Here is a 60,397-nt window from a genome sequence, read left to right on the forward strand (position 1 = left end):
TAGAGAGAGGAGGGCAGTCGAGACAGAGAGAGGGGGGCAGTCGAGACAGAGAGAGAGAGGGGGGCAGTCGAGACAGAGAGAGAGAGGGGGGCAGTCGAGACAGAGAGAGAGCGGGGGGGCAGTCGAGACAGAGGGAGAGAGGGGGGCAGTCGAGGGAGAGAGGGGGGCAGTCGAGACAGAGAGAGGGGGGCAGTCGAGAGACAGAGAGAGAGAGAGGGGGGCAGTGGAGAGAGAGAGAGAGAGAGAGAGGGGGCAGTGGAGAGACAGAGAGAGAGGGGGGCAGTGGAGAGACAGAGAGAGAGAGAGAGGGGGGGGCAGTGGAGAGATAGAGAGAGAGGGGGGCAATGGAGAGGCAGTGATGAGAGAGCGGGGGGAAGAGGGGGGAAGTGGGGGGGAAGGGGGTAAGTGGGGGGGGGAAGGGGGTAAGTGGGGGGGGAAGGGGGTAAGTGGGGGGGGAAGGGGGTAAGTGGGGGGGGAAGGGGGTAAGTGGGGGGGGGAAGGGGGTAAGTGGGGGGGGGAAGGGGGTAAGTGGGGGGGGAAGGGGGTAAGTGGGGGGGGAAGGGGGTAAGTGGGGGGGGAAGGGGGTAAGTGGGGGGGGGGAAGGGGGTAAGTGGGGGGGGGAAGGGGGTAAGTGGGGGGGGAAGGGGGTAAGTGGGGGGGGAAGGGGGTAAGTGGGGGGGGAAGGGGGTAAGTGGGGGGGAAGGGGGTAAGTGGGGGGGGGGAAGGGGGTAAGTGGGGGGGGGGGAAGGGGGTAAGTGGGGGGGGGGAAGGGGGTAAGTGGGGGGGGGAAGGGGGTAAGTGGGGGGGGGGGAAGGGGGTAAGTGGGGGGGGGGGGGAAGGGGGTAAGTGGGGGGGGGGAAGGGGGTAAGTGGGGGGGGGGGAAGGGGGTAAGTGGGGGGGGAAGGGGGTAAGTGGGGGGGGGAAGGGGGTAAGTGGGGGGGGGAAGGGGGTAAGTGGGGGGGAAGGGGGTAAGTGGGGGGGAAGGGGGTAAGTGGGGGGGGGGAAGGGGGTAAGTGGGGGGGGAAGGGGGTAAGTGGGGGGGGGGAAGGGGGTAAGTGGGGGGGGGAAGGGGGTAAGTGGGGGGGGAAGGGGGTAAGTGGGGGGGGAAGGGGGTAAGTGGGGGGGAAGGGGGTAAGTGGGGGGGGGAAGGGGGTAAGTGGGGGGGGGAAGGGGGTAAGTGGGGGGGGGAAGGGGGTAAGTGGGGGGGGGGAAGGGGGTAAGTGGGGGGGGAGAAGGGGGTAAGTGGGGGCGGGAGAAGGGGGTAAGTGGGGGCGGGAGAAGGGGGTAAGTGGGGGCGGGAGAAGGGGGTAAGTGGGGGGGGGGAAGGGGGTAAGTGGGGGGGGAAGGGGGTAAGTGGGGGGGGGAAGGGGGTAAGTGGGGGGGAAGGGGGTAAGTGGGGGGGGAAGGGGATAAGTGGGGGGGAAGGGGGTAAGTGGGGGGGGAAGGGGGTAAGTGGGGGGGGAAGGGGGTAAGTGGGGGGGGAAGGGGGTAAGTGGGGGGGGAAGGGGGTAAGTGGGGGGGGAAGGGGGTAAGTGGGGGGGGAAGGGGGTAAGTGGGGGGGAAGGGGGTAAGTGGGGGGGAAGGGGGTAAGTGGGGGGGGAAGGGGGTAAGTGGGGGGGGAAGGGGGTAAGTGGGGGGGGGAAGGGGGTAAGTGGGGGGGGGGAAGGGGGTAAGTGGGGGGGGGAAGGGGGTAAGTGGGGGGGGGAAGGGGGTAAGTGGGGGGGGGGAAGGGGGTAAGTGGGGGGGGGGAAGGGGGTAAGTGGGGGGGAAGGGGGTAAGTGGGGGGGGAAGGGGGTAAGTGGGGGGGGGGAAGGGGGTAAGTGGGGGGGGGAAGGGGGTAAGTGGGGGGGGGAAGGGGGTAAGTGGGGGGGGGAAGGGGGTAAGTGGGGGGGGGGAAGGGGGTAAGTGGGGGGGAAGGGGGTAAGTGGGGGGGGGAAGGGGGTAAGTGGGGGGGAAGGGGGTAAGTGGGGGGGGAAGGGGGTAAGTGGGGGGGGAAGGGGGTAAGTGGGGGGGGAAGGGGGTAAGTGGGGGGGGAAGGGGGTAAGTGGGGGGGGAAGGGGTAAGTGGGGGGGGAAGGGGGTAAGTGGGGGGGGGAAGGGGGTAAGTGGGGGGGGGAAGGGGGTAAGTGGGGGGGGGAAGGGGGTAAGTGGGGGGGGGAAGGGGGTAAGTGGGGGGGGAAGGGGGTAAGTGGGGGGGAAGGGGGTAAGTGGGGGGGGAAGGGGTAAGTGGGGGGGGAAGGGGGTAAGTGGGGGGGGAAGGGGGTAAGTGGGGGGGGAAGGGGGTAAGTGGGGGGGGAAGGGGGTAAGTGGGGGGGGAAGGGGGTAAGTGGGGGGGGGGAAGGGGGTAAGTGGGGGGGGGGAAGGGGGTAAGTGGGGGGGGGGAAGGGGGTAAGTGGGGGGGGGAAGGGGGTAAGTGGGGGGGGGAAGGGGGTAAGTGGGGGGGGGAAGGGGGTAAGTGGGGGGGGGAAGGGGGTAAGTGGGGGGGGAAGGGGGTAAGTGGGGGGGGAAGGGGGTAAGTGGGGGGGGGAAGGGGGTAAGTGGGGGGGAAGGGGGTAAGTGGGGGGGGAAGGGGGTAAGTGGGGGGGGAAGGGGGTAAGTGGGGGGGGAAGGGGGTAAGTGGGGGGGGAAGGGGGTAAGTGGGGGGGGGAAGGGGGTAAGTGGGGGGGGGAAGGGGGTAAGTGGGGGGGGAAGGGGGTAAGTGGGGGGGAAGGGGGTAAGTGGGGGGGGAAGGGGGTAAGTGGGGGGGGAAGGGGGTAAGTGGGGGGGGAAGGGGGTAAGTGGGGGGGGAAGGGGGTAAGTGGGGGGGAAGGGGGTAAGTGGGGGGGGAAGGGGGTAAGTGGGGGGGGGGGGGGGGTAAGTGGGGGGGGGGAAGGGGGTAAGTGGGGGGGGAAGGGGGTAAGTGGGGGGGGAAGGGGGTAAGTGGGGGGGGGAAGGGGGTAAGTGGGGGGGGAAGGGGGTAAGTGGGGGGAAGGGGGTAAGTGGGGGGGAAGGGGGTAAGTGGGGGGGAAGGGGGTATGTTGGGGGGGAAGGGGGGAAGTGGGGGGGGAAGGGGGGAAGTGGGGGGGGGACGTGGGGGGGGGGGAAGGGTGGTCGAGAGAGCGTGAGGGGGTAGAAGAGGGAAAGGTGGAGAAGTAGAGAGGGCGACATCATGATGCTGTCGAATTGATTTAGAAAGTAATCTGGGCGATGTATCGGAAGGGAGGGCAAGTTACAAGTTACAAGAGTGAAAGTTACTATTGAATCTGCTTCCACCGCCCTTTCAGGCAGCGCGTTCCAGCTCACAACAACTCACCGTGTAAAAAATATTTCTTCTCATTGCCCCCTCTGGTTCTTCTGCCAATTATTTATGATCCGTGCTCTTTGGGACCGACTTTCAGACAGTTTCTCCCCAACTATACTTCATCAAAACTCTGTGTGATATCAGCTCTGTAGTCTGGCAGAGCCTCCAAGTTAATACATTCTTTGCCCCCAGAAGAGGTTTTGTTTGTGAGATAAAGGTGGGATTTCGGAGGGACGAGTACCTGGAGCTGTGGATTATCCATGGCCCGGACAAAGACTGAGGATTCGACTGTCGCCGAGCGGATTGTGTCAGTGCGTCCAAGGTGAAACATCCGCAGGGAGGCACTTTCATAGGTTGCACACGGCTCCCCGTAAATCCTGACGGGAGACACAAGCACAGCAAGATGGTGAAGGGAGGTGGATTCCTGCTCATCTCCTGTGTAGAGAGAGGGGGGGAGGAACGGGGGGAGAGAAGTAGAGAGGGGGGGAGGAACGGGGGGAGAGAAGTAGAGAGGGGGGGAGGAACGGGGGGAGAGAAGTAGAGAGGGGGGGAGGAACGGGGGGAGAGAAGTAGAGAGGGGGAGGAACGGGGGGAGAGAAGTAGAGAGGGGGGGAGGAACGGGGGGAGAGAAGTAGAGAGGGGGGGAGGAACGGGGGGAGAGAAGTAGAGAGGGGGGGAGGAACGGGGGGAGAGAAGTAGAGAGGGGGAGGAACGGGGGGAGAGAAGTAGAGAGGGGGAGGAACGGGGGGAGAGAAGTAGAGAGGGGGAGGAACGGGGGGAGAGAAGTAGAGAGGGGGAGGAACGGGGGGAGAGAAGTAGAGAGGGGGAGGAACGGGGGGAGAGAAGTAGAGAGGGGGAGGAACGGGGGGAGAGAAGTAGAGAGGGGGAGGAACGGGGGGAGAGAAGTAGAGAGGGGGAGGAACGGGGGGAGAGAAGTAGAGAGGGGGGGAGGAACGGGGGGAGAGAAGTAGAGAGGGGGAGGAACGGGGGGAGAGAAGTAGAGAGGGGGAGGAACGGGGGGAGAGAAGTAGAGAGGGGGGGAGGAACGGGGGGAGAGAAGTAGAGAGGGGGGGAGGAACGGGGGGAGAGAAGTAGAGAGGGGGAGGAACGGGGGGATAGAAGTAGAGAGGGGGAGGAACGGGGGGAGAGAAGTAGAGAGGGGGAGGAACGGGGGAGAGAAGTAGAGAGGGGGAGGAACGGGGGGAGAGAAGTAGAGAGGGGGAGGAACGGGGGGAGAGAAGTAGAGAGGGGGGGAGGAACGGGGGGAGAGAAGTAGAGAGGGGGAGGAACGGGGGGAGAGAAGTAGAGAGGGGGAGGAACGGGGGGAGAGAAGTAGAGGGGGGGAGGAACGGGGGGAGAGAAGTAGAGGGGGGGAGGAACGGGGGGAGAGAAGTAGAGAGGGGGGAGGAACGGGGGGAGAGAAGTAGAGAGGGGGAGGAACGGGGGGAGAGAAGTAGAGAGGGGGAGGAACGGGGGGAGAGAAGTAGAGAGGGGGAGGAACGGGGGGAGAGAAGTAGAGAGGGGGAGGAACGGGGGGAGAGAAGTAGAGAGGGGGAGGAACGGGGGGAGAGAAGTAGAGAGGGGGAGGAACGGGGGGAGAGAAGTAGAGAGGGGGAGGAACGGGGGGAGAGAAGTAGAGAGGGGGAGGAACGGGGGGAGAGAAGTAGAGAGGGGGGGGACGGGGGGAGAGAAGTAGAGAGGGGGGGGACGGGGAGAGAAGTAGAGAGGGGGGGGACGGGGAGAGAAGTAGAGAGGGGGGGGAACGGGGGGAGAAGTAGAGAGGGGGGGGACGGGGGGAGAAGAAGAGAGGGGGGACGGGGGGGGGGGAGAAGTAGAGAGGGGGGACGGGGGGGGGGAGAAGTAGAGAGGGGGGACGGGGGGGGGGGGGAGAAGTAGAGAGGGGGCACGGGGGGGGGAGAGAAGTAGAGAGGGGGGACCGGGGGGGGGGGGAGAAGTAGAGAGGGGGGACGGGGGGGGGGGGGAGAAGTAGAGAGGGGGGACGGGGGGGAAGAAGTAGAGAGGGGGGACGGGGGGGGGGGGGGGGAAAGAAGTAGAGAGGGGGGACGGGGGGGGGGGGGGGAAGAAGTAGAGAGGGGGGGGACGGGGGGGAGAGAAGTAGAGGGGGGGGGACGGAGGGGGACGGGGGGGGGGAGAGAAGTAGAGAGGAGGGGGACGGGGGGGAGAGAAGTAGAGAGGGGGGGGACGGGGGGGGGAGAGAAGCAGAGAGGGGGGGGACGGGGGGGGGGGGGAGAGAAGCAGAGAGGGGGGGGAGGGGGAGAGAAGTAGAGAGGGGGGGGAGAGAAGTAGAGGGGGGGGGGGAGAGAAGTAGAGAGGGGGGGGAGGGGGAGAGAAGTAGAGAGGGGGGGGAGAGAAGTAGAGGGGGGGGGGAGAGAAGTAGAGAGGGGGGGGGAGAGAAGTAGAGAGGGGGGGGGAGAGAAGTAGAGAGGGGGGGGGAGAGAAGTAGAGAGGGGGGGGGAGAGAAGTAGAGAGGGGGGGGGGAGAGAAGTAGAGAGGGGGGGGAGAGAAGTAGAGAGGGGGGGGAGAGAAGTAGAGAGGGGGGGGGAGAGAAGTAGAGAGGGGGGGGAGAGAGAAGTAGAGAGGGGGGGGGAGAGAAGTAGAGAGGGGGGGGAGAGAGAAGTAGAGAGGGGGGGGAGAGAAGTAGAGAGGGGGGGGAGAGAAGTAGAGAGGGGGGGGGGAGAGAAGTAGAGAGGGGGGGGGGAGAGAAGTAGAGAGGGGGGGGGGAGAGAAGTAGAGAGGGGGGGGAGAGAAGTAGAGAGGGGGGGGAGAGAAGTAGAGAGGGGGGGGGGAAGAGAAGGAGAGGGGGGGGGGGGAGAGAAGTAGAGAGGGGGGGGGGGGGAGAGAAGTAGAGAGGGGGGGGGGGGGAGAGAAGTAGAGAGGGGGGGGGAGAGAAGTAGAGAGGGGGGGGAGAGAAGTAGAGAGGGGGGGGGAGAAGTAGAGAGGGGGGGGGGAGAGAAGTAGAGAGGGGGGGGGGAGAGAAGTAGAGGGGGGGGGGGAGAGAAGTAGAGAGGGGGGGGGAGAGAAGTAGAGAGGGGGGGGGAGAGAAGTAGAGAGGGGGGGGAGAGAAGTAGAGAGGGGGGGAGAGAAGTAGAGAGGGGGGGGAGAGAAGTAGAGAGGGGGGGGAGAGAAGTAGAGAGGGGGGGGAGAGAAGTAGAGAGGGGGGGGGAGAGAAGTAGAGAGGGGGGGGGAGAGAAGTAGAGAGGGGGGGGGAGAGAAGTAGAGAGGGGGGGGGAGAGAAGTAGAGAGGGGGGGGGGAGAGAAGTAGAGAGGGGGGGGGAGAGAAGTAGAGAGGGGGGGGGGAGAGAAGTAGAGAGGGGGGGGGAGAGAAGTAGAGAGGGGGGGGGAGAGAAGTAGAGAGGAGGGGGGGAGAGAAGTAGAGAGGGGGGGGGAGAGAAGTAGAGAGGGGGGGAGAGAAGTAGAGAGGGGGGGGAGAGAAGTAGAGAGGGGGGGAGAGAAGTAGAGAGGGGGGGGAGAGAAGTAGAGAGGGGGGGGAGAGAAGTAGAGAGGGGGGGGAGAGAAGTAGAGAGGGGGGGGAGAGAAGTAGAGAGGGGGGGGAGAGAAGTAGAGAGGGGGGGGAGAGAAGTAGAGAGGGGGGGGAGAGAAGTAGAGAGGGGGGGGAGAGAAGTAGAGAGGGGGGAGAGAAGTAGAGAGGGGGGGGAGAGAAGTAGAGAGGGGGGGGAGAGAAGTAGAGAGGGGGGGAGAGAAGTAGAGAGGGGGGGAGAGAAGTAGAGAGGGGGGGGGGAGAGAAGTAGAGAGGGGGGGGGGAGAGAAGTAGAGAGGGGGGGAGAGAAGTAGAGAGGGGGGGAGAGAAGTAGAGAGGGGGGGGAGAGAAGTAGAGAGGGGGGGGGAGAGAAGTAGAGAGGGGGGGGGAGAGAAGTAGAGAGGGGGGGGGAGAGAAGTAGAGAGGGGGGGGGAGAGAAGTAGAGAGGGGGGGGGGAGAGAAGTAGAGAGGGGGGGGGAGAGAAGTAGAGAGGGGGGGGAGAGAAGTAGAGAGGGGGGGGGAGAGAAGTAGAGAGGGGGGGGGAGAGAAGTAGAGAGGGGGGGGGAGAGAAGTAGAGAGGGGGGGGAGAGAGTAGAGAGGGGGGGGGAGAGAAGTAGAGAGGGGGGGGGAGAGAAGTAGAGAGGGGGGGGAGAGAAGTAGAGAGGGGGGGGAGAGAAGTAGAGAGGGGGGGGGGAGAGAAGTAGAGAGGGGGGGGGAGAGAAGTAGAGAGGGGGGGGGGAGAGAAGTAGAGAGGGGGGGGGGGAGAGAAGTAGAGAGGGGGGGGGAGAGAAGTAGAGAGGGGGGGGGAGAGAAGTAGAGAGGGGGGGGAGAGAAGTAGAGAGGGGGGGGAGAGAAGTAGAGAGGGGGGGGAGAGAAGTAGAGAGGGGGGGGGAGAGAAGTAGAGAGGGGGGGGGAGAGAAGTAGAGAGGGGGGGGGGAGAGAAGTAGAGAGGGGGGGGGGAGAGAAGAAGAGAGGGGGGGGGAGAGAAGTAGAGAGGGGGGGGGGAGAGAAGTAGAGAGGGGGGGGGGGGAGAGAAGTAGAGAGGGGGGGGGAGAGTAGAGAGGGGGGGGAGAAGTAGAGAGGGGGGGGGAGAGAAGTAGAGAGGGGGGGGAGAGAAGTAGAGAGGGGGGGAGAGAAGTAGAGAGGGGGGGGAGAGAAGTAGAGAGGGGGGGGAGAGAAGTAGAGAGGGGGGGAGAGAAGTAGAGAGGGGGGGGGAGAGAAGTAGAGAGGGGGGGGGAGAGAAGTAGAGAGGGGGGGGGGAGAGAAGTAGAGAGGGGGGGGGGAGAGAAGTAGAGAGGGGGGGGGGAGAGAAGTAGAGAGGGGGGGGGAGAAGTAGAGAGGGGGGGGGAGAAGTAGAGAGGGGGGGGGGAGAAGTAGTGAGGGGGGGGGGGAGAAGTAGAGGGGGGGGGGAGAGAAGTAGAGGGGGGGGGAGAGAAGTAGAGGGGGGGGGAGAGAAGTAGAGGGGGGGGGAGAGAAGTAGAGGGGGGGGACGGGGGAGAGAAGTAGAGGGGGGGGGACGGGGGAGAGAAGTAGAGGGGGGGTGACGGGGAGAGAAGTAGAGGGGGGGGGACGGGGGAAAGAAGTAGAGGGGGGGGGACGGGGGAGAGAAGTAGAGGGGGGGGACGGGGCGAGAGAAGTAGAAAGAGGGGGACGGGGGGAGAGAAGTAGAGAGAGGGGGACGGGGGGAGAGAAGTAGAGAGAGGGGGACGGGGGGAGAGAAGTAGAGAGAGGGGGACGAGGGGAGAGAAGTAGAGAGAGGGGGACGGGGGGAGAGAAGTGGGGGGGGACGTGGGGAGAGAAGTCGAGAGAGGGGGGGACGGGGGAGAAGTAGAGAGGGGAGGGACGGGGGAGAAGTAAAGAGAGGGGGGGACGGGGGGAGAGAAGTAGAGAGGGGAGGGGACGGGGGGAGAAGTAGAGAGGGGAGGGGACGGGGGGAGAAGTAGAGAGGGGAGGGACGGGAGGAGAAGTAGAGAGGGGAGGGGACAGGGGGAGAAGTAGAGAGGGGAGGGGACGGGGGAGAAGTAGAGAGGGGAGGGGACGGGGGGAGAAGTAGAGGGGGGGACGGGGGGAGAGGGGGGGACGGGGGGAGAAGTAGAGGGGGGGGACGGGGGAGAAGTAGAGGGGGGGGGACGGGGTGAGAAGTAGAGGGGGGGGGACGGGGTGAGAAGTAGAGGGGGGGGACGGGGGGAGAAGTAGAAAGGGGGGGGACGGGGGGGAGAAGTAGAGAGAGGGGAGGGACGGGGGGAGAAGTAGAGAGAGCGGGGGGACGGGGGGAGAAGTAGAGAGAGCGGGGGACGGGGGAGAGAAGTAGAGAGAGGGTGGACGGGGGGAGAGAAGTAGAGAGAGGGGGGGACGGGGGGAGTGAAGTAGAGAGGGGGGGGGACGGGGGGAGTGAAGTAGAGAGGGGGGGGACGGGGGGAGTGAAGTAGAGAGGGGGGGCACGGGGGGGGAAGAGAAGTAGAGAGAGGGGAGGGAACGGGGGGAGAAGTAGAGAGAGGGGGGGGGACGGGGGAGAAGTAGAGAGGGGGGGGAACGGGGGAGAAGTAGAGAGAGGGGGAGGGACGGGGGGGGGGGAGAAGTAGAGAGAGGGGGAGGGACGGGGGGGGGGAGAAGTAGAGAGAGGGGGCGGACGGGAGGGGGAGAAGTAGAGAGAGGGGGAGGGACGGGGGTGGGGAGAAGTAGAGAGAGGGGGCGGACGGGAGGAGTCGAGGGGGGGGAATACAGGGAGGGGGATGGGGGTGGGCGGGGGAAGGGGAAGGCAATGACTAGCTGTGGAGCGGGGAGAAAATACAGGTCCAAATGGTTTCAACTTCCCTCTAGTTAAGAGTTCCCAACTTTGGTTGGATTTATTCCTGGAGGTTTCAACACATGGCCTCTTGCCTTCAACTGCCCTCACCCGGTCAAACAGCCTTGCTCTCACCTCAAAGTTTTTAAAATATAATTAACAAAGGAAAATGTTCAAAGAAAATTTTTTTTTTAGTGCCCTTATAGATTTTGCTCTTGTGTTACTTACAGGAGATTAATCATCAATTCCTAGTAACTCGAGAGCAACCCTGGAGGGTTGACAACTACCCTCAGGTACCTCACCCCAATGTCCATGTGATTGTTAGCAGCTTATTCCACCATGGAGTTCAGGGAGATCAGCGCTTGCAACCATGGCAACCATTGGGCAGCCCTTCCCGCAATTTAGATTAGATTAGATTAGATTAGATTAGAGACACAGCACTGAAACAGGCCCTTCGGCCCACCGAGTCTGTGCCGAACATCAACCACCCATTTATACTAATCCTACACTAATCCCATATTCCTACCAAACATCCCCACCTCTCCCTATATTTCCCTACCACCTACCTATACTAGTGACAATTTATAATGGCCAATTTACCTATCAACCTGCAAGTCTTTTGGCTTGTGGGAAGAAACCAGAGCACCCGGAGAAAACCCACGCAGACACAGGGAGAACTTGCAAACTCCACACAGGCAGTACCCGGAATCGAACCCGGGTCGCTGGAGCTGTGAGGCTGCGGTGCTAACCACTGCGCCACTGTGCCGCGCTTCCGTGTGTTAAACTGCTAATCTGGACCTTGCTGTCAGCAGTGGGTTCAATCTTGGTTAGTCAGTCAAAAAGTTACACAAAGGCCCTTAAATAACACTGCCAATCCTATTGACATCAGTAACTCACCTCCTGACTCCCCAAAGTCTGTCCACCATCTACAAGGCACAAGCCAGGAGTGTGATGGAATATTCTCCACTTGCCTGGATGGGTGCAGCTCCAACAACACTCAAGAAGCTCGACACCATCCAGGACAAAGCAGCCTGCTTGATTGGCACCCCATCTACAAACATTCACTCCCTCCACCACTGACGCAGTGGCAGCAGTGTGTACCATCTACAAGATGCACTGCAGCAACGCACCAAGGCTCCTTAGACAGCATCTTCCAAACCCGCGACCTCTACCAACTAGAAGGACAAGTGCAGCAAATGCATGGGAACACCATCACCTGCAAGTTCCCCTCCAAGTCACACCGGACGTGGAACTATATCGCCGTTCCTTCACTGTCGCTGGGTCAAAATCCTGGAACTCCCTCCCTTGCAGCACTGTGGGTGTACCTACCCCAAATGGACTGCAGCGGTTCAAGAAGGCAGCTCACCACCACCTTCTTAAAGGCAATCGGGATGGGCAATAAATGCTGTCCTTGTCAGTGATGCCCACATCCCATGAACAAATTAAAAAGAAAAAATAGCTGTACATCCAAGTATCTGAATTTTTGAGATGTGAGAAGGTGCTGTATAAACACAAGTCTCACTTCCATTTTCAAATAACATTTTGGGACCCAGTCTATGAATAATTTGAGACATGGTGAGTGTAGTGTGTTTGGGATGAACAGGTGACTTGGACCTCGGGTTGCCAAAGCTCTTCTCCACTGGTGGTTTACCTCACCTCATGTCTGGCTCTGTTGGAGACTCACTGATATTGACTGATCACAGCGATCAATCTCTAACTCCATTATCATTAGATCATGGACTACCAGGATGGTAAAAGGGGAACTCAATGGATTTTGATCATTTTTCAATCTAGCAATTCCTACATTTCTATCCATGCATTCACTGACCCAACATCCTCAGTTTATTGCACTCAGGAAATAGAATGGTGAGAAAACCAGGAATAGATGCAGTAATTGTGTTCAGTTCTGGGCACTGCACCTCAGGAAGGATATATTGGCCTTGGAGGGGGCGCAGCGCAGATTGACCAGAATTGATAACAGGGTTTAAAGGGTTAAATTATGAGGACAGGTTGCAGAGATTAGGCTTGTATTCAGCTGAGAGTGGAAGATTAAGGGCTGATCTAATTGAACTATTAACAACTAAAAGATTTGATAGGATAGATCGAGAGAAACTATTTCCTCTGGTGGGGGGAGTCCAGATCAAGGAGGCAGAACCTTAAAATTAGAGCCAGGCCGTTCAGGGGTGATGTCAGGAAGCACTTCTTCACACAGAGGGGAGTGGAAATCTGGAACTCTCTCCCCCAAAAAGCTGTTGAGGCTGGGGGTCAATTGAAAATGTCCAAACTGAGATTGATAGATTTCTGTTGGGTAAGGGGATTAAGGGATATAGAACCAAGGCGGGTAAATGGAGATGAGAACAATTCAGCCATCATCTAAACAAATGGTGGAACTGGCTTGATGGGTGAATGGCCTCCTCCTGTTCCTGTGAACAGACAGTCAGTCAAGTGTTCAATGAGGCGGAGGAGAGGGTACAGTACTGGTGCTTGAAGATGCAGAACGAATGTTTGCACCACCTCCCATCTGTGAGGGAGTTCCATTGGAGTGAAGCTGCAATGGGAGTGGGAGTTGGTGGGCGGAAGGGTCAAATCAGAGCTTGGATTGGCCGACTCTGAAACCCAGCAACTGTTTGTTTGGTCTTGTTGGGGTTACTCACTGAGCTGGGGCAGGGGCTTTGTCAAGGCCTTGGCGAGAGCGCGGAGGAGATTTACTAGAATGATCCCCGGGATGAAGGACTTCAGTTACATGGAGAGACTGGAAAAGCTGGGATTGTTCTCCTTGGAGCAGAGAAGGTTAAGGGGAGATTTAATAGAGGTGTTCAACATTATAAAAGGGTTTTTCCTTATTTACTCTGTTTCCATTGGCAAAGGATTTAAGGTAATTGTCAAAAACCAGAGGGGGATAGGAGGAGAATTAATTTTTCTTTTTTACACAGTGAGTTGTTGTGATCTGGAACGCGCTGCCTGAAAGGGCAGTGGAAGCAGATTCAATAGTAACTTTCAAAAGGGAATTGGATAAATACTCGAAGGGGAAATATTTGCAGGGCTATGGGGAAAGAGCAGGGATAACTCTTTTTCAGAAAGCTGGCACAGGCACAATGGACTGAATGACCCCTTCTATGCTGTGTCAATCTATGTACTGGACAGGTGAGGAACAAATAAGCAGAGTGGGTGTGGAGTGATGATTCTCACACCTGTAATAAGCCAGCTGCAGAGCGACCTGGATAAAGGCGTCCGGGCTCATCTTCTGGGACTTCACAAAATCTTTTCCAAAGTGCTGGAACACGAAGCATTTTATATCAACGTCACGCACCATCCTAGTGAGAAAGGAGGACAACATTAACGTCACCACTGTCAACAAAGCCATCATTAGAATTACAGGATTGTTACAGTGCAGAAGGAGGCCATTTGGCCCATCGTGTCCGCACCGGCTCTCCACTTGCTGGTTCTCCCATAAGTGGCCATACTTCATTTACGAGCCCAGACAATGTGTGTCGGTGGGCTATTCAACCGTATGGGACATCAGAGCCAAGCCCTCACCGGACATGCACACACCTTCCAGTAAGAGTCGTTGGATGGCAAAAAAGGGACAAGAGCCATGGTTGATTGTACTCTCCATCCACAGTAGTATGGGGGCACTGAGGCCAATTGCACCCTCACTACCTTCATCCCAAACCTTCCAGATGCTTCGCTGAGGGGAGGGGGGGGGGGGGGGGGGTTAACATGGTGGAGGGGATTGGACCTGGGCACCTGGTACAACATGCATTTACCCATCGAGTCAGAGAAACTGCCTCCAGAATAAAATATAATTCTTTACCCAGGTGATGGCACACAGCTCTCCAAGTTAAACATAAAAAAATGTAAGATCATAAGAAATATGAGCTGGCGGAGGCCATTCGGCCCTTCAAATCCGCCCCACCATTCAATATGATCACGGCTGATCTTCGACCTCCACTCCACCTTTCCACACTATCGCCCAAATCGCACAATTCCCTTGGTGCCCAAAAATTTACCAGCCTCATTCTTGAACATATTCAACAACTGAGTATCCACAGCTCTCTGAGGTAGAAAATTCCAAAGATTCGCAACCCTTTGAGTGAAGAAATTTCTCCTCCTCTCAGTCTGAAATGGTTCAGCCCTCATCCCGAGACTTTGCTCTCAGTTCGAGACTCTCCAGCCAGGCGGAAACAGTCTCTCCGTGTCTATCCACTCAAGCCCTCACAGAGGGTTTCAATGCAATCATCTCATTCTTCTAAATTGCTGCCAAAATAAGCCCATTCTACCTAATCTCTCCTCATAGGAGGACCCTCTCATCCCAGGAATCAATCCAGTGAATCTTTATTGCACTCCCTCTAAGGTAAGGAGATCAAAACAGTAAACAGTACTCCTGGTGTAGTCTCACCAAGGCCCTGTACCATTGCAGCAAGTTCTCCTCCAAGCCACACACCATCCTGACTTGGAACTATATCACTGTTCCTTCACTGTTGCTGGGTCACAATCCTGGAACTCCCTCTCCAACAGCACTGTGGGCGTACCTGCACCCCACAGACTGCAGTTGTTCAAGGAGGCAGCTCACCACCACCTTCTCAAGGGGTGAATAGGGATGGGCACTAAATGCCCCCCTGCCAGTAATGCCCAGATCCCGAGAATGAATATTAAGAAAAAGTTCTCACATGTTGAGGTTCTGCTTTGCTTTCTCGATGTCCCTCTTTATGTCAGGCGTGATGTTGAAACGGAGCTTCCGAGGCATGGCCAGTGGAATCATGGGAGAACGAATCATCACTGAGGTGTTGCTGAAATACAAGAGACTCAATGAGTGTTTGTTTATTTAGGGATTACATAGAATTTACAGCACGATCAGGCCATTCGGCCCAACCAGTCTGTACTGGTGTTTATTCTCCACACAATCCTCCTCCCACCCGACTTCCTCTCACCCTATCACCATATCCTTCTATTCTTCCACCCTCATGTTTATCCAGCTTCCCTTTAAATGTATCTATACTATTCACCTCATCCACTCCCTGTGGTAGTGAGTTCCACATTCTCACCACTCTCTGGGCAAAGACGTTTCTCCTGAATTTTCAGTTGGATTTATTAGTGACTATCTTATATTGATGGCCCCTAGTTCTGGCCACCCGACAAGTGGAACCATCTTCATTACGTCGACCCAATCGAAATCTTTCCTTTTCTTTTTTTGAAGATGTGTCCTTTTTGTCAGGCCTCTGCAGCCTGCTTGCCAGAGGATACTTGTACAGGGAGCAGGGGATCCCTGAATGTGATGGGTGATTAATTGGATAGCTCTTTCAAAGAGCTGCGCAAACACAATGGGCCAAATGGCCTCCTTCTGTGCTGTATGATCAGCCAGGTATTTCAAAATCCCATCTCGTCAAATCACAATTTGCAGATCAAGCCACTGAACAGTAGGAGATGGGGAGGGTTTGCTACTCTCGGCACAGGAGGTTACCAATTGCGGGAAGTGGTGGGAAGGGTCTGAGGGAATGTTATCCCTGGTTTGCTCACTTGCCAGCCATGGCTAGGAACATAGGAGCAACAGTAGGCCATTCGGCCCTTCGTGCCTGCTCTGCCATTCGATAAGATCATGGCTGATCTGGTTGTGCTCTCAACTCCAATTTCCTGTCTGCTCTCTATAACTCTTGACTCCCTTCCCTATCAAAAATCTATCTAACTCAGCCTTGAATAAATTCAATGACCCAGCCTCCACTGCTCTCTGGGGAAAAGAATTCCACAGATTAGCGAGCGAGTGGGTAGCAATGTTGCCCGAGTCAGAAGGTTACCGATTCAAACCCCACTCTAGAGACTTGAGCACATAATCCAAGCCCACACTCCCAATGCAGTCTTGAGGGTGCACTACACTGTTAGAGGGGCCCGTCTTTTGGTTGAGACACTAAACCAAGACTCCGTCTGCCCTCTGAGGTGGACGATCCCATGGCACTATATAGAAAGAGAAGCAGGGGCGTTCTCCCCAGTGACCTGACCAATATTTATCCCTCACCCAATATCACTGAAAGCGACTATATGGTCATTATCCCCTTGCTGTTTGTGGGATCTTGCTGTGCGCAAATTGCCTGCTGCGTTTCCTACAACAGTGACTGCACTTCAAAAGTACTTCATTGGCTGTTAGATGTTTTGTGGTGTGCTGAGATCATCAAAGGTGCTGTGCAACCAAGTCTTTCTTACATCTCCTACATCTGGGGTGTTGGACCAATTGGAGCGCTCTTTCAAGGAGCTGGCACAGGCACGATAGGCTGAATAGCCTCCTTTTGTGCTGTAAGATTCGATGAACCTTACCATCAGTTTTGACTGGCACTGGCTGAGCCCTGGCAGTGGGCTGCCTGACTGGGCGAGGTATTTGGCATCAATGGCGGAGAACAGGGGGAGAGAGGGTAACAAAAGGACAAACATGAAAGAGCCAGACCCACATCCAGACATTCACCGCTTCCTAGGTAACTGGGAAATTTTGTATTCTGACCTGTTCCCTCATCCTGCGAGCCCGCCCACAAAATTTGTAATATAAATGACCACATTTGTGACATTATTTACCACATAAATGTTATGTCTACAAGAGCAGGTCAGAAGCTGGGAATTCTGTGGCGAGTAATTCACTTCCTGTCTCCCCAAAGCCTGTCCACTATCTACAAGGCACAAGTCAGGAGCGTGATGGAATACTCTCCACTTGCCTGCATGGGTGCAGCTCCAACACTCAAGAAGCTCAACACCATCCAGGACAAAGCAGCCCACTTGATTGGCACCCCATCTACAAACATTCACTCCCTCCACCACTGACGCACAGTGACAGCAGTGTGTACTATCTGCAAGATGCACTGCAGCAATGCACCAAGGCTCCTTAGACAGCACCTTCCAAACCCCCGACCTCTACCACCTAAAAGGACAAGGGCAGCAAATGCATGGGAACACCACCACCTGCAAGTTCCCGTCCAAGTCACACACCATCCGGACTTGGAACTATATCGCCGTTCCTTCACTGTCACTGGGTCAAAATCCTGGAACTCCCTTCCTAACAGCACTGTGGGTGTACCTACACTCCAAGGACAGCAGCGGTTCAAGAAGGCGGCTCACCACCGCCTTCACAAGGGAAATTAGGGATGGGCAATAAATGCTGGCCTGGCCAGTGATGCCCTCATCCTGTGAATAAAATAAATGAATCTAGAATCTTACCAATACTCAAAGACATGGTCCAGTAAAGCAATAATGGGCGGTCCTTCTGATGGAGAATGCTCGTAAACCAAACCACAAGATCCATCCTCTCCGATAATGAACTGGAGAAAAACCCCAAAAAGATATAAGTTATGTTAGCTGTTCTCAGTTGGGACAGTGAGAGGTGCTGCCACTGGCTGCTATACCTCAGGTTTGCGAGAGTGGTGGGGGGAGCGGGGGGGGGTGGTGCTAGGGAGCGGTGCTGGGATTGGGAATCAAAAGAAAAATTAGCCACAGTTTTCTCTTCTCTTCACCACTGTCCAGTAACCCCTGCTGGAATCTGACAACGTATCTGCATGTTGGTTGAGGATAGGATCTAGCTCGGGTTGAATGCCCCTTGTGGTCGAACAGCCTGTTGCGGATTTTTAAAAAAGGCCCCTTAGATGTGGCACTGGAGAGTGACCCGTATCTGTGGATCTCTACTCAAAGGGAGGATTAGCAGCTCAGGTCAGATTCTTTCAACACTAAAAAAAAAAATATTTGTTTTATTCATACATTAGGACAGAGAAAACGGAGAATGCCGAAGCTGGGGGGCAGGAAGTCATTGCTCATGAGTGGAATAGAGTGAGGGGACGGGAAGAGAAAGTCAGCAAGGAGAGGCAGGAGCCGAGGAGTGGGTGGTGTGGAAGGAGGAGGAGGAAGAGGAGCAGGAGGGGTTGGGGGGGGGGGCAAGAGGTGCTTTGGGCTGCTATCTAATAGCCAGGTACGAGTGTACCCGATGTCCCGTCTCTCTCTCCCTCCCCCGAGGGCTGGTGCTTCCAGAAGAGGAGTCGGAAGAGCTGAGAAAACAAAAGAACCTTTAAAACAGGAAAATAAAGTTTAAAAATTCAGTCAAATATTTGGAAAAAATTCACATGCAGAATTATTAAAGTTTCACGCTTCCAGATGCACCCTCGCTTGCACCCAGACACACATACTGATACTACCAGACTCCCCAGATAGACACACATGCACTCCGCTCACTGCCCACCAGCCAGACTAGTGTTTCTTCCCGCCTCGCACCTGTAGCGTTTTGTCGAACCACCTGTTGCCGCTGTTCCACCGACTGCCACCACCGTGCAGCATCTGTGCTGCTATGTGGCTCATATAAAGTTCATCTGACACCTTTGGCACTGGAGCGTCCAGGCTGACAGTGAAGATGCTTCTCTGGATACATTTAACAGACTCCTTGTTAACCTTATCTGGAGGGAGCAAACAAAACAAGCACAACCTCAAAATGAAGCAGAACAGCAATACAGCTGAAGTTGACTCTGCCACCCCAAATAATTATTTATAATGTATTCCATTACCACAAAATACGACGGTGAATTATCCTTTGATACACATTCACAGTTCAGTGTGAGCATGCAACCCAGTCTATGCTGAGTTGGCTGATTTCAGCCGAAATTCTGATAGAGGGGCTGTAACTGGCCACTGTGACCCCGGGGTCCTGCTCCTGATCCCCAAACAATTCCCACCGGTATGTGGACTTGCATGAGTGTTGGATAAACAGGAGATCAGACTGGGCATCAAAATTACATTCCAGGATTAAATAAAGACTTGCATTTCCATAACATCTTTCATGTCCTCAGGACCTGCCATAATGCTTTACAGTCAATTGAATTGTTGTCACTGTTGTAATGAGGGAGCCAGTTTTTAATAGCAATGTGACAATGGCCAGATCATGATGTTTTAGTTGTTGATTAAGCCATAAATATTGGCCAGGACATAAGGAGAACTCCCCAGTTTTTCTTCAAAAAGTGCAGAGATATCTCTTATATCTCTGTGAGAGGGAATATGGGACCTCGGTTTAACATTTCATCTGATAGACGGTACCTTCGACAGCCAGTTGCTCCCTTGGTACCGCTTCCTCCGACAGGGAGATGCTCCCTCGTTTATGCCCCCTCCGACACTGCGGTGCTCCCTCAGTGCTGCACTGGGAGTGTCAGCCTGGATTATGTTCTCAAAGTCCCTGGAGTGGGGTTTGAACCCATGACCTTCTGATTCAGTGATGGGAATGCAACCCACTATGCCACTGGACACCAAAATATGCTTTTGTGATGAATGGCCACTCAGAAGAGGTACTGGAGAGCTGGTGTCTACATACTGGACCCAGTTATCACACATTTAGGAAGAGAAACAAAAAGTAGAAGATACACAGTAATGGTTCCCAGGCTGATTATAAATGGTCTTGCTTCACTGTCACTTTTTAGGATATCTTAGACTCGTGAAAATATTGCCATGTGGCAGTTACAATCATCCGTGAATTTAACTCCTGGGTCCCGCTGACTCTTTCCCTCGCTTCCAAGCACTTTATTCCTGGGTCCCGGGCTCTCTCTCTGTCTCTTCCTCACTCCCAGGCATTTGACTTACTCACAGAACACACTGGGACCCTCAAAGTATAGGATGGCATCAAGTTATTCCTTCCCTTGTGTGCTGGGTGTTTTCAGGAGACCAACCTTTAATAAGAGTGTTGTAAGCATTCGCCCAGCTGTTTCGATGGCCGGTTGTAAGGATCCCGATCGGCTCCTTGTTTGTCTGGAGTGACGAGTGCCAGATCTTCTCCAACTGCATATAAATCTGGTCCACAGTCAGGGGGCTGCCATCACTGTTGTACACAAACAGCTCAAAGAACTGCAAAATACAGACAGCAATCATTAACTTCAACTGTGGAACTGAAGGACACAGATCAGAGCGGGTCAAGGTCAACCCTCTGGTACTGGGCTGAGATAACAATCTCATCTGGAGTAATATTAAGTGGTTTTCAGTTGGCCTCAGTGCCCCTGGAGTGGAGTGGATTGGGTAAATAATCAGTCAGAGTCCTCACTCCTGATCACCAGGGAATAAACCCTGGACATGGAGCTCAAGGCTGGATCGGGCCTACTGTGAAGCCCACGACACTTGAATAGGCTGCCTTTTTCTGACACCGCTCAAAGTCTCAGCTCACGTGACTAATGGTCTCTTGCACAAGGTACTGGAAAGTAATCACTGTTCATCGAGCTGCGCAATCCCACCCCGTAACACCTTTTCTGACATATTGGACAGGAAGTAATATATTAGGACCCAATCTGTGAGTAATTTGAGACACGACATGTGGTGAGTGTAACGTGCCCGAGAGGAACAGGTGACATTGACCTATGGTTCCCAAAGCTCTTCACCACTGTGGGTTTTCCTCACTTGTCTGGTTCTGATTGATCGCTGTGATTATTCAACTCCATTATCATTGTAAAATGGGACTACCAGGATGGTAGGTGGTTAATTAGATGGGCCCTGGTCTTTATTAATCTAGCAATTCCTCTGTTCCGCCAGAATAGGAGATGGAATGGGGGGGGGGGGGGGGGGGGGGGGCGGGAAACATGAGGAAAAGAAAACTTCAAAACGATAGGAACATCATTAAGCTTAAACACCTGCAAGAAACCCACCTGGAAGTTGTGCACAACTGTAATGTGTGTTGGTTTTTTAGTCTGACTATAGTTGACGACAGAATCGCTTTTGGAACCCGGGATCCGACAGGATGAGAGAATCTGGTAGTACTGGTTCATGCAGAGTGGGCTGCCCCCCAGAGCCTCCACAGGAAGGGTCTCACTGTGAGAAAGAACGAGAGGGGAAAGTCTTCATCTATTCAGTCTTATAGACGGTACAGAGCAGTAACAGCGAGCACAGCAAGTTAAAAAATTCTCATCCTTCTGTTCAATTCCCTCATGACTTTGGCCCTTCCTATCTCTGTAACTTCCTCCAACATTCCTAGATCACTGTGCTCCTCAAATTCCGGCACGTTGCGCATTTTCAATTTACAACGTTCCACCATTGGCAGCCGTGCCTGGCTCCCAAACGCTGGAATTCCCTCCCTAAACCTCTCTGCCTCTCTCTCCTCCTTTAAGATGCTCATTAAAACCTAACTCGTTGATCAAGCTTTAGTTCAGCTGTGCTAATGTCTCAATCTAGCTGCAAATTTTGATTACGCTCCTAATGATGTTTCACTATGTTAAATGTGCTATATAAATGTAAGTTGTTGTTTTAAGGGGATCTGGAAGAAGTGCTTTGTACAATTGGCAGCAGTGTTCCTGTGGCAAACTGCCTGATAGATTGAGGGGAAACCTGTGTGGAATCACCTGATTTATACTGCACTTTTGGTACTTGCTGTTAATCAATGGGGCTAAGTTAACATTCCCATTAATTGTCAAATCTATATTACCCACCAGTTCCCTGGTAAGCACCACTCTGACATAAACAATCCCCATTTCCTTTATCTTTCATCTCAGTTTAGTGACGGAATGTGATTCAGTACTTACTTGTCAATCATGGTTTTAAAGTCCAGAACACCAGAGATCAGCTTGGCAGCAAACCTGTTAGAGAGTTGAGACAGACGTCTGTATTGAACACCAACTAAGTGCAACAGGCCATGCTAGACCAGGAGCGATCTCTGCTTTTGACTATCTGCAGCAATGTTACTCATTAACATTCGGCGAGGGCCACATTCCCAGAAATAAAGGATTTGCATTTCTATAGCGCCTTTCACCACCACAGGAAGTCCCAAATGCTTTAGGAACATAGGAGCAGGAGTAGGCCATTCATCCCATCGAGCCTGCCCCATCATTCAGTATGATCTTGGCTGATCATCCACTACAATGCCTTTTTCCCACACTATCCTCACATCCCCTTATGTCATTTGTATTTAGAAATCTGTCAATCTCTGCTTTAAACATACCCAATGACTGAGCTTCCACAGCCCTCTGGGGTAGAGAATTCCAAAGATTCACAACCCTCTGAGTAAAGACATTTCTCCTCATCTCTGTCCTAAGTGACTTCCCCCTTGTTTGGAAATTGTGTCCCCTGGTTGTAGACTCCCCAACCAGGGGAAACATCTTACCTGCATCTACCCTGTCTATCTCTAAGTATTTTGTAGGTTTCAATGAGATCACTTCTCATTCTTCGAAACTCTAGAGAATACAGACCCAGTTTCTCCAATCTCTCTTCATAGGGCAGTCCCACCATCCCGGGAACAAGTCTGGTGAACCTTTGTTGCACTCCCTCTATGGCAATAATATCCTTCCGATGGTAAGGGGACCAAAACTGCACACAGTACTCCAGGTGTGGTCGAACCAAAGTTCTATACAATTGAAGCAAGATTTCACTACTCCTGTACTCAAATCCTCTTGCGATAAAGGCTAACATACCATTAGTCTTCCTAATTGCTTGCTGCACCTGCAAGCTAGCTTTCAGTGACTTATTAACAAGAGCACCCAGGTCCCTTTGTACATCTACACTTTCTAATCTCCTACCATTTAAGAAATACTCTGCACATCTGTGCCTCCTACCAAAGTGGATAACCTCACATTTTTCCACATTATATTCCATCTGCCACATTCTTGTCCACTCACTAAGTCTGTCCAAATCCCCTTGAAGCCACTTTGCATCTTCCTCACCACACATTCCCATCTAGTTTTGTGTCAACTGCGAACTTGGAAATACTACATTTGGTCTCCACATCCAAATCATTGATATATATTGTGAACAACTGATCCCTGCAGTACCCCACCAGTCACAGCCTGCCAACGCGAGAATGTCCATTTATCCCTAATCTCTCCTTTCTGCCTGTTAACCAATCCATGCCAGTATATTACCTTCTATCCCATGTGCTTTAATGATTTCCCATTCATAAATCCATGTTGACTCTGCCCAATCAGATCATGATTATTCAAGTGTCCATTTATCACATCCTTTAGAATAGATTCCAGCATTTTCCCAACGACTGGTATAAGGCTAACAGGTCTGTAATTCCCTGTTTATTCTCTCCCTCCCTTCTTAAATAGTGGGGTGATATTTGCAACCTCCCAATCTGTAGGAACCGCTCCAGAATCTACAGAATTTTGGAAGATGATCACCAATGCATCCGCTATCTCCATAGCTACCTCTTTCAACACTCTGGGATGTAGAATATCAGGTCCTGTCAGCTCACATTCATATTCTACTCTCCCTTTCTTTATCAGTTTCTTCATCTTCCTTTGCTGTATTATATAATCATTGAGTCATACAGCACAGAAACAGGCCCTTCGGCCCATCGTATCTGTGCCGGTCATCAAGCACCGACCTATTCTAATCCCATTTTCCAGCACTTGGCCTGCAGCCTTGTATGCTATGGCATTTCAAGCGCTCATCTAAATACTTCTGAAATGTTGCGAGGGTTCCTGCCTCTACCACCTCTTCAGGCAGTGTGTTCCAGATTCCATGACCCTCTGGGTGAAAACATTTTTCCTCAAATTCCCTCTAAGCCTCCTGCCCCTTAACTTAATCCTCCCAATCCTCAGGTTTACTACTATTTCTAGCAACTTTATAGGCCTTTCTTTTTAATCTTATACAATCCTTAACTTCGTTATCCACGGTTGACTGCCTTTACTTTTGTAGCCCATGAGTACTTTCGATGTGTAGTCACTGCTGCAATGTAGGAAATGTGGCAGCCAATTTGTGCACAGCAAGGTCCCACAAACAGCAATGGAATATATGATCAGGTTAGCTGTTTTATTGATTGAGGGATAAATATTGGCCAGGACACTGGGAAGAGCTCACCTGCTCTTCTTCAAAATAATGGCCGTGGGATCTTTGACATCCACCTGAGGGGGCAGACAGGGCCCCATTTTAATGTTTTATCACAAAGACAGCACCTCAGACAATGCAGCACCCCCTCAGTACTGGCACTGGGAGTGTCAGACTAGATTATAGGCTCTCAAGTCTGTGCAGTGGGATATGGACCCATGACCTTGTGGCTCAGAGGTGAGGATGCTACCCACGGAGTCAGAGAGAGGACTTGGTGGATGATGAGTCCAGGGAAGGGAGTGCAGATAGTCTGGGTCATGTCGTTATCAAAAAGGAGGAGGTGTTGGGTGTCTTGCAAAGCATTAAGGTAAGTAAGTCCCCAGGGCCTGATGGGATCTACCCCAGAATACTGAGGGAGGCAAGGGAAGAAATTGCTGGGGCCTTGACAGAAATCTTTGTATCCTCATTGGCTACAGGTGAGGTCCCAGAGGACTGGAGAATAGCCAATGTTGTTCCTTTGTTTAAGAAGGGTAGCAAGGATAATCCAGGAAATTATAGGCCGGTGAGCCTTACGTCAGTGGTAGGGAAATTATTAGAGAGGATTCTTCGGGACAGGATTTACTCCCATTTGGAAATAAACGAACTTATTAGCGAGACGCAGCATGGTTTTGTGAAGGGGAGGTCGTGTCTCACTAACTTGATTGAGTTTTTTGAGGAAGTGACGAAGATGATTGATGAAGGAAGGGCAGTGGATGTTGTCTATATGGACTTCAGTAAAGCCTTTGACAAGGTCCCTCATGGCAGACAGGTACAAAAGGTGAAGTCACACGGGATCAGAGGTAAGCTGGCAAGATGGATACAGAACTGGCTCGGTCAAAGAAGACAGCGGGTAGCGGTGGAAGGGTGCTTTTCTGAATGGAGGGCTGTGACTAGTGGTGTTCCGCAGGGATCAGTGCTGGGACCTTTGCTGTTTGTAGTATATATAAATGAATTGGAGGAAAATGTAGCTGGTCTGATTAGTAAGTTTGCGGACGACACAAAGGTTGGTGGAGTTGCGGATAGTGATGAGGATTGTCAGAAGATACAGCAGGATAGAGATCGGCTGGAGACTTGGGCGGAGAAATGGCAGATGGAGTTTAATCCGGACAAACGTGAGGTAATGCATTTTGGAAGATCAATACAGGTGGGAAGTATACAGTAAATGGCAGAACCCTTAGGAGTATTGACAGGCAGAGAGATCTGGGCGTACAGGTCCACAGGTCACTGAAAGTGGCAACGCAGGTGGATAAGGTAGTCAAGAAGGCATACGGCATGCTTGCCTTCATCGGTCGGGGCACAGAGTATAAAAATTGGCAAGTCATGCTGCAGCTGTACAGAACTTTAGTTAGGCCACACTTAGAATATTGCATGTAATTCTGGTCACCACACTACCAGAAGGACGTGGAGGCTTTGGAGAGGGTACAGAAGAGGTTGACCAGGATGTTGCCTGGTCTGGACGGCATTAGCTATGAGGAGAAGTTGGATAAACTCAGATTGTTTTCACTGGAACAACGGAGGTGGAGGGGCGACATGATAGAGGTTTACAAAGTTATGAGTGGCATTTTTTTAAAATTTATTCATGGGATGTGGGCGTCACTGGCTTTGCCAGCATTTATTGCCCATCCCTAATTGCCATTGAGAAGGTGGTGGTGAGGTGCCTTCTTAAACCGCTGCAGTCCATTTGGGGTAGGTAGACCCACAGTGCTGTTAGGAAGGGAGTTCCAGGATTTTGACCCAGCGACAGTGAAGGAACAGCGATATAGTTCCAAGTCAGGATGGTGTGTGACTTGGAGGGGAACTTGCAGGTGGTGGTGTTCCCATGTATTTACTGCCCTTGTCCTTCTAGTTGGTAGAGGTCGTGGGTTTGGAAGGTGCTGTCTGAGGAGCCTTGGTGCATTGCTGCAGTGCATCTTGTAGATGGTACACACTGCTGTCACTGTGCGTCGGTGGTGGAGGGAGTGAATGTTTGTACATGGTGTGCCAATCAAGCGAGCTGCTTTGTCCTGGATGGTGTCGAGCTTCTTGAGTGTTGGAGCTGCACCCATGCAGGCAAGTGGAGAGTATTCCATTACACTCCTGACTTGTGCCTTGTAGATTTTGGACAGGCTTTGGGGAGTCAGGAGGTGAGTTACTCGCCTCAGGATTCCTAGCCTCTGACCTGCTCTTGTAGCCACGGTATTTATATGGCTACTCCAGTTCAGTTTCTGGTCAATGGTAGCCCCTAGGATGTTGATAGTGGGGGATTCAGCAATGGTAATGCCGTTGAATGTCAAGGGGGGATGGTTAGATTCTCTCTTGTTGGAGATGGTCATTGCCTGGCACATGTGTGGCGCGAATGTTTCTTGCCACTTATCAGCCCAAGCCTGGATATTGTCCAGGTCTTGCTGCATTTCTACACGGACTGCTTCAGTATCTGAGGAGTCACGAATGGTGCTGAACATTGTGCAATCATCAGCGAACATCCCCACTTCCGACCTTATGATTGAAGGAAGGTCATTGATGAAACAGCTGAAGATGGTTGGGCCTAGGACACTACCCTGAGGAACTCCTGCAGTGATGTCCTGGAGCTGAGATGATTGACCTCGAACAACCACAACCATCTTCCTTTGCGCTAGGTATGACTCCAGCCAGCGGAGGGTTTTCCCCCTGATTCCCATTGACCTCAGTTCTGCTAGGGCTCCTTGATGCCATACTCGGTCAAATGCTGCCTTGATGTCAAGGGCAGTCACTCTCACCTCACATCTTGAGTTCAGCTCTTTTGTCCATGTTTGAACCAAGGCTGTAATGAGGTCAGGAGCTGAGTGGCCCTGGCAGAACCCAAACTGAGCGTAACTGAGCAGGTTATTGCTAAGCAAGTGCTGCTTGATGGCACTGTTGATGACACCTTCCATCACTTTACTGACGATTGAGAGTAGGCTGATGGGACGGTAATTGGCCGGGTTGGACTTGTCTTGCTTTTTGTGTACAGGACATACCTGGGCAATTTTCCACATTGCAGGGTAGATGCCAGTGTTGTAGCTGTACTGGAACAGCTTGGCTAGGGGCGCGGCAAGTTCTGGAGCACAGGTCTTCAGTACTATTGCCGGAATATTGTAAGGGCCCATAGCTTTTGCAGTATCCAGTGTCTTCAGTCATTTCTTGGTATCACGCGGAGAGAATCGAATTGGCTGAAGTCTGGCATCTGTGATGCTGGGGACTTCAGGAGGAGGCCGAGATGGATCATCAACTTGGCACTTCTGGCTGAAGATTGTTGCTTCAGCCTTATCTTTTGCACTGATGCGCTGGGCTCCCCCATCATTGAGGATGGGGATATTTGTGGAGCCACCTCCTCCAGTTAGTTGTTTAATTGTCCACCACCATTCACGGCTGGATGTGGCAGGACTGCAGAGCTTCGATCTGATCCGTTGGCTATGGGATCGCTTAGCTCTGTCTATCGCATGCTGCTTACGCAGTTTGACATGCAAGTAGTCCTGTGTTGTAGCTTCACCAGGTTGACACCTCATTTTGAGGTATGCCTGGTGCTGCTCCTGGCATGCCCTCCTGTACTCTTCATTGAACCAGGGTTGGTCTCCTGGCTTGATGGTAATGGTAGAGTGGGGGATATGCCAGGCCATGAGGTTACAGATTGTGGATGAGTACAATTCTGCTGCTGCTGATGGCCCACAGCGCCTCATGGATGCCCGGTTTTGCATTGCTAGATCTGTTTGAAATCTATCCCACTTAGCACGTTGATAGTATCACACAACACGATGGACAGTATCCTCAATGTGAAGGCGGGACTTCGTCTCCACAAGTACTGTGCGGTGGTCACTCCTACCAATACAGTCATGGACAGATGCATCTGCGACAGGCTGATTGGTGAGGACGAGGTCAAGTATGTTTTTCCCTTGTGTTGGTTCCCCCACCACCTGCCGCAGACTCAGTCTAGCAGCTTTGTCCTTTAGGACTCGACCAACTCGGTCAGTAGTGGTGCTACTGAGCCACTCTTGGTGATGGACATTGAAGTCCCCCATCCAGAGTACATTTTGTGCCCTTGCCACCCTCAGTGCTTCCTCCAAGTGGTGTTCAACATGGAGGAATATTGACTCATCAGCTGAGGGAGGGCAGTAGGTGGTAATCAGTAAGAGGTTACCTTGCCCATGTTTGACCTGATGCCATGAGACTTCATGGGGTCCGGAGTCGATGTTGAAGACTCCCAGGGCAACTCCCTCCCTACTGTATACCACTGTGCCACCACCTCTGGTGGGTCTGTCCTGCCGGTGGGAGAGGACATACCCAGGGATGGTGATGGCAGTGTGTGGGACATTGTCTGTAAGGTATGATTCTGTGAGTGTGACTATGTCAGGCTGTTGCTTGACTAGTCTGTGGGACAGCTCTCCCAACTTTTGCACAAGCCTCCAGATGTTACTAAGGAAGATTTTGCAGGGTCGACAGGGCTGGGTTTGCCGTTGTCGTTTCCGGTGCCTAGGTCGATGCCGGGTGGTCTGTCCGGTTTCATTCCTTTTTATAGACTTTGTAGTGGTTAGATACAACTGAGTGGCTTGCTGGGCCTTTTCAGAGGGCATGTAAGAGTTAACCACATTGCTGTGGGTCTGGAGTCACATGTCGGCCAGACCAGGTAAGGACAACAGCTTTCCTTCCCTAAAGGACATTAGTGAACCAGATGGGTTTTTACAACAATCGACAATGGTTTCATGGTATCATTAGAAGGTTTTAGTTTAGACAGGCATCAAGATCGGCGCAGGCTTGGAGGGCCGAATGGCCTGCTCCTGTGCTCTACTGTTCTTTGTTATTTGAGAGAGGGAGGGGTGGGGTCATGTTGAGGTGCTGGTGAGTGGCTAGGAGCTGTGTGCTGATCAGGGTGTAGGAACAGACGATGGCTCTCAGAAGAGTTGACCTCAATGAGTTGATCAAGGGGTTGGTGATAGAAGCAGGACTGGCAACTCTGGTTGGACATGTTCCTGGAGATTTGTATTCTAGCTCTCTAGATATAAAGGTCAGTATTTCATTAGCTGCCTGGATTATTTTTGTACCTGTCCATGACTTTTAATGATCTATATACATGGACCGCCAAGTCTCTTCAGATATTCTGTTCCTAGCTGTTCACCATTTATACAGTACTTTGATCTATCCTTTTAGGTCCAAAATGGATGGCCTCATACTGGCTGACATTGAAATCAGTTTTACCCATTCACTTAATCTGTTAATATTCCTTTGTAATTTTATGCTTCCATCTACACTGCTGGGCTTGTTTGACCACGTGAGGGCATCACAGCCGATCCTGCTCCTTTACTTATCCGCGCTTTACACACACACCTTGCTTACCCCAAACATTTGCAATGTCTACATTTCTACCCTAGCTCAGATAATCTAAAGCAGATACAAACCTGTGATTTTAATTAGGAATTTATTTCCCTAGTCTGTGTTTCTCTTGTTACACCTGGTGGTGCATTTCCCCACTAAAATATCAGTGAGTTAGCTTGCTTTTCTACGTGGTGGCACAGACTTGATGGGCCGAATGGCCTCCTTCTGTGCCGTAAATGACTATATCACCACATGACTTCTCACTTCCAACTCTCCCACACATCCTCCCTTCTCTCCATCCTCCAGTATTTTTCTAATAATGAGGAAAAGGGTTGAGAGAGAATAAAAACAAACATTTTTTTAATGCCCCTACAATTTTGCTTAGAGGGTCGCTCGCTGCAGTGTCCTGGAGATTAATCTATTAATTCTGTTGACTCCAGGAGAACTCTGGAGGGTTGGCGGCTCAGGATAGGGGGGGGCGTGTGTGTCAGGGGTGTGGTGGGGGAAGGGCCAGTAGCAACCAACAGGATTGTTGCAATCTTTGTGGTGATAAAGCACTCACACTTCAGCCACTGAGATGAGGACAAGGGGCAGAGGACAGGGGGCCAGGGGGCATGGGTGGGGGGGGTCGGTGGGGAGGGGAGGCACAGCGAAGGCAGTCTGTCCCTGAGAATAGTACATATAGTAGGTAAATTTAATTTGCAGAGAGGAAAACATAGTTATGGACACAGTGAAGGTCAGATAATTCGATCAGAGTGAGAAAAGTAGCTCCAGCAGTCCAAGGTTGAATCCAAGCGGATACTGCAATAGCTGCCTGGTGGCCTAGGTATTTCCGGAGGTTGGGTGAAAGCTGAACAACAGAAGAGACTACTGAGCAACAGCAAGAGAAGGAAACTGAGAACGAAAAGGACAAGAGGACAGCAAAAAGGGAAAGCTAAAAGCAGAAGGAGCAAGACAGAGGGAGGAAGACAATAAGGGGAGGATTGAGAGACAGTGTGAGGGAAGGACCGAGCAAGAATAAGATAATAAGGGGAGGAGACAGTGCACAACTTATGCTGCTCCTTAAAACCAACCTGTCTGACCAAGCTTTTGGTCATCTGCCCCAATATTGTCTTATATGGCTCGGTGTCAAATTTTGAACGATTGGGATGTTAAAGGTGCGATATAAATGCAAGTTGTTGTTGTTGTTCAATGGTTGGAAGAGGGGGAAAATTCCTGAATAAAAATCAGAAGCCCCGGCTGATTATTTCTCTTATCCTTACGTGGGAACAGAGGGCAACTGCAGTGTCCCTACTCTCACTCTGGCTGACAGCTTGACCTGAGCACAGATCGGGGATTGAACCTAGTACTTCTCTCGTTTGTGTGACTGATTTCAGGTAAAGTCACTGAGCTATCTATGGGCTCCAGTAAACATATTAACACTAAACACAAAGAGCAAGATGGATTCTAGAATGCAGGCATCGAAAAGCCAGGTGATTAAAGAGGGGTGAAAAGAGAAGCCTCACAGCCAAGTCCGATGCTGTCTCAACTAGTCCCTGACTATTTCCAGTGGCAGGAGGGTCGGTAACCAGGAGACACAGATTTAAGATAATTGGGGAAAGTACCACAGGCGACATGAGAATAAAATGCTTATGTGGTGAGTTGTTGTGATCTGCAATGCGCTGCCTGAAAGGGCGGTGGAAGTAGATTCAATAGTAACTTTCAAAAAGGAATTAGATAAATACTTGAAAAGGGAAAATTTGCAGGGCTATGGGGAAAGAGCAAGGGGTGTGGGGCCAATTGGATAGCTCTTTCAAAGAGCCGGCACAGGCACGATGGGCTGAATGGCCTCTTTCTATGATGTGTCATTCTATATGCACTTTCCATTGGAGAATACAGGATACCAGTCAGAAGCGAAACCTTTTCTCTCACATAGCCCAAGACCGACTGTAACCCTTGGCTGATTTTATGATGAATCTTGTACAGTCCACTGCCGCACTATTACCTGAGCTGCCCTTGACGATCGTAGTAATCCTGTTTTGGCAACACTACACCAGGACTGGAATGAATTACCACAGGAAGTCTGTATTCCAGGTAGGCTGTTCTCAACCACCAGTCAGAGAGCTGAGCAGGAAAGACAAGACAGGGGTTGAGCTATGAGAGACGATCGCCACGTGAGAATCTAGACAGCAAATGGGGTTAAGCTATCCAACTGTGAAGAGCTTCACTGCTGAACTTTGTCTGATCCCCATGTACATGCAAACACTTCCAGCAGGAGTCACTGGATGGCGATCAAGAGCAGAAGTCCAGTGCAATTTTCTGTCTCTAGCTTTGGGTGACTGTATTCTCCAAACAGAATCCAGGGACACACAGCCTCACCCACACCATCCAAGTCTGCGGACCGCACTTTCATCCAGCACCCGGGACATCCACACAGCCCCTGCTCATTAGTCTGGTTATCAGTGACTCCTGTTGCTCAGGCATTTTGGCTTCGGGGCTGTTTTCACTTCAACCAAATTCCACAGGAAAACTGTGCACAATCTGAGGACTGTCGGGGATTTGGATGGGGGTGAGGAGCAAGTGCGCTGGGGCCACACAGTGCAATCTCTGCATAAATTAAAGTCTCTCAGAAAGTCTATTTCTTCTAGTGGATGAAAACAGGAGATTGACAGCCCTCCCACCAAATCAGCCTACCAGGCCCACTTTATTGACCAATCACAGGGCAGCTTGGGTTACGTGGTTCCCAATTTGAACCCATGCAACCGTTAAAAGTTAAGATATTCATTTGGGGACACAGTACCTCGCCCGGGGACTATCCCCAGAAAATGGGAAGGTATCCTTGCTCAGATTTGACAAGTGAGATTTGTAGTGCCCCAGCTGCTTCCCCCTGGCTGAGACAGGCTACCTCAGCACACAATCTGTGACTGAAACTGGGATCTTCCTACGTGGCTGGTTAATTACATGCAGGTGGTGGGCATTAACTGGGGATTCACTTGTGTTCCTATAAACAGGAACAGACTGAAACTATGGGGGCTAGGTTGCGAGGTATGTACTTGTAATGTGTATTGTGCAAATAAAAACTTATTAAAGCGTGTAAAGATTGGCTCCAGTTCTGTCCTTCACCACCTGGCTTTCTGGGAAAAAAATGGCTCAGTCCCAAATTGGAGAGTGGAATAATTTGCTGAGAATGCATAATCTACTGTAACAAAGTGAGAATGAGCAGGATGAGGACTTCCATTAATCCCATCACTGAAACCATTTCATTTTCCTGAAAGTTTTAATGGGTTAAGTTGAAAGAACACCCCACCCTAAAACATTCTGTGCCAGAGAACAGCAAGACACAGATTTGTGGCTGCCGATATGATGCTATGGGAGCTTGGGATAGGTGGTAAGTGTACTGGGCATCGCACCACCATGGTGTCACATATCTGGCAATTGTGGCCCTCAGTCACTGCTAAAACAGTGCCTACTGATTTCCTTTTAAAAGTCGTCAGGCTCCTAAGTCAAACACTAGTATCTGACACTCCATCTGAGAACTCATCTTTCCTTCACTATCCCATCCCATAATAAGTATCCCTCTTTAGTTGAGCATCTTTGGGGATGTATGTTCTTTACTGCCTCCTCAAGACATCCACCTCCTTCACCAAAGCCTAGCGTCGTGCTTCTCTCCCCATTGAAACCATTTTGAAAGATCTACACCTGCAAAGGACACATTGACATCCAGACACGAGGTAGGGAACTGATCCCGTCTGCAACCCATTCAATTTGGGACACAGTGATGGAAAACAGAACCATGGCCACAGCCAGTCAGGGGTAGACTTTTCTTCCAACATAAGCTACAAAGTTATATAGTTGAGAAGTGGAAATTGTGCAGGGTCATGGGCAAAGAGTTGACCAGGCGTGAGGGGACTAATTGGATAGCTCTTTCAAAAAGCCAGCAGACACGATGGGCCGAATGGTCTCCTTCTGTGCTGTATGTCTCCAAATTGTTGAATCAATCACATGGTCAGTTTAACACCAGGGTTTCTCCAGATGTTTGGCTGCCCTTAGTTGACTGACACCTCAACACACAATGCCATTGAGGAGATGGTCTCCTCAATCTTGCCAGCGACAGCTCACAATTTGTTTTCTCCATTTGGGCACATCAGTTTAAAAAAAAGTAAGCCAAGCAACTTTAATCATACCCAGTTCTCAGTCTTCCTTGCTCTTCTTTCCAAGCTCGCTTGAAGCCTCTCTCCGACTCCACCCCTTTGGCCAAATTCCTTCACTATCTGTTTGGTATTTTCTAACTCCTCTTGGCTGACAATGGGCTCCAAGGCCAACAGGTAGCGTGCGAGAGTCTGCTGGAGAGGAGGAACTGGCAGGCGAGGCAGAGATTTTTGATGGGCAAGGTATCGTCCAGGTAGCTTTGTAGGAGCTATCGGCCTCACCAAGCAGCCAAGCTTCAATGAGATGGGTCGGAGCTAAATATGACAAAAACAGAAGAGAAGATGAACATTTAGTAAACTAACAAAAACAACTTGCATTTATATAGTGCCTTTAACATAGTAAAACACCCCAAGGTGCTTCACAGGAGGGTAACCAAACAAAATTTGACACTGAGCTCCTTAAGGAGATATTAAAGCAGGGAATTCCAGAACTTTGGGCCTGGGCAGCTGAAGGCACGGCCACTAATAGTGAAGCAATTAAAATCAGGGGTGCTCAACAGGCCAGAATTGGAGCAGCACGGAGATCTCAGAGGATCGTAGACATGAGATAATATGCCTCAGCTCCAGCATTATATCCTTGAAATGCCCTTAAGCCTGTACACCTCTTTAGAATATATGCTTGCCGGGATTTGTGTTGCTTTTTATTTGATTTTCAGCAAGATTTTTTTGTTGTTGGCAACGGCCGTTGTGGAGGACAGCAATTGACTGTCTCCTGCCATCGAACCACACAAATAGAGTCAACAGGATCTCCAATTTCATCTCACGGCATGTTACAATAAATATCGCACCTCATACAACACATAATAAACACCTATAGGAGAGCAAAAAGTAGGAAAGATAAAAGAAAGAATTAAAGAATTCTGGCATCCTAAAACCTTGCCTGTTTACAAGGAAATCTCTCAGTACTCCTGGCATTGCTGCCCTTGTCTACAAGGTTATGTCCATTTGAATAGGAGACAGTACTGTACACAACGAATCAGTGTGTACGTTATGACCTTTCACTCTGAGCCTCCAGTCAATGAGAAGCACCTGTCAAGGATTTTCCAGGCCAGGGATGTACGCAATGGAATATAACTCTAAGCAAGTTATTTCAAACATCTCCCAGATAAGCAGGGTGGGCATTTTGCATGCGGTTTGATGACCTACCTTCAGAGAGGCACTGATGTGCTGGAGAGGGTTCAGTGGAGTGTAATGAGGATGGTTTCAGGAGTCAGGGCTCCTAGTTACAAACAAAAACTGCACAGACCAAAATGGTATATTAGTTGGAGGAAAGATTGAAAGGGACATCAGCTAGGATTGCAGGGCCACAGGGTAACAGCAGTGGGGGAGAGCTAACTGGATACCTTTTTCAAACAGCCCGCACAGTCACAATGGGCTCAAGAAGGAAAGTTAAGTTTAATTTAAGCCACCTCCACTGGCCTCTCATCAATCGGCTTCAATGGCAAAACAGAAACTGCCAAATGCTCTGTTACTTACGCTGTCATCAGGAGGACAAATCTGGTGACTGAGTTAGCAATTAAAAAAACAACAAATTGCCTCATATTCCTTCCCTCCAGTGTCTCATCCATGTAGCCATTCCTCATTCAAAAGCCCAGATGGCGACTGTTGGCAAGTTTTTCAGCAGCAGAGGCATCACAGCCAAATACAACTGCGTCACAGAATCGGTACAGTGCAGAAGGCGGCCATTCGGCCCATCGTGTCTGCACCGGCTCTCTGAAAGAGCAATTCCCTCAGTTCCATTCCCCTGCCTTCTCCCCGTAACCCTGCACATTCTTCCTTTTCATGTAACTGTCTAATTCCCTATTGAATGTTTCAATTGCACCTGCCTCCACCACGTTCTCAGGCAGCGCATTCCAGACCTTAACCACTCACTGCGTGAAAAAGTTTTTCCTCACGTCACTTTTGCTTCTCTTACCAAATACTTTAAATCTGCATCCTCTCATTCTCGATCCTTTCATAAGTGGGAACAGTTTCTCTCTATCTACTCTGTCCAGACCCCTCATGATTTTGAATACCTCGATCAAATCACCTGTCAGCCTTTTTTTCTCAAAGCAAAACAGTCCTAACTTCTCCAATCTATCTTCATAACTGAAATTCCTCATCCCTGGAACCATTCTGGTGAATCTTTTCTGCACTCTCTCCAATGCCCTCATGTCTTTCCTTAAGTGTGGCACCCAGAACTGGACGCAATACTCCAGCTGAGGCCGAACTAGTGTCTTATACAAGTTCAACATAACCTCCTTGCTCTTGTACTCTATGCCCCTATTAATAAAGCCCAGGATACTGTATGCTTTATTAACCGTTCTCTCAACCTGTCCTGCCACCTTTAATGACTTATGCACATATACACCCAGGTCCCTCTGCTCCTGCACCCCCTTTAGAATTGTATCCTTTATTTTATATTGTCCTACCATGTTCTTCCTACCAAAATGAATCACTTCACATTTCTCTGCATTGAACTTCATCTACCACCTGTTTGCCCATTCCACCAACTTGTCTATGTTCTTTTGAAGTTCTACACTATCCTCTTCACAGTTCACAATGCTTCCAAGTTTCGTATCAATGTGTGATCAACGTCAGAAATGTGTGATCACTTGTTTTTGAAAGTAGGTGGCAGTAGTCAAGGATAAACGACAAGTCAGGGTAGGCAGTGATGAATCTTGAGACGCAACACTTGTACCAAAGCAAATAAGGGCAGGGAACCTGGTGGAATATGCAATTTTAAGTACGGCAGGCTCATGATAGAATCAGCTTTCCTTCAGGTCTATTCACTCATCCGTGAAATTTTGAAGAATATACTGAAAAAATTGTGAAGGCTGATCTGCTGCAGGACAAAGCAGACTGTGTAACATACATAAAAAGTTTTAACTGATGTTCCATCAGTTAAAGTGAATGATGCTCAAAATATTCAAATATAAATTTCAGTACTTTACCTTGTTCCACCTCTCTCCTTTAAAATCCTCATTCTCCACTATTCACCCAAGACCCACACCCATATATTCTCAATGTTTCCCTCCCTCAGCTTTGACTTCTCATCCTCAGCAATTTCAATCCATCTCAATTCGCCTTGCTGTCTCGAGTTCACTGGCTTCCTTTAGGCATATAAATTCTTTTATTGACAGCCATCCCATCAACTGTGCTCACAACAACAGACAAGGCCTTCTCTGATCCAGTTCTGATGAAGCGTCACTGAGCTGAAACAGGCAGTGACGAGTGGGGTACCGCAGGGATCAGTGCTTGGGTCCCAGATATTCACAATATATATTAATGACTTGGGTGAGGGAACTAAACGTAACATTTCCAAGTTTGCAGACAACACAAAGCTGGGGCAGGGGGGCGGGTGGGGGGGGGGGGAAGACTCTGAGCCATGAGGAGGATGCAAAAAGGCTCCAATGTGATTTGGACAAGTTGGATCAGTGGGCAAATGCATGGCAGATGCAGTGGGGGGAGGTGGTGGCGTTGTGGTATTGCCACTGAACTAGTAACCCAGAGTATTGCTCTGGGGACATGGGTTCAAATCCCACCACAGCAGAAGGTGGAATTTGAATTCAATTAACAAATCTGGAATTAAAAGCTAGTCTAATGATGGTCATGAAACCATTGTCGATTGTTGTAAAAACCCATCTGGTTCACTAATGTTCTTTAGGAAATCTGCTGTCCTTACCTGGTCTGGCCTACATGTGACTCCATAGCCACAGCAATGTGGTTGACTCTTACGTGCCCTATGAAATAGCCTAGCAAGCCACTCAGTTGTATCTAACCGCTACGAAGTCAATACAAAGGAATGAAACCGGATGGACCTGGCATCGACCTAGGCACCGGAAATGACAATGGCAAACCCAGCCCTGTTGACCCTGCAAAGTCCTCCTTACTAATATCTGGGGGCTTGTGCCAAAGTTGGGAGAGCTGTCCCACAGCCTAGTCAAGCAACAGCCTGACACAGTCATACTCACAGAATCATACCTTACAATGTCCCAGACATTGCCATCACTATCCCTGGGTATGTCCTGTCCCGCCGGCAGGAGAGACCCAGCAGAGGTGGCAGCACAGTGGTATACAGTAGGGAGGGAGTTGCACCGGGACTCCTCAACATTGACTCCGGACCCCATGAAGTCTCATGGCATCGAGTCAAACATGGACAAGGAAACCTCCTGCTGATTACCACCTACTGAGTTCCCTCAGCTGATGAGTCAATACTCCTCCATGTTGAACACCACTTGGAGGAAGCACTGAGGGTGGCAAGGGCACAGAATGTACTCTGGGTGGGGGACTTCAATATCCATCACCAAGAGAGGCTCGGTAGCACCACTACTGCCGAGCTGGCCGAGTCCGAAAGGACATAACTGCTAGACTGGATCTGTGGCAGGTGGTGAGGGAAGCAACACGAGGGAAAAACATATTTGACCTCGTCTTCACCAATCTGCCTGCCACAGATGCATCTGTCCACGACAGCATTGGTCGGAGTGACCACCGCACAGTCCTTGTGGAGATGAAGTCCCCCCCTCACATTGAGGATACTGTCCATCATGTTGTGTGGCACTATCACCGTGCTAAATGGGATAGATTTCGACCAGAGCTAGCAATGCAAAACTGGGCATCCATGAGGCGCTGTGGGCCATCAGCAGCAGCAGAATTGTACTCATCCACAATCTGTAACCTCATGGCCCGGCATATCCCCCACTCTACCATTACCATCAAGCCAGGAGACCAACCCTTGTTCAATGAAGAGTGCAGGAGGGCATGCCAGGAGCAGCACCAGGCATACCTCAAAATGAGGTGTCAACCTGGTGAAGCTACAACACAGGACTATCTGTGTGCCAAACTGCATAAGCAGCATGCGATAGACAGAGTGAAGCGATCCCATAACCAACGGATCAGATCTAAGCTCTGCAGTCCTGCCACATCCAGCCATGAATGGTGGTGGACAATTAAACAACTAACTGGAGGACGTAGCTCCACAAATATCCCCAACCTCAATGATGGGGGAGCCCACCACATCAGTGCGAAAGATAAGGCTGAAGCATTTGCAACAATCTTCAGCCAGAAGTGCCGGGTTGATGCTCCAACTCGGCCTCCTCCTGAAGTCCCCAGCATCACAGATGCCAGACTTCAGCCAATTCGATTCACTCCACGTGATATCAAGAAATTTTTTTTAGATTTAGAGATACAGCACTGAAACAGGTCCTTCGGCCCACCGAGTCTGTCCCCCACCCAGAGTTCAAAATGATTGAAGGCACTGGATGCTGCAAAGGCTTTGGGCCCTGACAATATTCCGGCAATAGTACTGAAGACCTGTGCTCCAGAACTTGCCGTGCCCCTAGCCAAGCTGTTCCAGTACAGCTACAATACTGGCATCTACCCTGCAATGTGGAAAATTGCCCAGGTATGTCCTGCACACAAAAAGCAGGACAGGTCCAACACGGCCAATTACCACCCCATCAGCCTACTCTCTATCATCAGCAAGGTGATGGAAGGTGTCATCAAGCGGCAATTGCTTAACAATAACCTGCTCAGTGATGCTCAGTTTGGGTTCCACCAGGGCCACTCAGCTCCTGACCTCATTACAGCCTTGCTTTAAATATGGACAAAAGAGCTGAACTCAAGAGGTGAGGTGAGAGTGACTGCCCTTGACATCAAGGCAGCATTTGACCGAGTATGGCATCAAGCAAAACTGAAGTCAATGAGAATCGGGGGGAAACGCTCCCCTGGTTGGAGTCATATCTAGTGCAAAGGAAGATGGTTGTGGTTGTTGCAGGTCAATCATCTGAGCTCCAGGACATCACTGCAGGAGTTCCTCAGGGTAGTGTCCTAGGCCCAACCATTTTCAGCTGCTTCATCAATGACCTTCCTTCAATCATAAGGTCAGAAGTGGGGATGTTCGCTGATGATTGCACAATGTTCAGCACCATTCGTGACTCCTCAGATACTGAAGCAGTCCGCGTAGAAATGTGGCAAGACTTGGACATTATCCAGGCTTGGGCTGATAAGTGGCAAGTAACATTCGTGTCACACATGTGCCAGGCAATGACCATCTCCAACAAGAGAGAATCTAACCATCTCCCCATGACATTCAAGGGCATTACCATCGCTGAATCCCCCACTATCAACATCCTAGGGGCTACCACTGACCAGAAACTGAACTGGAGTAGCCATATAAATACCGTGGCTACAAGAGCAGGTCACAGGCTAGGAATCCTGCGGCCAGTAACTCACCGAAGCCTGTCCACCATCTACAAGGCGCAAGTTAGGAGTGTGATGGAATACTCTCCACTTGCCTGGATGGGTGCAGCTCCAGCACTCAAGAAGCTCGACACCATCCAGGACAAAGCAGCCTGCTTGATTGGCACCCCGTCCACAAACATTCCACCATCGACGCACAGTGGCAGCAGTGTGTACCATCTACAAGATGCACTGCAGCAACGCACCAAGGCTCCTTAGACAGCACCTTCCAAACCCACGACCTCTACTAACTAGAAGTAAAAGGGCAGCAAATGCATGGGAACACCACCACCTGCAAGTTCCCCTCCAAGTCACACACCATCCTGACTTGGAACAATATCACCGTTCCTTCACTGTTGCTGGGTCAAAATCCTGGAACTCCCTTCTTAACAGCATTGTGGGTATACCTATCTCATATGGACTGCAGCAGTTCAAGGATGCAGCTCACCACCACCTTCTCAAGGGCAATTAGGGATGGGCAATAATTGCTGGCCTGGCCAGTGATGCCCACATCCCATGAATTAATAAATAAAAGGTATAACGTGGATAAATGTGAGGTTATCCACTTTGGTTGTAAAAACAGAATGGCAGATTATCTGAACGGTGATAGATTGGGAAAGGGGGCGGTGCAATGAGACCTGGGTGTCCTTGTACATCAGTCACTGAAAGCAAGCATTCAGGTGCAGCAAGTAGATAGGAAGGCGAATGGTATGTTGGCCTTCATTGCAAGAAGATTTGAGTACAGGAGCGAGGATGTCTTACTGCAGTTACACAGGGCCTTGGTGAGACCACATCTGGAGTATCGTGTGCAGTTTTGGTATCCTTATCTGAGGAAGGATGCTCTTGCCATAGAGGGAGTGCAAAAAAGATTTACTAGGCTGATTCCTGGATTGGCAGGATTGATGTATGAGGAGAGATTGGGTCGACTAGTCCTATATTTATTAGAGTTTAGAAGAATGAGAGGGGATCTCATTGGGTGGCACAGTGGTTAGCACCGCAGCCTCACAGCTCCAGCGACCCTGGTTCAATTCTGGGCACTGCCTGTGCGGAGTTTGCAAGTTCTCCCTGTGACCAAGTGGGTTTTCACTGGGTGCTCCGGTTTCCTCCCACAGCCAAAGACTTGCAGGTTGATAGGTAAATTGGCCATTATAAATTGCCCCTAGTATAGGTCGGTGGTAGGGGAATATAGGTGGGGATGTGGTAGGAATATGGGATTAATGTAGGATTACTATAAATGGGTGGTTGATGGTTGGCACAGACTCGGTGGGCCGAAGGGCCTGTTTCAGTGCTGTATCTCTAAATAAAATAAATAAATAAATCTCATAGAAACCTATAAAATTCTAACAAGACTAGACAGGCTAGATACAGGGAGGATGTTCCTGATGGCTGGGGAGTCCAGAACCAGGGGTCACAGTCTCAGGATACGGGGTATGCCATTTAGAACCGAGATGAGGAGAAATTTCTTCACTCAGAGGGTGGAGTTCTCTACCGCAGAAGGCATTGGAGGCCAAGTCATTAAATATATTCAAGAAGGAGATTTTTTAAGGACATTTCTTGATTCCAAAGGAATCAAGGGATATGGGGAGAAAGTGGGAACAGGGCTCTGAATTAGACGATCAGCGATGATCTTTTTTGAATGGCGAAGCAGGCTTGAAGGGCCAAATGGCCTACTCTTGCTCCTATTTTCTATGTTTCTATGTAACTCTTCTTCTCTTTCCACAGATACTGCCAGACCTGCTGAGTATTTCCAGCATTTCTTGTTTTTATTTCACATTTCCAGCATCTGCAGTATTTTGCTTTTACTTCTCTGATCACTTCCTTGTATCTGGTTGGAACACAACATCAAGAACTATCAGGCCTAGCTCTCATCTGCCAAAAGTGCTCCGTACTCTAGCATCATCCTGAAATGCAAAGATAACATCCAGCTTCTTTTCTCCCTGCTAGCTTACTACAAAGAGCTCATGGATTTGAGACAATCTACTCAGTTGCCTGTGCCTTCCCCACCAAGCCAAACTCTCCCCAGCTTCACCTTGCCTTGTCCAGAACTTGCATCTTTTTCTCATTTCGCACCACTCCACCTCATGGTCACACAACTCTTGTCTAAGAAACCGCCCCTTTCAAATCTGCCATCACTCGCTACTTGCATTTATATACTACCTCTGTCATAAAACATTCCAGCATGTTTCACAGTGGTATTACACAAAAATTTGACCTTGAACATGTTACCACTGCCCAAATCCATGCACATCTTGTCTCTCCAATCAGGTTTCCACAGTGAAATGGCCCAAATCACAAGTCACAAATTACATCTATGTGCAGAATTGCTCATCCTTCACAACTTGTCTGCAATAATTAACACAGTGGACCACATCATCCTCATCCAGCTGAGTGGGTCTGCACTTGCCTGGTTCCAGTCTTACTTATCCAGTCATGGTCAGAGAATATCCCATGACTTCTCTTCCTGTCCAGTTACTTCTAGAGACCCCAAAGGTTCGATATTTGGCCCACTATTTCTCATTTACATGGTTTATTTTAGGTGATCACAGTTGCACACTGGAGTTAATTTTCCATTGTGCCTTAATCATCTGTATCTCCCATGGTTCATGCAGATGTGATTTTGGGTTGCCCATGAGCTTCTTGGAAGATCGAAGCTAGGAATCTTCTGTCAGGTCTTTCATAAGGTGATTGTGACTTTGTGAACTCCAGTCAGCTCTCCAAACTTCATCAGGGTAGAAGTCGCATTGTGAAACATTAAGTGCATGGGTCTAAAAGGTCCTCGACCTAATCCACACAATTATTCTTCAGCAGTGGTTGCTGCTCAGTGATCAGGAGCGAGAGTTCTGGGTAAGCTCCGCCTCCAATGACATCCCCATCCCCACCCCCAGCCTAGCCACACTGAAGCCAGTTGTAATCCCTCGCTTCCTCCAGAGATCAGCTGACTCTGCATGGAACAGCGGTTGATCCCGTGGGGTCCTTCCTGGTTTCTACAGCTTTGTTCCAACAGGGACAGAGTAGTTTCTTACTTATGCTATCCTTTGTTTCTCTGCCTCACACTGTAGTACTATCTGAATACAGAATCTGGTTTTCTAACCCTGACCCTCTGGCTAGCGGATCAGAGTGGTTAGAGCTTAAGAGCAGACATGGTGTTAAAAGAACTGAAATGTTAGTTTAGTGTTAGTTGAAGGAGCTGACTGCTGCTTTGTTCTTGATAGATTTTGATTTGTAATAATTTATACTGTACCTTCTGTGAATCCTTCTTTCTATCCATCGTGGAAACATAAACACAAAAGCCAAAAGCACTGCCCCTCTAATCCCGCCCTGCTCGTTTACCACTCCAGAGCAGTTAATCTGCGGCATAAATGATACACACATGAAATGAGGGCTGTGCTTAACAGCCTTCTCCTCCCTCGTTCAAAATCTGTCAGAAACACAAATAAAAGAAAAGAAAAAGACCACATATTTCACTGCTGATATCAATACAGTCAGGACTTTTGGGAGAAGCAGCTGAAAATTCCATTCCCTGGCACTTCCTTCAGAAGGATCAGGAAGTGGAGTCATTGCAGACTTTAAAATGTTGAGGTGTGGAAGACTCAGAATCTCACAGCACAGAAGGAGACCACTCGGGCCATCGCTGCTGTACTGGCTCTCTCAGCGAGCTGGGAACGTGGGCTAAGAATGCCGAGAACAGAAAGTCTCAGCTATGAACCTTGGGGTGAGAGCCAAGCTCAGCCAGGCTAGTGGCAAGGGTGCTGCAACTGAGTCAGTGTCCCTGGGCTACAAAAAGAATGGGGCATGGGGAAATCCAGTTCCAACAAAAAGGGCTATACAAGAAGCATTAACTAGTCCGTTCTCTCTCTGCAGGTACTGACTGACCTGCTGAATGCTTCCAGCATGCTCTGTTAGAAGACCATAAAATAATCAAAGCCAGGTCCCTGCTCCGGATCACACTCAATACAGATGACAAAGGATTGGCGTTGGCCGTGACACGGTCATGGTAGAATACCTGACTCTCGAACTGTCTGGGCTCGCACGAAGCAAGGCCCTGGAGGGTGAGTGATGCCTATGGAACTGTGCCCAGCTCTACATCAGCTCTAACAGGAGAGGAAGCTGCTAAGCAAATTTTTTGTTTTTCTCAAAAAATATATTTTATTCATAAAATTTGTAAAAGTACATGACATAATGGTTCAAATCTGACATTACATAAAGTGCAATAGAGTTCAATTACAATACAGTATGTGGCACTCTGAAGTGCCTCACTATTCTTACAATTACTGGTTAAATTTACAATTTACATTTCATGTCCAACATTCTCTGGTGCATTCAGCCAGAGGGGTTTTACATGAGTTCCAGCCCCTCAGTATACTTTGGCAGGAGGGCCTTAGACTGTGGCCTTTCCTCATTGAGCCTTTGCGACAGTTGCCCCAAGCTTTAGTGCGTCCCTCAGCAAATAGTCCTGGACCTTGGAATGTGCCAGTCTGCAACACTTGATCATGGACAATTCTTTGCACTGGAAGACCAACAAGTTTCGGGCAGACCAAAGAGTGTCTTTTGCCGAGTTGATGGTCCTGCAGCGGTAGTTTAGTGTATGCCCTGGTAACAGCCTGTAGAGCTATAAGGAGTTGCTCAGGATGAACTTCGACAAGAACCATTGCCTCCCTTTCCAGACTTTCTTTGCAAGAGCACATTCCAGAAGGAGGTGGGCGATGGTCTCTTCCCCACTGCAGCCCCCTTGAGGGCAGCATGCGGAGGCACTGAGACTCCGGGTCTGCAGGAAGGATCTGAGTCAAGTTACGTTTTGGTGCTTGTTTGAAAGTTCTGGAAATGAAGCATTCTGCCAAATGAGTCTGACAGTCTGTTCAGGGAACCATCAGACAGGATCGACCACCTCCATTTCCCACAGAGCCTCAAGGATGTTACATGCGGACCACTGCTTGCTGGACTTGTGGTCAAAGGTTTATTTTCCACACGGACAGACTGTATGGCACAGTCCAAGTGAATGGAACGTTCTGCGGCAGCGTGGCCAGAGGAATCTGCTAAGCAATTCCTGCATGCCAACATGCCCCTATCAAGAGTGGTCACATGGGTGAGGCAGCAGTTCATGGAGCTGTGTTCCGTTAGGAGCCTACTTTCAGATGAGGACTGGAGAAATCCGGGGTGGAGGTGGAGGGGAGAAATTCAAGTAATTTAAATCAAAGACTCACTATGGATGAAAACAAACTGCTCCTTATTTCGCTGCCCTTACAATTGTGGTATCTACAAAGTTTCTGCGCCAAATAAACCCAGAACAAAGGAGGCAGTGGCCATTTGGCCTAACTAGCTCATGCCAGTGCTGGCTTGTGCAGCTGTGTGCTTTAATCCCATTTCCCTGCCCTTTCCTCACACATTTGATATTTTCAATTATTTGTCCAGTTCCCTTTCAAGTGATGTTGCTGTCTCTGCCTCAATGGCCACATGTGGTAAACTGTGTCATGTCCAATAAACCAACTGTGTGGAACCCAAAACTCTTAACCTTTGCCCTTCGGTCCTCTAGTGATAATTCTGTATTTGGCAGAAAGGAGATTGTGGCAAACTCCTAACCAATTCTAAATAGTAAGGTCTGGTTGCAGTCTAGGTGATTCCTTTTAAAGAAAGACTTACATTTCCATAGTGCCTTTCACTACCTCAGGGCGTCCCAAAGCTCTTGACAACCAATGAAGTACTTTTTGAAGTGTAGTCACTATTGTGATGTAAGAAACACAGCAGCCAATGTACATATAGCAAGATTCTACAAACAGCAATGTGATAATGACCAAATCATCTGTTTTTAGTGATGTTGGCTAAGGGATAAATATTGGCCAGGAGACTAGGGAGAACTCTCCTGTTTTCCTTCAAAACTATGAGAGAGCAGATGGGGCCTCAGTTTAGCTGATTTGATAGATGCCACCTCCAGCACTGCAGAGTTCCCTCAGTACTGAACTGGAAGCGTCAGCCTAGATTTTATGCTCATGTCTCTGGAGTGGGGCTCGAACCCACAACCTTCTGTCTCAGAGGCGAGGGAGTTAACCACTGAGCCACAGCTGACTCATTTCACTTGTGTGTACAATATAAATATATATAAACATTCAGATATAGAAAAGTCAACACGGAGCCAAAGAGGGAGATATTAGGAGGGGTGGAATTAATACAAGTCTGGAGGATATTCTGGAGTGGTCAAAAAAAAACCTACTTCCATTAGAACCAATCCTCCCTCCACACCCTCCTTCAAGTGCACTGATCTCTGCTGGCATTCACTTCCATATTCCAATTTTTTTTGGATAAGGGTATTAGGGGTTATGGAACCAAGAGAGGAAGATGGAATTGGGGTACAGATAAGCCATGATCTAACTGAATGGCAGAACAAGCTTGAGGGGCTGAATGGCCTCTGCCTATTCCCATGTTCTCATTTGCCAGCCACCCTCCAGTGCCCATTCTTCATGCAGGAGTCCAGACAGCAAGTGTTGATATTTGCATAATTCTGATCCTGTTCTCTTCCAAAGCCAACCCCATGGCTGCTTTCCAGGAACGGTGGTCAGAGCAGCAACCATGGCTGAATTTCTCCTCCCTAGCCCAGGGACAACGAAGCTAATGGGAGAGCCGAGATTGCCACATTAATTTGGAACAGATGGGGATGGTGGGAGTGTGGGGGTTGGGGGAGAGATGTGGGGCGAAAATCAAACCTGGGACCTGGTAGCCGACGAGATTTTTATATTCAACATCAATTTCAGCCAACAGAGGCAGGGAGGTAAACAGTTAGCAAAGGCATACATCTTGCTAGCATGCAGCTGTCGCTGGGGAAAGAAGGAGACTTGGAGAGATATGTCAGTCTAGTCTGTCTACAATCCTCCATTATGCAGTCAGCTATATCTGAAACCACTATTAATACAACAGCTTGCCCTTTGTAACTAAGATGGCAGAACTGTTCAGTCATTACTTTATTCTAAGCGGCAGGACTGCTGCTGTTTGAGGCTGGGAGGGAATACCATGCTCAGTAAATCTGTCGACCTGCAAACTGAAGATCAGATACAGGTCCTTAAAGTCAAGGGCAAATGGACAAAATCAAGCAGATGTTTCATTTTGCTGCGCATAGTGGCATGAATATTCAGTATAGAGTAAAATTGGAATTTTGTATTAATAGTTCTGTGCTGCATGCAGGTTTTATGCATCGTTACATGTTACAGAAATCCAAATCAATCAAGTTTCGATCCTTAATGAGGTGACAGCTTGGCTCAGTGGGGAGAACTCTCAGAATCAGAAGGCCCTGGACCTCAAGACTCACTCTGAGGAATTGAATTCATAGTCTCGGCACTCCATGAACTGCTGCCTCACCCATGTGACCACTCTTGATATGGACGTGTTGGCATGTCGGAATTGCTTAGCAGATTCCACTGAGGGAGTGCTGCATGGTCAGAGGTGCCGTCTTTCAGACAAGATGTTCAACTGAGGTTCTGTATACCCTCTCAGGAAGTTGTCAAAGATCCCAAGGTCACTATTCAGAGGAGAGCAGTGACGTTCTCCCTGGTATCCTAGGCCAACATTCACCCCACAACCAACATAAAAGAGATGAATTGGTCATTGCTGACTGTGAGATCTTGCTGTGCACAAACTGGTTGCTGTGTTTGGCCACAAATCACTTTGGGGCAATCGAAGCATATGCAAGGCGCTACAGAAATGCAAGTTCCTTCATTAATTAATTTCTCTCCTGCTCCACATTTAACAATCAGATAGGTTAACATCTTGTTTTATTCATTCTTAGGATGTAGATGTCACTAGCAAGGTCGACTCACAAAACTTGTGAATCTTTGAAATTCTCTACCCCAGAGAGCTCTGGATGCTCAGATGTTGACTCTATTAGAGAGAGTGACAGATTTTTGGATATAAGGGAATCAATGGATATGGGAATATTGCAGGAAGATGGACTTGAGGAAGATCAGCCATGATCTTATTGAATGATGGAGCAGGCTCAAAGGGCCCACTCGGCTCTTATTGCTTATGTTATGATGACATTTATTGCTCATCCCCAATGTGGAACTGTGCCTTCAGGAGAGGAGAAAAATAAAACTCCTGAAACTGTTCTCTTTGAAGGAGGCCTGTCACTTTCAGATCCTGATAAATATTGCCAGCCCATATGAAGTTGAAAGTCATTCCCACATTCAGCTGTATTTTGCTTAAATTCTGTCCCATGAAACAAACATTCTCTTTTAACATTACAGAAGAGAGCCTCTGCACTTTCAAGGTAAATATTTATCTTAAATATGTAAATGCTTTAAGCATTTGCTCTGGAGGGTGTGGCAGTTCTATGTAACCTAACCCTTGTAACCAAATAAATCCTCAATCAGATCTACCGATGAATGCGGGATTTGGTCTTTACTTTTTAAACTGTTAAGAACTGATCTGCACATTAATCTCTAATTGACAATACATTCATTTGGTTCTAAATCAAAGCTTATTAGACACAATACTAATGGATCAGGACTAATGCTCATTGGTGCAAAGCAGAGACGGGAAAGGTTCATGGCCCATTCTGCAGGCTTCCCGATCTGAAATCAATTGAATGGAGGGCTATCAAGTTACTAGAATGAGGTGAAAAGTCTTCTTTTGTTCAGGATTTAAACTAGGATCTTATTTTGGGTTTCTTCACCCCTTCCCCATCCCCATCCACCCATCCCCCAGATCCCAGCTTTTGCTGGGGTGTAATTCCACAATTGTTGGCTACCTTGTAGTGCCCCCCAGTAATCTATAATCTGGATAACAAATGTTTGCTGGATATTCAGTTGGGGATGGGTTGGGGCATGGGCATGCAACGTCCATACAGACACAATTTTCAGTTTGGGGCCAATGAATTGAGGTCAAGGATGGAAACTTGGCTTTATGTTGTAAGAAAAAGCCACATTCAGCACTAAGAACGAGGACTCAGCTCCTACGCATAAACTCATCAATTCACATGTCTTATTTCTGAGAAATCAGGGCATGGGGGAGGAGAATGGTGTAAAGATTGAGAGACGATTTTCAGAAAAATAGATAGATGCCTAAAAAAAAAATCAAAAGAAACACACACCTATTGCACCCTCTCCCCTAAAACTATCTCAAGCAAGTGGTCATTCTTTCTGGGTAACCTAGTCAGTTGTCAGCAGGCTATTCCACCATGATAGGCATCACAATCCAGCCATCCTTTTGTACATCCTCGCCAGCAGGGATCAAGGGTAGCCCAGGGGCATTGAGGTCAATTGTAGTAGCCCCTACCTCTACTAGGTAGGCTCAGTTCGGTTAACTCAGCATGGGGATGAGAACCTGGGGCCCACAGGCAGATCAGGCACCAGGGGTGCTCAGGTATCCCAGCTCACCACCACCTGGTGTTGAGGCACAGACACGGGTCTCCACAGCCACAACTAAAAGGAACACGAGTTAAACGTTTTGCACTTACCACAACGCGTCCTAAAATCGCCAACATTCTCCTTGTCCAAAAGTCCTTCGGACAGCCCCACAGGCAAAACTCACACCACTCAACCCGAAGGCAGGGCCAGTCAGAATGACTGACATCCACACTGTCCAATCATGCCTTGACATTTGACGCAACGGCAGAGTTTGACCCAATCAGCGACGGGAGAAGGCGTTCATGGGGCGCGCTGTGCCCGTCGCCATATTTGTGCGGGGCAAATCCCTTCGTGTGTGAGAAAATATCTTTAAAATTTGCCGTTTGCCGACGAATTGATGAAGGCTGAAAATCAAATCTCGTCTTTTCAACAAAAACAACTTGTTGTCTAAAACTATGGGGTGAACAAAGTGGAAAACACTTGTCAAAAATGAACCTTTGCCCCTCACAAAAATGGAGGGCGAGGACTTTGGATTCTTTTTGGTTTGTTTACTGTCCGAGCCTTTATTATAGATATCAACTTCATGTCGAAATAAGAAGGTTATTAACGTTTCCCTCGCTCTGAAATGCGACGATGTTATGCTGCTTTGCAGTTTACACAGAACAAAATAATTAGTTAGGAAGGGGCAAAGTTCAAAGGGCGGGGCTTGGGGCTGCGTTTCCGGGTCGGGCGTTGTGAGGGAGTTAGCTGATTGTAAATATGGCAGGTTCCAGTGAGTCAGGTTAGTATCTCAGTAACAGAGCAGCTTTCCTCATGGTTTATTCTTGAGGGGACTTAGATTGCTATTTTTGATCAATGTGCGTTTTTAAATATTTGTCTAGCTCTATGTAATGCTTTGTTTGGTGTCTTTATAACCTTACCAGGGCTGCCCTAAGACTGTGTTCAATGCCTCCAATTGAATTATTATTTAATAACCACTATTAGCTCTTATTTTTAACAAATGTTGAATATAAAGTGTTCATAGGAATTTCTGAATCATTCTGTGATTGAGCTGTTGGCAGTAGGAACAGGAGGAGGCTATTCAGTCTCTTCAAGCCTGTTCCATCATTCATTGAGATCATGGCTGATCTGTATCAACACCTACTTTACCAGTGCCCTCGTTGGTGCCAGACTGCCTTGGCTCATGCTGAAATGCTGTAGTCTGTAGGTGAGATCTCAAGGCCCAAAGCTGCCCGAGGTCACCCACCATGCTCATCTGAAATATCCTTAATGGAACCCCAACAGCCTTCCTGCTCCCAAGCCTTATACAGGGAGTGGCTGAGGTAAATAGCATAGATGTGTTTAAGGGAAAGTTAGATAAACATGAGGGAGAAAGGACTAGAAAGATATGTTGATAGGGTGTGACGGGATAGGGTGGGAGGAGGCTCTTGTGGAGCTTAAAGCCCGGCATGGACCAGTTGGGCCAAATGGCCTGTTTCTGTGCTTGTAGATTCTATGTAATCTTGGCTCCACAGTGGGGAGCTAAAATAAGGGCAGTCTAAAAGTCAAGTGGGGTCAGAGAGTGGGAGATAATTGAAGTGGGACTTACAGATATAATTCAGTTTTTGTTTTGAAGTCATGCCCATTGGTCATACTATCAATGTCTAGTTCCGAATTTGTAATGGGACCTCGCTTTGTAAACTTGTCACAAACTAATTAGTCCCTCTGTCAGTGCTTGTAGTACACTTTCTCCATTAGCAGGATGGTCTCATTACAGCAAATTTACAATAGAAACTGTTGAATAAGTGTGATCAGTCAGATGATTTAAAAAGTAGACTATGGAAAGATTGGTTACTAAAAACCTTTAGAATAGCCATGTATGTTTTTGTGTTGCATAATGTGGGGCTGTTGTCTTTAAAGTTTACAGTAAATATCCAGCGATGAAGTAAACTGATATTTGGATTTGGGAGCAAGTAGTGCTCATTACTTGAGAAGAATGTGTCTGCTTTGGCTCATGGGTAGCACTCGTGCCTCTGAGTCAGAATTTTCAAGTCCCACTCCAGAGACTTGAGCATATAACCTAGGCAATCACTTTAGTGCTGTACTGAGAGGGGGCTGCACTGTTAGAGGTTGCAGCCTTTCAGTTGTGATGTTAAACAATGATCCTATCTGTCCTCTTGGGTGGTTGTAAAAGATTCCCTGGTACTTGTTGAGGAGCAAGGGAATTCTCCCTAGTGTCCTGGCCAATATTTATCCCTCTACCAACATCACTACAAAACAGATTATCTGGTCATTTAACATTGCTGTTTTGTGGGAGCTTGCTGTGCAAAATTGGTTACTGTGTTTCTTAAATCATAACAGTGTCTCGACTTCAAAAGTACTTTATTGGCCGATCTTTTACTTCAATGCCATTTCCCCACACTATCCCCATATCCTTTGATATCTAATGTTAAAGATATTAAGGATATGGGGATAGTGTGGGAAAATAGCATGGAGGTAGAAGATCAGCCATGATCTAGTTGAATGGCAGAGCAGGCTCGAGGGGCCAATTGGCCTACTCCTGCTCCTACTTCCTATGTTCCAAAACATTTGGGATGTCCTGAGGTTGTGAAAGGTACTATAGATCTTGCATTTCTTTCTATCTAGAAACCATGCCTGTAACCTTGTGTTCTTCAGGCAGGCTGCTGAGAATGAGACAAGATGTGGAAAAGCCCTCAAAATATCTCTCTCTTCTCTGCCTCCCCCACCCCCGCACCCCCTTTCCTCTCCTCTCCTGAAGCTGCTGACTTTGGCTGGGTTTCCTTTCCCAGCCCCTAGCTATTCATATGCGTTTGTAAGCATGTGTGCGAGTGGGTTATTTGATATTGGAGGGTATTATTGACCAGCCTGATCCTCTCATTGTCTGGTGCCCATATACAAATGCTTTGTGGCAGAGGTTATGAGGTTATGATCAGCACCCAGAGTCCTGGATGTAGACTTGCATGTTATGCTCATTACTGCGCCCTCACAACCAGTATCAGACAGATCAGCCTTCATGTGAACATTATGACATTGTATAACTGTTGAAGGAGCAGGCAGAAAATCAGACTGTACATGCCGAATCCTTCTTTTTCTCCCCTACCATAGCCCGGGTTGCTGAAGTCCTTTTGTGACGCCTGCTACAGCCACTCATGCTCAATACCGATCAAGTGTTGAATCTGGGCTGTCCTGCTCTGGCTCATTTGCACAGATCAGTCCATTCACCGACTTGTTCAACGAAACAGTTTATGTCAGCGGGTTACAGTGTAGAATTTTCCCTCCTAAGTTTCTTTCCTGCCTCTTAGGGTAGTGACTCTTGATAGGCTCAGCTCTGAGGTGCCTGCGGTTCTCTGGTACCGCACGTTGATAATCTTCCTTGCTGAGCCTATGCAATCTCAAACAGGCCGTTTAGCCGCTTTCTCCCACTCCTTCCACACATCATGTATAACCCACACCATTGGAAATTGAATGCGGGTGGTAATACATGGTGGTACCTTCTTTAGCAGTAATAATAAAGTAGTCTGAAGGAAGTATCCATAGAACCATAGAAAAATTACAGCACAGAAGGAGGCCATTCAGCCCATTGTGTTCATGCCGGCTGAAAAAACTAGCCGCCTAGTCTAATCCCACCTTCCAGCACCTGGTCCACAGCCTTGCCAGTTACAGCACTTCAGGTGCATGCCCAGGTACCTTTTAAATGAGTTGAGGGTTTCTGCCTCCGCCACCGTTCCTGGCAGTGAATTCCAGACAGCCGCCACCCTCTGGGTAAAAAAGCTTTTCCTCCTGTCTCCTCTAATCCTTCTACCAATCTCCTTAAATCTGTACCACCTGGTAATTGACCTCTCCGCTAGGGGAAACAGGTCCTTCCCATCGATTTGGGCCCCTCAGAATTTTGTACACCTCATCCGGTTAACCTGACACAGGCGGAAACTCCAGATTGTAATGTGACAGACACAGCAGGACTGAGTTTTTTAAAAACCTAATTTACTTCCCTTTTCTTCCCTGAAGGCATTGACTCTCACTGGGGTACAGGTCTACAGGCACCCGGAGACAGTGCGCATTGACTCTCACTGGGGTACAGGTCTACAGGTACCCGGAGACAGTGCGCATTGACTCTCACTGGGGTACAGGTCTACAGGTACCCGGAGACAGTGCGCATTGACTCTCACTGGGGTACAGGTCTACAGGTACCCGGAGACAGTGCGTGTCTGCAGGTTGCTCAACTGTGAAGGGCATTGCAGCGTCGCCCAGGTGCTGTCCTCACCTGATCCCCACAGATGTCTGCCTCCTAGTGCTGATCAACAGTAGGAAAGCTGGCTGACTTTCTTCTCAAGCCTAGAGTCACAGTGGCCTATTATAGTTGCCTTGGCTGGGGTGAATGGTATAACTTCAGAGAGACATTGCCACAAGCCGTAATTTAACATAGGTCAGTGAAGCAAGCAATGCAATTTTTTTTTTTAAACTTGCACAATGCAGTTTCAAAACCTGACTGTACAGATTTGAAGAAAGCTCAGAAACAATATGTAGATAGTCCAACTAGGGAAGGGGCCGTACTGGACCTGGTATTGGGGAATAAGCCCGGCCAGGTGGTCGAAGTTTCAGTCGGGGAGCATTTCGGGAACAGTGACCATAATTCCATAAGCTTTAAGGTACTTGTGGATAAGGATAAGAGTAGTCGTCGGGTGAAGGTGCTAAATTGGGGGAAGGCTAATTATAACAATATTAGGCAGGAACTGAAGAATTTAGATTGGGGGCGGCTGTTTGAGGGTAAATCAAATCTGACATGTGGGAGTCTTTCAAATGTCAGTTGATTAGAATCCAGGACCAGCATGTTCCGGTGAGGAAGAAGGATACGTTTGGCAAGTTTCGGGAACCTTGGATAATGCGGGATATTGTGTGCCTAGTCAAAAAGAAAAAGGAAGCATTCGTAAGGGCTGGAAGGCTAGGAACAGACGAATCCCTTGAGGAATATAAAGACAGTAGGAAGGAACTTAAGCAAGGAGTTAGGAGGGCTAAAAGGGGTCATGAAAAGTCATTGGCAAACAGGATTAAGGAAAATCCCAAGGCTTTTTATACATATATAAAGAGCAAGAGGTTAACTAGGGAAAGGGTTGGCCCACTCGAGGACAGAGAAGGGAATCTATGTGTGGAGCCAGAGGAAATGGGCGAGGTACTAAATGAGTACTTTGCATCAGTATTCACCAAAGAGAAGGACTTGGTGGATGATGAGCCTAGGGAAGGGAGTGTAGATAGTCTCAGTCATCTCATTATTGAAAAGGAGGTGGTGTTGGGTGTCTTGCAAAGCATTAAGGTAAATAAGTCCCCAGGGCCTGATGGGATCTACCCTAGAATACTGAGGGAGGCAAGGGAAGAAATTGCTGGAGCCTTGACAGAAATCTTTGCATCCTCATTGGCTACAGGTGAGGTCCCAGAGGACTGGAGAATAGCCAATGTTGTTCCTTTGTTTAAGAAGGGTAGCAAGGATTCGCCAGAGCTGGCGGGCAGCCATAAAGACAGGGCTAAATTGTGGCGAGTCGAAGAGACTTAGTAGTTGGCAGGAAAAAAGACAGAGGCGCAAGGGGAGAGCCAACTGTGCAACAGCCCCAACAAACAAATTTCTCTGCAGCACCTGTGGAAGAGCCTGTCACTCCAGAATTGGCCTTTATAGCCACTCCAGGCGCTGCTTCACAAACCACTGACCACCTCCAGGCGCGTATCCATTGTCTCTCGAGATAAGGAGGCCCAAAAGAAGCAAGGATAATCCAGGAAATTATAGGCCGGTGAACCTTACGTCAGTGGTAGGGAAATTATTGGAGAGGATTCTTCGGGACAGGATTTGCTCCCATTTGGAAACAAACGAACTTATTAGTGAGAGGCAGCATGGTTTTGTGGAGGGGAGGTTGTGTCTCACTAATTTGATTTGAGTTTTTTGAGGAAGTGACGAAGATGATTGATGAAGGAAGGGCAGTGGATGTTGTCTATATGGACTTCAGTAAAGCCTTTGACAAGGTCCTTCATGGTAGACTGGTACAAAAGGTGAAGTCACACGGGATCAGAGGTAAGCTGGCAAGATGGATACAGAACTGGCTCAGTCATAGAAGACAGAGGGTAGCAGTGGAAGGGTGCTTTTCTGAATGGAGGGCTGTGACTAGTGGTGTTCCGCAGGGATCAGTGCTGGGACCTTTGCTATTTGTAGTATATATAAATGATTTGGAGGAAAATGTAGTTGGTCTGATTAGTAAGTTTGCGGACGACACAAAGGTTGGTGGAGTTGCAGATAGTGATGAGGATTGTCAGAGGATACAGCAGGATATAGATCGGTTGGAGACTTGGGCGGAGAAATGGCAGATGGAGTTTAATCCGGACAAATGTGAGGTAATGCATTTTGGAAGGTCTAATGCAGGTGGGAAGTATACAGTAAATGGCAGAACCCTTGGGAGTATTGACAGGCAGAGAGATCTGGGCGTACAGGTCCACAGGTCACTGAAAGTGGCAACGCAGGTGGATAAGGTAGTCAAGAAGGCATACGGCGTGCTTGCCTTCATCGGTCGGGGCATAGAGTATAAAAATTGGCAAGTCATGCTGCAGCTGTACAGAACTTTAGTTAGGCCACACTTAGAATATTGCGTGCAATTCTGGTCGCCACACTACCAGAAGGACGTGGAGGCTTTGGAAAGGGTACAGAAGAGGTTTACCAGGATGTTGCCTGGTCTGGAGGGCATTAGCTATGAGGAGAGGTTGGATAAACTCGGATTGTTTTCACTGGAACGACGGAGGTGGAGGGGCGACATGATAGAGGTTTACAAAGTTATGAGCGGCATGGACAGAGTGGATAGTCAGAAGCTTTTTCTCAGTGGAAGAGTCAGTTGCTAGGGGACATAGGTTTAAGGTGAGAGTGGCAAAGTTTAGAGGGGATGTGCGAGGCAAGTTCTTTACACAGAAGGTGGTGAGTGCCTGGAACTTGCTGCCGGGGGAGATGGTGGAAGCAGGTACGATAGCGACGTTAAAGAGGCATCTTGACAAATACATGAATAGGATGGGAATAGAGGGATATGGTCTCCGGAAGTGCAGAAGGTGTTCGTTTAGACAGGCATCAAGATCGGCGCAGGCTTGGAGGGCCGAATAGCCTGTTCCTGTGCTGTACTGTTCTTTGTTCTATGGTGGAGGCCCTTCCAGCTCATTCATCCACTGAAACCTAGAGTCCCAAACCCTAGCACAGCATCTACCTGCCACATGAATGATTCCTACCACCGGACTATTCCAGGGACTCGGCACTCTCTTTGCATGATGAAATTGAGCTTCCTAGTATCCTGAGCTTGCCTTTCAGCAACATGGACCCATCTACCCTTCTCCTACAGCCATTGAGAAGATATTATTGCCAAAGAGGGAGTGCAATGAAGGCTTACTAGACTTGTTCCCAGAATGGTGGGACTGTCCTATGAAGAGAGACTGGGGAAACTGGGCCTGTGTTCTCTTGAGTTTTGAAGAATGAGAGGTGATCTCCTTGAAACTTACAAAATATTTAAAGGGGTAGACAGGGTAGATGCAGCTACGATGTTTCCCCTGGTCGGGGAGTCTAGAACCAGGGGATAAAATTTCAAAATAAGGGGGAAGCCACTTAGGACCTAGATGAGAAATTTTTTACTCAGTGCGTTGTGAATCTTTGGAATTCTCTACCCCAGAGGGCTGTGGAAGCTCAGTCATTGAGTATGTCTAAAGCAGAGATAGAGAGATTTCTAAATACAAATGACATAAGGGGATATGAGGATAGTGTGGGGGAAAAAAAGGCATTGAAGTAGAAGATCAGCCATGACCATATTGAATGGTGGAGCTCAATGGGCTGAATGGCCTACTCCTGCACCTATGTCTCTAATTTGAAATGATGTTCTGGGTTAACCAGTCCCATTCCAAGTATCTTTCTGGGCACTTAATTCAATTAACATCAGTGATATGGATTATCTGGTGATTATCACATTGCTGTCTGTGGGATCTTGCTTTGTGCAAATTGGCTGTCACATTTACTACTTTACAACAGTGACTACACTTCAAAAAATATGAAAGGCGTTTATTTTTCTTTTGGTTATTCTCTTATAGGGGAGGCGGTGGCGTACTGGTATTGTCACTGGACTAGTAACCCAGAGACCCAGGTATTGCTCTGGGGACATGGGTTCGAATCCCACCACAGCAGAAGGTGGAATTTGAATTCAATTAATAAATCTGGAATTTAAAGCTAGTCTAATGATGGCCATGAAACCATTGACGATTGTTGTAAAAACCCATCTGATTCACTAATGTCCTTTAGGAATGGAAATCTGCTGTCCTTACTTGGTCTGGCCTACATGTGACTCCAGACCCACAGCAATGTGGTTGACTCTTAAATGCCCTCTGAAATGGCCTAGCAAGCTACTCAGTTCAAGGGCAATTAGGGATGGGCAATAAATGCTGGCCTGGCCTGCAACGCCCACATCCCATGAATGAATAAAAAAAAAAATTCTCTCTCCGCAACCCCATTAGGAATATGTTTAAAATTTAGTTTTTAAACACAGACATTGGAAAATCATCTGACTCATATTGTCTTGTGGCAATCCTGCTGATTGGATGTGTGTGCTGTATTTTATACGTGCTGTATGGTGAGATTGTCTTGTAGGAACACCAGAATGGTCAATGAATAAAGACCAAACCCATCTAACCATTCTACCATCCTGGTCGCCTCATGTTACAATGATAATGGAGTTATTGACTAATCACAGCGATCAATCTCTGTCAGAGTCAACAACAGAGCCAAACATGAGGTGAGGAAAACCCCAGTGGTGAAGAGCTTTGGGAACCATAGGTCAAAGTCACCTATTCATCCCAAGCACGTTACACCACACCACACTTCATGTCTCAAATTATTCATAGACTGGGTCTCAAAATGTTGTTTGTGAGATTTCATTCAAAATTATAATTTTGATAGAGTAACTAAGGAGACACTGTTTCCGGGGGTGGGGGTTCGTAACCAGAGTGCACAGATTTAAGATAATTTGGTAAAAGAATCAGAAGGGAGATGAGGAATTTTTTTTTTTTTACACAGTGAGTTGTTGTGATCTGGAACGTGTGGCCTGAAAGGGCGGTGGAAGCATATTCAGTAGTAACTTTCAAAAGGGAATTGGATAAATACTTGAAAAGGAAAATTTTGCAGGGCCATTGGGGGAGAGCAGGGGAGTGGGACCAATTTGATAGCTCTTTCAGAGAGCTGGCACAGACACTATTAGCCAAATGGTGGCCTTCTGTGCTGTGTGATTCTATGAAAGAAATCCATCTAATTTACACTTGTGTATCTGTTAACTTGAACCAATTGTTCTCAAATCAGGACTTGAGCTGGACTCGCCAACAGAGCCTGTCAGGATGGGATGCAGAATCTCTCTGCTTACTCGGTGTGATGAATCCCTGACTCTAATGCTCTGTGTTTGCTTCTGCACTGAAGAGATTATTTTTCTCTCAGTGGATGGGTCTTTCAGTGCTATTCCAATTAGTCCCACTTCGCACTACCCCACTCTTTTCCCATAGCACTGTAATTTTCCCCCTGGTGTTAATCTAATTTCCTTTGGAAAGTTACTATTGAATCTGCTTTCGCCGCCCTTTCAGGCGATGCATTCCAGATCACAACATTCTCCCGCCTGATTCTTTTTTAACTTCTCTTCCCAATGGCATACTGGATAAATGGGTGGCCTGGTTTTGCACTGAGGCATAGAGAGCAGGGAAGTTCCATATTCTGTGTTGGGGCAGCAGTATGTTGATGCAATTAGCCTCAGTGCTTCTATGCTGGAGGTAATGGGGGGGAAAAACAGCAAGGATTACTGCTCCTGACTGATATATTACTAACTGCATGGGACAGTAGTGTAGTGGTTTTGTTACTGGACTAGTAATCCAGAGAACATATGTTAACATCACACCATGGGCTTTTTGAGAATCTGAATTCCGTTTAAAAAATCTGCTAATAAAAAGATAGTCTCTGACAGAGTGACCATGAAGCTGTCTGATTGTCATAAAAACCCAACTGTGTCACTAATGCCCTTTTAGGGAAAGAAGCCTGTTGTCCTTACCCGGTCTGGGCTTGTATGTGACACCAGACTCTCACTAATTGCTCTCTGAAGTGATCTTGCAAGCTACTTAGTTGCATCATTTGAAGAAGACTGACCACCACCTTCTCAAGGGCAACTAGGGGATGGGCAGTAAATCCTGGAGTTTGCCAGGAGCGCCCACATCCCGAGAATAAATTTAAAAAGAAAATAAATTCTGGAAATTGCAAGATAGTGAGTTTCAGGTGAGGCCTCCTCTGTTCAATAACCTGCCAGCACTCATGGGCTGGGCTCGCAGCTACCTGACTGAATAAAGTTAGTTTGTCTTGATCGGACTCCGATTAAACCTCCACGGCCCTATTGCATCAGTTGTGTGTCTTGTTGCAGGTGCTTGTTCCATCATCTGTATTGTTCTGCGGCGGCTGCTTCTGCTGCCTGAAAGGACTGAATGGGGTGGTGCTGTTACATTTTTAATGGGAGGCCAGCTGTCACTGTTACAGTAGCTGCTGACTTTTGTTCAAATGGATCTCTGTTCCCTCCACCGCTAAGCCCTGACACAGCGAGACAGATCAGGAGTAATCTTCGTGTGGGATGGATTGCTTGTTCCTTCAATATTCTAAATAATTCCATACTCTTTTTTTTTCCCCCGTCCTGCCTCATGTGTTACCTATCTGTTCCGAGCTCTCGAATTCCACCTCATCTCTAACCTGGAAGCTAGTTGCTTGACCTGGCTGTGCTGAAAAATGAAAGCAACTTATTTTCTTTGTTTTTCCACCTCTCTACCCTTCATTGTCTTTTTTTGCTTTCTCTGATGCCTGCTTGTTTTCTCTCCCTTTTGTTGACTTGCCCTGTACACCCAGCCAGCTCCTGGTTAGCACGAGCTGCATTGCATTCGATCCTATGCTAAACGCAAAAAAGCGTATTGTTTTTATTGAAAATATGTTTCATGGCCTCTCCCACTGCGCCCATTGTGCAGGCTCCTGTGGTGTCAGCAGTGGCTCAGTGGGTAGCACATGCGTCTCAGATACACAGAAGACCTTGGTTCCAGTCCAACTCCTGAGCACATAACCCAGACCGATGCTCCGAGTGCTGTCCTGAGGAGTGCCACACTGCCGGAGGTGCCATCTCTTGGGTGAGGCATTAAACTGAGTCCATCAGTGCTGCAGATGGAAGTAAAAGATTTCATGGCAGTACTTTGAAGAAGAGCAGGGGAGTTCTCCCAGTGTCCTGGTCAATATTTACCCCTGAACCAACATCATTATTTAAAAAAAAACAGATTATTCAATCATTATTGTAGTTCATGGAGCTTGCTGTGCATATACTAACTACTGCGCTTCCTACATTACAACCATGCTACACTTCAAAAGTACATCATTGGCTGTAAAGCGCTTTGGGATGTCTCGAGTCTGTGACAGGTGCTATAGAAATGCAAGTTTTTTTTTAATACTCTCTTATATGTGTACACAGGCTCATCCCCCGAAGAGGAGATGTGGATCTCGTTCGCCAATCACACATTGTCATACCAAAGAAAGAGATCAACATGTTCTCAGATATGGGGAAATGGAAACGTTGTAAGGTACTAGATTGTGTGTGGGTATATGGTGTGTGGGATTTGCTGGGCCTGGTGTGTGCATCTTGTGTGACCAGCCTTTGCAGATGGTGTTGAGTTTCAGATTATTAATTACCCTTCAAAAATAATGAAACATTCTCCCTTCTCACACAAGCTGCAGACTAGTTTCTTGCATCTGATTATAGGAGCACTTTTCCAGCAGAAAGTAGCACTCTTGACTCTGTCAGAAGGTTGTGGGTTCATTTCCACTTCAGAGACACAAATTCCAGGCTGACATTCCCAATGCGCTATTGAGGGAGTGTGGAGGTGCCATCTTTTGGATGAGACATTAAACGAGGTCCCTTTTGTCCTCTTGCGTGGATATAAATGATCCCATGGTTAC

General features: G+C 49.3%; 1 protein-coding gene across 3 annotated transcripts; it reads right to left on the reverse strand.

The window, feature by feature from the left end:
• Positions 1 to 3,313: 3,313 nt before the first annotated feature.
• LOC137362503 (carnitine O-acetyltransferase-like) lies at positions 3,314 to 48,612 on the reverse strand. Of its 3 annotated transcripts, none has more exons than XM_068026885.1 (12): positions 48,498 to 48,604; positions 42,300 to 42,476; positions 32,816 to 33,094; positions 30,637 to 30,755; positions 21,068 to 21,121; positions 20,198 to 20,360; positions 19,235 to 19,409; positions 17,799 to 17,977; positions 16,758 to 16,858; positions 14,234 to 14,353; positions 12,755 to 12,877; positions 3,315 to 3,656 (listed from the first exon to the last, which is right to left on the reverse strand). In XM_068026885.1, the coding sequence occupies exons 2-12, from the start codon at positions 42,324 to 42,326 to the stop codon at positions 3,392 to 3,394; spliced, it is 1,605 nt and encodes a 534-aa protein (XP_067882986.1). In that variant the 5' UTR covers positions 42,327 to 42,476; positions 48,498 to 48,604; the 3' UTR covers positions 3,315 to 3,391. The 3 variants fall into 3 exon arrangements, with proteins under 3 accessions (XP_067882989.1, XP_067882986.1, XP_067882987.1); XM_068026886.1 differs by having other exon boundaries at positions 42,300 to 42,406; positions 48,498 to 48,601; XM_068026888.1 differs by lacking the exon at positions 42,300 to 42,476 and having other exon boundaries at positions 3,314 to 3,656; positions 48,498 to 48,612.
• Positions 48,613 to 60,397: the final 11,785 nt, after the last annotated feature.

This window comes from Heterodontus francisci, unplaced genomic scaffold (assembly GCF_036365525.1).
Source record: "Heterodontus francisci isolate sHetFra1 unplaced genomic scaffold, sHetFra1.hap1 HAP1_SCAFFOLD_1637, whole genome shotgun sequence".
NCBI classification, from domain to species: Eukaryota; Metazoa; Chordata; class Chondrichthyes; order Heterodontiformes; family Heterodontidae; genus Heterodontus; species Heterodontus francisci.

Coding starts and splice junctions, on each gene's coding strand:
- LOC137362503 (XM_068026888.1), bottom strand. CDS start 48,524: ATGTTGGCGATTTTAGGACGCGTTGTG. Junction 20,361..21,067: donor TTTAAAACCATGATTGACAA/GTAAGTACTGAA, acceptor TCTTTCTCACAG/TGAGACCCTTCCTGTGGAGG. Junction 14,354..16,757: donor GACCATGTCTTTGAGTATTG/GTAAGATTCTAG, acceptor CTTGTATTTCAG/CAACACCTCAGTGATGATTC.